The sequence below is a fragment of the Gossypium arboreum genome, chromosome 3, assembly GCF_025698485.1.
Source record: "Gossypium arboreum isolate Shixiya-1 chromosome 3, ASM2569848v2, whole genome shotgun sequence".
Lineage (NCBI taxonomy): Eukaryota > Viridiplantae > Streptophyta > Magnoliopsida > Malvales > Malvaceae > Gossypium > Gossypium arboreum.
Window position 1 is genome coordinate 11599852 of NC_069072.1, and position 72089 is coordinate 11671940.

Genomic DNA, 72089 nt, shown 5'->3' on the forward strand with positions numbered 1-72089 from the left:
ATATATGTAATCCTAAAGGATAAATTGTATAAAGTTTAAATCCCTTAGAACTCTCATCTTGTAGAAAAGCTTTAATCTCGACTGTCGATGCAATTTAAACTATACTATTGGATTTGAGAAAGCTCAACTATAAATATATTTCTTCCCCCCTCTTTTGTAATTCTCTTATTGTATCTCATTTAGAGTTATTAAATATACATTGAGAGCATTTACTTAAACACTTGGTGTGCTATTGTTTTCTTGTGGTTTTTCTGTTCGATTTGTGTTCCGTTATCTCTTCGAGTTTTGCTTCCGCTTTATTTCAGCGCCTTTGAAAAAATTCCATTATGAATTCTCATTAAAGAGTATGATTGACATAGACGGATTTAAAGCAAAAAAATCGTCGAAGGTTGTGCGATTTGACTTAAGTTCTAATCTCTTGACACTTGTATTGATAAGTTTCAGTCTATTATTTTAGATTTATTGATATCTTAAAATATTTGTTATATAAATATTTATAATCTAATTTTTAGTTTCATAACAAAATATATATTAATATACATACAGATATACCTAAATTATGTATGAAAAAGAATATGGTTATATAGAAATATAAATTTTAAATTATTAATTTTATGAATGTACTTATATAAATTAAAAATCAAAATCTCCTTAAGCAATTGAAACGGTTTTAAAAAGAAAGCAATCAAAACACATTAAAAGGATCCAAATAGACGGAAGTGAAGAAAAATTATTTATAAAACTGATACGGATTCATCATGCATTTGGTACAATAAGGTAAATCCATCTAATTTCATTGAATTTTTCTTGTATGCTTTTTTATTAAATTTGGGATTTTAATCCTCAATGTTTAATCGGTAAAATTGGATGTCAGCGGCAATATTGATAGATTAAAATATTAAAATTTAGTTTTTCATATTTTAAATTTAATTATTAATATTGTTTAAAATTTTAATTTACATTTACATTTATTCAACATTATTTATTTATTGTATAAGTATCAAAATGAGTATTTGCTTATTTCAAACTATTAAATCAATAAATTTAATGAGGATTAAATTTTAAATTATAATATTTGTTAGGATTAAAGTAAAAGTAAAAAAATGAAAAATTGAAAGTGGGTACCAATCTCCAACTTTTAATTAACCAAGACGGAAAAGGTGTGTGATTTTTGGTTTTCAAAGTTCAAAATCACAAGATTGCATCAAAGTTTGATAATCTGATACCACATACATTGATCGTACGGACAATATTCAGAATCGGACATTTCCTTCAAACACCTTGGCGAGATTCGCGGTCAACTTCCTCGGCTTCTCCCATGTTTTCACCATTTTTTATTTTATGAATCATGTTTGTACAATTAATTTATGTTTGATAGATGTATCATCATTAAAAATATCAATTTCCTTTTTTTATTTTAATTATATCATCGAATATAGATTTATATTTTATTTATACTCTTACAATTGTAAATCTCACTTTCTTTTCTTAACTTTTTCAATCATTTATTCTTTTTAGACAAATTTATTTAAATTATAAATCATAATTCTAATCAAATTGTTTTTATTTTTAGATTAAACTAAATAAATCTACTTCATTAAAATAAGTACTACAATATTCAATCTTTTCTTGTTCTTTTCTTTCACCGCCTATTACAAGTTTTACTTGAAATCTCTTAATTTACAAAAAAAAAATTAAAAGTAAGAGATTAAGTTATTAAGATTAAACAATTTGAGTATTTTACTTTTTTTTTCTTAACAAAATGCAAAGCATTTCACTCTAAATAATTTGTCATCTTTTTTTCTTGGTTAATGAAAATTACTCGAACAAGTTCAAGCATATAACCAAGCACCGAATGCTAACTACTGAAATTTTTTCGAGTGAATTCTCTACAATTTACAGGAAAGAAAAACAAATATTAAATATCGAAATTGCTTTATCTTGATAACTTGAATCTCTTACTTTTCATCCCATTGTAAATCGGCTTTGAATTTTTTCTTCAAAAATGAAATCAAATTTGAAAGTAAGAGAGTATCCAAAAAGAAAAAAGAAAAATTACCCTAAAACTTTTTTATATGGTGAAAAGGAAAAAGGGGAGAGATTGGTCGTTGTGCTCTTTAAGTTAGTGGGGTAGATTAAATCTTAAGTCTAAAGCTTATATTTATTCATTTTAATCTATGGGTTAAAAATAATTTATTCTCATTTTTAGATGTAACGCCCCAATTTTCGGGAATTCTGCGAATGTTGGCAAAATTTCATGCTTTGATTTTGTCATTTGTGAGTGAAATTATGAAATAGGACCTATGTGAAAATGCTTGAAAATGCTATAGGCTAAATTGAAGTGGCCAAATAAATAGGAGTGCAAAATAGGAGGATTTGCATGACAAACCTCCCATTTTACATGAAGTGGCCAGCCATCATGTTGTTGTAGACAAAATGTACACTTGATATCCATAATTTATGGTACAAATTGATACAAATTGATAATAGGTTAGGTAAATGTTCCATGATAATGGGTTAGGTAAATGTTTCATGATAATAGGTTAGGTAAATGTTCCATGATAATGGGTTAGGTAAATATTTCATGATAATGGGTTAGGTAAATGTTTCATGATAAGAATATCATGTCTTTTGTATTAAAGAATTAAATGGATGAAATATGAAGTTTTATTAAAAGAAAAAGGGGTGAAAAGAAATAAGTTTTGTCCATCTTTGTTCATCATAGCTGAAAGTTAGAGAAGAGAAAGGAGAGGAGAAAACTCTTGAGTATTCGGTCATTAGGAGGAGGAAAATTGAAGGTAAGTTCTTGGTACCTTGCTTCTATTTTGAGGTTCATGAGTTCTTCTCGATTCTACCTTAACTCTTGAAGTATATTTTGATTTTTAGTTGTGTTGTGAGCATTTAGTCATGAATTAAAATGAAGGAAATGGTTGTTGTTTCATGTTCTTTTGATGAAAAATGGAAGATAGGTGAAGTTGAGCCAAACAAATGAGCATGCATGTGCCTTAGATGTTAAAGGGAAAAATCAGCTAACATGTTGTGCTTTAAAATGATGAAATGGAGCTTATACTTAAGTAAAATCATAGATATGTGATGATTGATTGGTGATATACATGTTTAAATAACATGCATGCAAGGTATGTGTGAAAGAGTGATTTGGTAATAAATCTGCTTGGGACAGCAGCAGTAACGTGACTTTGGAAAATCACCATAAATTTTGGGAGAAGAATTAGAAGCTGAATAAATTATGTAATTAAAGCTTATTGAGTCTAGTTTCTAATGAAATAAACAAGAACATATTTTGAATTCTGTACAATGAGAAATTTGATTCGTAATGAAGGGTGGTCAGATTAGTCAAACAGTGAAACATGGGAAACTTTGAGAAAAATCTGGTATTGATTGGCTAAACCAAAAATTCTGAAAATTTTATGGATAGAAGATATATGAGTCTATTTTCAGGGAAAATTAACGGCACTTGATTTGGAGTTTCGTAGCTCCAGTTATAAATGATTTAGTGACTGTTGCTCAGGAAGACAGCTTGCAGTGAAATTATGATTATGTGGTAAACATTGGCAAAAATTTGTTAATGAGTTGCTTATTGATTTCTTATAAGCTTACTATGATCTGTAGGTGTGGTTGGCCGAATATTGTAAGGGGTTAATACGTAGTTTGTATTTGAATAGTTAGATTAACGTGTTAGTAATCCAATTGTAGGCGGTTCGTGTGTGGATCTCGTCAGCATATCGTCACAAACAGGTGTGTAACTAACACCCTCTTTCTTAGTCTAGATCGGCAAAAGTCGAAAAGCCGAAATGCCGAAAATCGGTATTTTGTAGATTTGCGAGTGTGCGAATGCTCGTGAGGTAAATCGATTAATGTTTTTGGTAAGCTGCAATGTTTGGATTGCAAAGTGCATGATTTCTGTGCCCTCGATATTTTTGGGCTTAATGGGTCAAAATTGGAATGATGGGCCAACGGGCCCAATTCGGTAAGAACCCTCGGTACGTGATTCTGTTAGTACGTGAAAGGTAGGAATATGCATGAAAAACCCTAAAATAGATAAATTATTGAAATACCTTTAAAAGTGGAAAATTTACAGTTTTACCCCTAGTAGATAAATTACCGAAATACCCCTAGGGTTAAATTGACCTAAATGCATGTTTGACTGTTGTTATTTACTGCATGCCATGTTATTATCTGATGCATGGGACTGGGATATTGACGGAGGAAGTACTGAAAGTGGCTTGTCCACGTCTCGGAGGCTTTGCCTCAATTCTATGATAACTGAGCAAAGCAAGGTCAAGAATGTGGAGTGTTGGGTGCGTGGGTTGAGCTATTCCCCACATGGAGTGTATGGCTGGTACGGTGGAGTGTAGTGGTTGGTGGGTTGAGTAGTCTCCCAAATGGGCTTGCATATGTTTACTTGATGTTGCATGTATTTTGAAATGGGCCTATGGGCCATATTGTTATCTGAATAAGGGCTAAGGCCCGGTTTATTGTAATCTGAAAAGGGCTCGCCCAGACCACTTATTACTGAATGGGCTTAGGCCCAATAGGCTTGAGCTGACTTGGGCTTTGAATGGGTTTTCCTTACACATCGAGTTTCCCCAAACTCATCCTTTTATTTTCATCCACGCAGAAATCCCCAACCATAGTGGGCTTGGAGTGTGAGGGAATTCGGAGTGGCCACCCGCTCGAAAGTTTGATTTTCTTCCGTGAACTGGACATCCTTTTAATTACGTTTGAGGTTTTGGGCTTTTAAATGTAATAAGGCCGCTTATTTATTTTTGATGGTTTTAATATGTATTACTAAGATAGGTAATACTTATTTTAACTGTTGAAATTGGATAGCTTTAGGCGCATTTTCAAAAATAACAGTTGATTTCAAAATAACACGACAACAAGCAAAGCTTCCGCATGAAAGTATTTTCCAAAATTAATCACTTTTCCTAAAATGACTTAATCAAATCGGTTTCTTAGAAATATCCATGACGTTAAGGTGTGGCAATGGCGTATGCATGTCAGGATTGGATCCGAAGGAGCTTGGTATTAAGCGATCCGATGGACTCACCACCTCTTTTCGGTTTCCTACCGGTGCACGACTTCCATTCACTTTAACCTATAATGAAATTAATCTTTTGAACATCAAGTACGATTTTCTGGACTTAGAATGGAAATTTTTTTTTTACGTTTTTGATGTGGCATGCCGGATCCGGCCATAACTTCTGGGCTGGGTTTGGGGTGCTACATTAGAATTCTCACCATAGATGTCATCTAATCGTTAATAGGTAAACAATTTTTAAAACTAAATTTGAGTTAGCTGCTACTTGATAAATTCAATAGTTAAGTTGAATTTACATCTCTGTGTCCATTTTACGGTCTATGTTCGAGATTTATGATTGTCCCTCCTAACAATGTAGTCCTCAAGATTTGAACCTACTTCTCCCTTTGAAAATACATTATGCCTTACCACTACACCTAACACTAATTGATAATTTAATCTTGATAGAATAATATATTAATTTATTTTGTATAGTTTTAGGATAAAAGATTAATATAATAATTTGAATATTTCATTCTTTGAAAAAAACATATTTTATCTTAAACATATTTTTAAATAAAAGTCCCTACATATCTTATTCAACACAATTTTTAAAATTTATAATTAAAAATTAATAAAATTATTAAACATATTTAAAAATTAAAATATTTAATTTCAATAAAATAATTTTTTAATAATTTATCAAACACATGAATTATTTTCCTTTAAATTGAAGGTACATTTGGATGTCACTCCATTGAAACTTTTAAAACGGAGCCTCAATTTCACTTGAGGAAGGGATATGCCCTGAATTTTAGCTTCTTATTTTGTATTTTTATTTAAAATTATTTACAATTTTATTATACATATTTTATTAATGTATGTTTAATAAAATATTATTTTATTAAATTTAATTGTTTATTATTTAACGTAAATATAATTTTTATAACTCTTAATATTTTTAATTATTATTTAACATATTTATTTAATTTATATTTTATCAAATAATATAAATGTAATTTTAATGAATCTTACTAATTTATTCTATATAGATACACATTTTAATATAATATTTTTAATGATTATTTGCTTCTGAATCTAAATATTATTTTAACACTAAGGCTGGATAGGGTGTTAAATAATACTATAAGAGCACTTCACATCAATTGTAATGATTTGAAATTCAGTGATGTTGAAAAATGTAGTTTCAAGATTCTATTTTCCGTAAGTTGAGCCTGTAAATATTAAATAAAAATATTTACGGAGTTATTATAAAAACATATTGAAGTTCAATTAAATAATTTAGCAGAAAAAGAGATTAATTAAGGCTTAGAGATTAAATCGTAAAAGTCCAATTACTATCGAGTTTTAATTAACAAAAAACTTAAAGACTTAAATTGCAATTAGCCAAACATCTAAAATGGTAATTAAACCATTTATAAACAAGAGATAGTGGATGATGATGGCAAAATCTACTAAAAATGATTAAATTAAAATTAAATTAATTAAGTCATGTTAATGTTAATTAAGTTAGTTTAATTAAGTAACAATCAAAGTAAAATAATAAAATTAGTGGAGAAAAATGGTATCATCTTCTCTTACCTATTCTATCGTTCACATAAGAAAGAAAAACAAAAAGGAAAAACCTTCAAGCTTTTGAAACTTTCGGCCATAAATAGGTAAGCAAAATTAGGTCATTTTCTTGTAATTCTTATATATTTGTGGTCATGAGAGCTTAATTTAGCTAGCACATGTATCAATTTTTTGAAACTGTTAGAGTATTAGAAAGTTGTTATTGTTGATTTCTTGAAGAATTAGGTTTGAAATTGATAGATTTTAGGCTTAGGCTACGAAAAAGACTAAATTGTAAAGTTAATTTAGTTTGGTTGTTAATGTTGGTACATTAAGGACCAAATTAAATAAATGTAAAACTATCATGAAATTTTGCTAGAAATAGAAAATATAAGGTCCCTAATGAAAATATGTGAAATCGAATTCTAATCCGAAGTTAGGAATTGAAAGTTATGTATGTCTTGAGTTCAAGGACTAAATTAAATAAAATGTAAAATATGTGTGGCTTTGCATTTAAGTGTGAACTGGATGAAAATTGATAATTGTTTATCTTTCATATTATTGTACATAAATATAGACAATGTCAAGCCGTTGAAAGGGGAAGGAAATTCGAGAGATGCCAACGAGTGAAGCGAGATATCAGTTTGTTCTTTTATGATTCAAGATAAATTTAATTGCTTGCATTTATATATTAATTGCATGATTTAATATCAAAGTAAAAATATAATTGTCATATGAATTGACTTGATGTGATTGTTATTGAATATCATGATAATGGACTAAATTGAATAGAATGGAAAGTAAGTATGATTTTATGAAACATGATTTGTAATATTTGAATGGATTAATTATGTTATATGGTATTAATTAATTGTGGATTGATGATGGTTTGAGATACGATTATGAAATTGAATGTGAAATTATACATATAAATTGGATTAAGTTGAAATGAAAGAGATAAATAGTTGTCATGCAATAAAACAATACATAGAGTACGGAATGCAAATGCGATTGAACATAGGATATGACAAGTGAGCACGAATAGTTACAGGTATGATACTGCATATATGTTTAAATGCTACCCGTATAAACCTAGTAAATGTTAGGATATTTTTAGCATGCCAATAAGGTTATATACCCTCTTAATCAGAGATTTTACATGTTATAATGAGGTCTAGCATTTGTTGCATATTCTTGAGTTATATGATCATAGGTTTAGCTCAGACGAGTAACCTAATATAAATTTTAGGTTATGTGAGCAACCTTGATATAATGTTAGCTTGTGTGAGCAACCTTGATATAATGTTAGCTTGTGTGAGCAACTTAATTCACCCGTGTACCCGAGTCCATTTTACTAAGGTTCTATTGGGCGAATCATAATAAATGAAATCAGAAACTTGAAAATGTAATGAAATATATTGATAAGAAAATATGGTAGTGAAATGAATTATGTGAAAATGTTATAAATATGTGAATTAATAAATGTATATGGAAACTATATGTGTGCTTTTATGTTACTTGTATTCTATGTGATTCATGTTAAAGAGAATGAATAAAAGAGATTATGAAAATGGTTGGGAATGAGTCCTATAGGCCGAAATGAGTACGAATAGGTTGGTAGATTACAAAAAGGGATTGAAAGGTTAGTTATAAAGGTAAATGATATGGATTAATCATGAGATTTGGATGACTTAATGTTAATGAATTAAGTGTATAAGTGTTGAATATGAAAGCTAAATGGTTAAATCATACTAATTGATCATAGAATTGGATGGCTTAATGTTAAAGGTATGTATGTTTGTTTGATAAATGGAATGGAATGTTAAATGTTATAAAGTTGGGCATTTGATAACTAGTATCAATTAGTTAATTCTATTACAATAATGAATGGATTGATTTGATGTTAATTGCAACAGGTATACTCCAATATAAAGTTGACAGTAAAATTGCTTGACATGATAGGAATATAAATTGAGTAGAAATTGTATTTGAACTTATTATGATTAATTGTTTAAGTTAATATGATTAATTGTATCATGAAAGTACCAGTGGGCTTTGTTACTTAGCGTATGGTTTATTTTCTCCGTGCATAGGTATATGTTAATCCTGAGTTATGAGAAGTGATTTCCAGCAACCAGCTAGTGGTCCTCGACTCTACAATGTTTGTATAGTCCCAGTTTGTTAAATATATGGCATGTACTTAGGTTGAATCTTTTTTTGGTATAATATGTAATCTTGTGTACATTTGAAGTTGGAATTGATATTTTGAGTTAGTCATATGTTTGATAATTAATGATTTGTTGATATGTTTTTAACTTGTATTGAAATGTATAGACATGTATCCTAATACCAAGTAGACTAAAGGGTTGGCTTATGAATTTAAATATGTCACAAAGTTAGAAAGGCATAAAAAATATTGTTACATTTATGGTTTATTGAGTTGGTATACAAGTCAAAAGTTTTGAATGGTTTGTGCCAGCCTATATGTTGTATGGTAATTATAAAATGGTTGATTGGTATTTGTACGTTGTGAATAAGGTAGTATTGTATAAAATTGAACTTTTGGAACATATATGTATTTGGCTAGAAAAGTACATTAGAAATGTTGAATTGCTTTTTAGGTAAGTACGAATTGGTGCCATTTTAATTTATTTGAAAATAGGCAGTCATGTTGCGACGCCGACCTCTTATCGTCGTGACAAGACCTAGTCAGTAAGTTGCATTTTGATGAGAAACCCCTAAAGTCTCGATGTTAACTCGTTATTTTGCAAACTTTATGATTTAGTTCTAATTAATTTGACCTCAAGTTAACAAAAGAGCTTTCATAAGCTCATATGAGACCTGGAAATGAATATGTATCATATTATAATCATGTAATATATTTGTAAGCATATTAATATGATCATATTATGTACTTAATTGATCGTAGTTGCTATGGCAGCGAATGTGACATCCCATAGCTCGGATGCGACGATCATGTCGGGTATGGGGTGCTACACATATGGTGTGGGGAAAACCACTATAATATGTGTGGTTCCTACTATGAATGATGCCGAGAGTCGTAAGGTTTGATGGTTGGAGAAGGTTTAGGTGATACTAGAGTAGAATTTTTTACTTTGTTCTAGCTAATGCCTTTCTTCTTAGATGAGGGGGTATTTATAGACAGAAAAAGGGCTTGGATTAAACCTTTATATCATGATTACCTCCTTGTAGAGTCCAATCTTAGGCCCAGTTTAGGGTGTGGACGGATGTGACCTCCTAGGGGCTGATGAACATAGGAATTTGGAATTATTAAATGAGATAGAATTTCAAGTGACAGTTGTACTTGTTGGTGTCGTGGTGATGTCCTTTAAGCATTTTTCATAGTGAGGGATATAGCATGGAAGGTATCCTAGCATAAGGGTGTTACAATTGCCCCCTAGTCATAGAGAAGTTAGAAGTTTACAAACTTCTCTGATATTATTTTCGAGCAATGGTTCCTTGGAGAACAGTTATTTCGCTCTCGAGGCTATTTTTTTTTATTTCACCGTCCTATCGTTACTTCATCTAAAATAGACTTAGGTTCCTTAAAAGGCATCTTGGTTGTCTTTTGTTTTGAATATTTCTTGTGCTCTGAGTGTCCTTTCTATCGTGTTTGCTCTCTCTACTTTCAAAGTTCATCAACCTTTCCTTTTTTTCTAGTAAGTTTTTGCTTCGCTTTTTGTTACTCGTTGGATCTATTTTGTTTGCTTTTTCCTTTTTTCTTTTACATTATAACCATGGTGGTTCCATTTACAAAATCTAGTAGGGGGAGGGGGAAGTGACAATGGGATGAATTCCCACCATATCTGAAGCAAAAAAGAAAGCCTCCATGAAACAAAAAGAAGTTGTTGACGCCCATTATTATTCCCCTACGACAAGATATCTCCCATGCCATGACGAATTTTTAAGTGATATCATCGTAGTGCCATCAAGAATAGTCGACACATCAAACCCAATCTCGTTTAATGATTCCAACTTCCTAGGCTCACCAACCTTTAAAGATGTCAAATTCGACCCACACCCTAAACTTGCCCTAAATTGGACTTTACCATGAGGTAATCATGAGATAAGGGTCCACTCAGGCTTTTCTCCGCCAATAAATACTCCTTTCCTCCATGAAGAAGGGCATAGACTGGAACTAAGTACAAAACCTTTGCTTTGGTATCCTTCAAACTTCTCCAACCATCAAATCTGACGGTTTTTTGCACTATTCATGGTTTGAACCTCGCCCATTCTAGTGGCTCTACACACTTCATACATTGTGAATCACCTTTGTTGTATTTTCATGACCTAGTGTAACCTTAGTGTTATAACAAACATCTATCTCATCATTGATTTTAAGCTCACCACCATAATATTCAATCTCATTATTACAATAATTATTTTCAATCTTACTGCCCCTTCTAAATAAACCCTAAAATATCTCACTTAAACAAATTTGAAATTATTTAATACACTACTTGTGCCCAAATTTAACTCCACAAATAGGATAAAGGGGTGACACGTACTCCTTTTAGCTCCTTTTAGGTAGTAGTAAAAAAAAATAAGTATTTAAAAGACTAAGATATGTGATGGCATTTGAACATTGTTTTTGGAATTTAGATTTTTCATTCACAGTGCCACATAGGAGATATTGGGTTCAATTGAAAAAGTAAAAAAACAAATGCCTATAATTTTTTTAATATATATATATAATTGGTGAATTGATCTTACAAAAATTTGAAAATGACCCACCAAAATTTTTGAAAAAGAATCATTTTATATAAAAATAAATGAATATCTGATAATGCTCTAGAATAACATATTTTTATGTATTAATCATGTGTTTATTCTGAGCTTGATCCTACTAATTTGAGCTATTTATGTCTTTTTATCGATTAGGGACAGATTTGGAGTCAAAAGCAAAATTAAGGGACAAAAGTGTGAATTTGGAGACACAATGGGCTGATATGCGACACAAGAAAAAGATTGTGCCAAAAGTGCGAGCATGGAAGACACAAGGACTAAAAACGCAAAAAAAAAATTATTTTATAAGACTCCATTTTATTTATATTAGGATAATTAATATTAAGATAATTATTAGGATTATTTAATTTTAGGATTTTATTTTAATTATCTTTATTTATCTTTAATTAAATGTATTTATCTTTTTAGAATTTAAGTTAAATTAGACTATCTCCCTAGCACTATAAATAGGGGGTGAAGTGACTCTATTTGGTGTTCATCTTTTACTGTAAACACTCTCCCCCTGAAAGTCTAGGCTTTTGTTTCTTCATATTTTCTTTCAATAAAATTCCCTTTTACATTTTTATATTTATTTCTTTTGCCACCATTATCATGAGCCACTAAAACCTATCTAGCCGAAAGTTGTCAATATTTCCCAAAAAGGGTTCTTGAGGCCTAGAATCCGTACTTAGCCTTCTCGCTAAGTATTCATCATTTCTCCGCACTACGGGCTGACGCTTCCGTCCATGGCTCTTAAGAAGTAAGCTTTTCAGCATATGCAAAGGCGGCCGCTTTGTATGTTTTGGAAGGATTGCATAGTCGGTTCGTTAACTTACTGCATCAGAGGTTGGCGAGCCAAAGAGACGAAATGGCGTGGGATTCACCATTGAGAAGCGTTGATCTAGCATAGATTACTGGCTAGAGTCAGGTTCCCTAAAAATCGTAAGTCTAATATTTGGAGCTAGTGGTTGTAGGCGTCCTCTTCCACTATAACTGGCTTACTTGGGTTGAGAAGGGTCATTTAAAAGCCGAGGATCGAACCCAAGGCGGAATGAGACAACTAGAGGCTGGAATCTACCAATAAGAATTTCTTTTCCTTCAACTCTCTTTATTATTTTTATTATTTTCGTAATCACAATTTCAGTCAACTTTAGATTTTGTTTTTTATTTTTCCAAATCAAATATTTAATTCTGTTATTTTTTTTATTTTTTTCTGTCACGCAAGTTTTCTTGGGCACGATTCTGCCCAGGATTTCGAGAAACAAGCATTCGTATAATCCGATCCCTGAGGATTCGAGCCTACTTCCCATTTACTGTTCTTTTTCATTATTTTACAGGGAATAGGATATTTTTGGTGCTCTCAATGACCGCATCAAATTTTGGCGCCGTTGCCGGGGATCGGTAACGTACTAATCTTGTTTTTTTGTTTCTTATGACCAGATCTGCTCTAGGAACTCTTACGTTTGATTCGGAGATTGAAAAGACTGCAAGAGCTAATCGCAAGGAAATAAAGCTAAAGAAAAAGCAGTCAGCGGTGGTTGGGACTCAAAGTAATCCACCGCTAGGAATCAGAATCGACGATGAAGTAGAGTCTAGGGTTAACGAAAACCCTACTCAAACTTTTGAAGGCGAAAAATTAGAAGTCGATTCCCTAGAAGAAGTGCTTAACGCTAGGGTTGACATAAACCTTAATTTAGAACCTCAACCTATGGCTCAGACAATTCGGCAATTGGCCGAAGCGCCGATGGAACAATCGCCACTATGCATCGCATATCCTACTATGGATACTGATTTCGAGCTAAAATCAGGATTGATTCAGCTACTGCCAACTTTCCGTGGGTTACAAAATGAAAACCCCCACAAGCATTTAAAAGAATTCCATATGGTTTGTTTGAGTATGAAACCTCAGGGGGTAACTGAGGATCAAATTAAATTGCGCGCTTTCCCTTTTTCCCAAGCAAATTCAGCTAGGGAATGGTTATTTTATTTACCTCTTGGATCCATTACAACTTGGGCTGATCTATCTTGCTTATTTCTTAACAGGTTTTTCCCTACATCACGAGCGGCTGAGTTAAGAAGGGATATCGTGGGAATATGGTAAAAAGAGGCAGAATCTCTATACGACTATTGGGAACGATTTAAGAAGTTGTGTGCGAGTTGCCCACAACATGGTATAACAGAGCAATCTCTCCTCCAATACTTTTATAAAGGCCTGAAACCCATGGAGATGAATATGGTAGACGTCGTTAGTGGAGGAGCATTGGTCAACATGACTCCCTAATAAACAAGAGACTTGATCTCCACAATGGCGGCAAATTCTCAATAATTTCGAATTAATCCTGAACCCCCTGGAAGGGTTCACCAGCTAAGTAATTCTACCTTTGAGGATAGACTTGATAGACTTACTAATATTGTGAATTCTCTTATTGCAAAAAAAGTAAAACCAGCCCGAGTATGCGGAATATGTGCTACACCTGAACATACGACTGATGCGTGTCCTAGCCTATGTGACGATACTATGGCCTATTTAGATGCTGTGGGAAATTTTTCTGGGCCACCACAAAGGCGATACGACCCTTATGCCAATACCTACAACCCAAGATGGAGGGACCACCCTAACTTTACTTATGGGGCTAATCCACGATATAACCAGCCATACCAAAATTGGGTCCCACAATAGCCACAAGATTCAGGTAATTCTCTGGAAACTTTGGTCAATAAATTAGCAGCTAATGTCCTTGATTTTCAACAGCAAACTATTAATTTCCAAAAAGAAACAAAGGCATCTATAAGAGAATTGACCACGTCAATTGAGAAATTGAGTTCTCAAGGGAAGCTGTCGTTGCAAACAGAACCAAACCCGAGATAGAATGCAAATGTAGTAACTTTGCGAAGTGGAAAGGTGCTGGAACCAATTCTTGGCAAGAATCTTGACCAAGAAATCGCCCATGAAACTCCAGAAAATGACGAACAGATCTGAGCGAAACCCCTACTGCAAAAAATCCAACATCTATTTCCAGGACGACTAAACCAGTGTCGGAAAGGTAAGGAAGACAAAGAAATCTTAGAAACATTCAGAAATGTCGAGATCAACATACCACTGTTGGATGCCATCAGACAGATTCCAAGGTATGCCAAATTCCTTAAAGAGCTTTGCACCAACAAATGAAAGTTAACAGGCAATGAAAAGGTAAGTGTTGGTGAAAATGTTTCCGTAGTGCTACAGCGGAAAATGCCGGTTAAATGTAAAGATAGGGGTATGTTCGCTATTCCATGCAAAATTGGCCACTTAGGAATTAAAAAGGCTATGTGAGATTTAGGGGTATCCATAAATGTTATGCCTTATTCTATTTATGAATCACTTAACGCGGGTTTTCTGACGAAAACAGGTGTTACCATTCAGTTGGCAGACAGGTTTATTGTGCATCCCGAAGGAGTTCTCGATGACGTATTAGTCAAAGTCAATGGACTTATCTTCCCTACAGATTTTTATGTGATAAAAATGGAGGAGGATAACACTCCTGGGTTTTTAGACATCTTGTTGGGGCGACCTTTCCTTAGTACTGCCAATACTAAGATTGATGTACGAAGCGGAACCCTCACGATGGAGTTTGACGGGGATATCGTGAAGTTTAACATTTATGGCACTATTAGTCACCCAAGTGAAGTCTTGGACGTAAACCGTGTCGACATAATTGACTCATCAGTAGAAAAAACTTTTGAGTCATCTTATGGAGATAAATCTAAAATGATGTTTGATGATTTTGAATCTGTTAATAAATTATTGGCTCCCATGAATACTAAACTTCTACCTTCTGTTGTGCAAGCACCGGATCTGAAATTAAAACCACTTTCCAAACATCTCAAATGCACATTTTTGGAGAATGATGAGACCATTGCTGACTTAAAAGAGATAAACCCCTTAGAGGAAAATACAGAACCAAAGAAAGAGGCGTAAGGACGATTAAACCCAAATATGGTGGATGTGTTAACAAATGAGAATTTCCAAGCTCATAAGAATGAAAGAATTCAGCTGGAACAGCCCCAACACTAGTTGGGGTGTCAAGTTAGCGACGTTAAACAAGCGCTTGTTGGGAGGTAACCCAATTTTTATTTTTATTTTATTTTATTTTATTTTTATTTTTATTTTTATTTATTTTATCTTATTATTTTATTTTATTCAGATATTAATAAAATTCTTTTCTTCTAGGTAAACTGAAACGAAGATAAGAAGAAAGGAGGAACGACAAATCTGCAGCCAAACAGCCCCTACTCGACACTTTTGGCCAGCAACTAGCGGATCTCGTTGCCATCATACGTGAACGACAGTAATTACATGGGGAGTTCCTCTACACCTTTTTCTCCTATTTTATTTATTCCATATCGAGGACTACACCTTTTTCTCCTATTTTATTTATTCCACATCGAGGACTATGTGTTTTAAGTAGGGGGAGGCATTCCTCATTATTTCTGTCATTTAGATGCTGAATTTTTGTTGTTGCTCCCATATTTTTTTTAAGAATATTTTGCCTCTTTTCATGCCCAAGAATTTGACCACGACTTGCCCACTGTTTGACCTACATGCATGATTCTTATCTACTGAGTTAATTATGATTTTACTTGATAGATTTCATCTCTACTGTTTTATTTCTTTTAGTTTACATAATTATGATTAATGAAGTTAACCCTATCTTGATTTTGGTAAATTTGATTAAGTCTAAATACAAGAGGACACTTAATATAATTGCATGCTTAAAATATTTTCATGACTATTAAGGTGGTTACTGAAACTTATTTTTGACACTTGATTGTTTTTCCTAAGTCCTCCAAAATTAAAATTTCGTTTAATAATAATAATGTTTCCGTGGTTATGAGTGCAACTTAAGACGTGACTAGCTGAGTAACCGAGGTAGGGTGCTTGGGTTGTCATCCTATTTTCGTCAAAATGTTGTGTGACGTGTTAGGTAAAACTCCGCTAACCGGAATTAATTTCTAAGAATGTGTTGGGCTGAGTAACCGGGGTGAGGTGCTTGGCTGTCATCTCTCTTCACGTCAAAAGGTTCGATATGTTCTTAGGAAAAATAAAAATTAGGAATGTGTTGGGCTGAGTAACCGGGGTGGGGTGTTTGGCTGTCATCTCTCTTCGCGTCAAAAGGTTCAATATTTTTCCTAAGTAAAAGTAAATAAATAAAGTTGAAATTAAAGTATAAAAAAAAAAGAGAAAAAAACAATAAATAAATATGCATTAATAAAATTGGGGATTAAAGGGAGAAATAAATAAGGTGTCTTGATAGGTTTGGTAATTACCTAATTTTCATGAAATAATCCAAGTCGATCTTAATTTTGTTTGTGTTAATTGGAATACTTTTTCAATTTTACTTAAAGCAAGCTAAGGGTTTTCTTTGTTTTCATATGCATTTTGACTAATTTTTATAAAACTTTGTAGTAGTATTTCTTTCATGGCAGGATTTAATTTTCACGAGGATGTGAGCCATACTTGAGGGCAAGCATGGACTAAGTAGGGGAATTTGATAATGCTCTAGAATAACGTATTTTATGTATTAATCATGTGTTTATTCTGAGCTTGATCCTACTAATTTGAGCTATTTATGTCTTTTTATCGATTAGGGACAGATTTGGAGGCAAAAGCAAAATTAAAGGACAAAAGTACGAATTTGGAGACACAATAGCAGCATATGCGACACAGGAAAAAGATTGTGCCAAAAGTGCGAGCATGGAAGACACAAGGACTAAAAACGCAAAAAGAATATATTTTATTTTATAAGACTCCATTTTATTTATATTAGGATAATTAATATTAAGATAATTATTAGGATTATTTAATTTTAAGATTTTATTTTAATTATCTTTAATTATCTTTAATTAAATGTATTTATCTTTTTAGAATTTAAGTTAAATTAGACTATCTCCCTAGCACTATAAATAGGGGGTGAAGTGACTCTATTTGGTGTTCATCTTTTTTTGTAAACACTCTCCCCTTGAAAGTCTAGGCTTTTGTTTCTTCATATTTTCTTTCAATAAAATTCCCTTTTCCATTTTTATATTTATTTCTTTTGCCACCATTATCATGAGCCACTAAAACCTATCTAGCCGAAAGTTGTCAATATTCCCCAAAAAGGGTTCTTCAGGCCTAGAATCCGTACTTAGCCTTCTCGCCAAGTATTTATTGTTTCTCCGCACTACGGGCTAACGCTTCCATCCATGACCCTTAAGAAGTAAGCTTTTCAGCATATGCAAAGGTGGCTGCTTTGTATGTTTTGGAAGGATTGCATAGTCGGTTCGTTAACTTATTGCGTTAGAGGTTAGCGAGCCAAAGAGATGAAATGGCGTGAGATTCGCCATTGAGAAGCGTTGATCTAGCATAGATTACTGGCTAGAGTCAGGTTCCCTAAAAATCGTAAGTCTAATCTTTGGAGCTGGTAGTCATAGGCATCCTCTTCCACTATAACTGGCTTACTTGAGTTGAGAAGGGTCATTTAAAAGCCGAGGATCGAACCCAAGGCGAAATGAGACAACTAGAAGCTGGAATCTACCAATAAGAATTTCTTTTCCTTCAACTCTCTTTATTATTTTTATTATTTTCGTAATCACAATTTCAGTCAACTTTAGATTCTGTTTTTTTTATTTTTTCCCAATCAAATCTTTAATTCTGTTATTTTTTTTATTTTTATTTTGTCACGCAGGTTTTCTTGGGCACGGTTCTACCCAGGATTTCGAGAAACAAACATTCGTATAATCCGATCCCTGAGGATTCGACCCTACTTCCCCTTTACTGTTCTTTTTCATTATTTTACAGGGAATAGGATTTTTTTGGTGCTCTCAACGACCGCATCAATATCTCTCCACTTTTAAATTCCCAAAATTCCTAATCCTTTTATTTGCCTTCAATAGTCATCACTTTTCTTTAAAGTTTCTCTTATTCTCTCACACACATTCTCTAGAATTTATACAAGATAGGTCCAATCTTTTAATACTTTCAAGTGAGTCTCCTTAAGTTGATAACAACTCTTCCTTTCTTTTCGGTCTTTATTGACTAATCTCTAGAATATTAGGATTGTGGCTAACCCTTAGAAAATTAGGATTATGGGTTTTTCTTGTGATAGATTAGGATTTTTATGCAAAATTTAGTTTTTCATTTATCAAAAGAGTGGAATGTTGATTTTGTATGAGATTCCTAACATCTTGATTGTGCAATAATTTTAGAGGTTGATTAAATTGTATTTATAATCTTGAATTTTTTTCAATATTGATTAGAAACTTATCCTTTTTTTTTTAAAAATAGTTTTTGGTGGTGCGATTATTGTGAATCTTGTGTTTGAAAATTTTATTTTTGTAAAAGAAAATTACCAATTGTATGTTAGCTTCGTGATAACCTTTGTGTTTAAAACTTAAATTTATTTGTTCTAAATGTTTAACAGAAATGAAGAAATATTTTAAAAGAAAGTCTAAAGTAGAGTATTTTCTAAAAGAAAGGCTTCAATTTATTTGTTCTAAATGTTGGCTTGTTTTGATTTTGTTAGTTGCTACAAGTGTGGAAAGAGTACTTTTTGCAATGAAGTTGTGAAAAATCTTTGAAGAATTGAATTGAAGATCAATAGATCAATAATTGTTTGATTACATATGTTTAGAAATATATTTTTAACAAACATTGACAATGAAAAGAAAATTCAATAGTTTTAACATATCAAAAAGTGCGTGGACAATTATTAAAAAAGGCACATATTATTCATATTTATTTGATTACATTGTTTTAAGTAATTGTTTTAATAGTTTTGCAATAGTCTTCCATTTGACCAAATACATTGGTTTATTCATGGTTAATATTATATATTAGTCTATATAACTTTCATAAACATTTTAATTTTAAAAAATTGATTCAACAAATCTAAATTTCTTGGCACCGCCTTTACTCATAGTATATCAAGTTAATGTATACATAATGAGAGATTTTTTTTTAATTAGGGTGAGAAATATGATTACTTGAGATTGAATCTAAGTGCTCATGCTTATAACATAATACTTTTGCCACTAGACTAAAAGATTGTTGACATGTATAATAAGAGTTGAATGTAAAATATAAAATTCGAACTTTATTTTATTTTTATAACCATAATGCCTCATTTAGTAACTGTTGTAATAACATAAAAAGAAGTTTATTTATTCCATATGTATTGCTATAGTTAACTATAAAATAAAATAAAGAATAGTTAGTATAAATTTAAACTTGAAATTAGGAAGATCAGTAAAATTATTGTAAAAAATAAAATATTTTCAAAATAAAAAAAAAATTCTTTTCTCTTTTCTAAAAATACGGAAATAACTAAATATTACTAATTAAATTAATTTATTAATAATTTATATGCTAAAACGTTTATAAAAATAATACTCATATTAAACATAGTATAAATATGCTCGACTGTTTTACTGAGTAAGCATAAAATTTCAACTAAAACTACTATTATTTTAAATACTTTTTACCATAGAATGAGAATCCGACAATCTAATGTAGGCTAGGTTTCTACTTTCTACTAATGAAAGAAAAGATACCTCAAATTAGTCACCGACATGCAGATTTTTTTAACAGAATCAACTCATGCCACTTAGTATTATTATTTTTGGTTATTTTGGGCCCTAGCTACAAGGTTAAATAATTCAATTAGGATGAACGACCGAAGTCAAACGAACAGATCAGAAATATAATTGTGCTAATCTGGCTACATGGCTGAAACGGTATCAGTATATAATAATCGTCTCAAGTTTAATCCCCCCGATAGCTAGGTACGACAGTGAGTGAATAGTGTGGTGATTGTAGAGAGACTATAGATTGCTATTGTATTCTCTCATCACGTGGGCCACTGCGACTTGCATGAACCATCCATGGCTCCATCCATCCTTCTATCTATCTATCTCTCCCTCTCTCTCTTCTCTTACCTAAATTAGCCCCTTTCCATTCATATCTTATACTTCTCCTCCAGAGAAAACAGAGACACACAGCTGCCCAAAGAAAACCAACCTCAACTTTCTTTACAGAAACAGTTTTTGGTTGTTAGATTTCGAAAAGAGTGGGTTTTCTTCAACTTTTCTCCCAATAGTTTTTCAAGGAAATTAAGAAAGAGGAGAGGAGGAGGCATACATGTTTATGTGGATTTTTGTATGGGAATGTGGTTTTTCAGCAGCAGGAGAGTTTTGAATTCTTCTATGGTGGTGATGTTGATTATCTCCGTCTTACAGATTTGGATTTGCAGTGATTGCCGAGCAGGAGCCATAAGGGTTTTTCCAGGGAATGAAATGAGGAAGATGATAGAGAGGAAGGAGTTGTTTCAAACCTACTTCAATGGAACATCCTTCAGTTTCAAGGGAGGCGATAAAGGATTTGAAGATAGCAAACGAAGAGTTCCCAGTTGCCCAGATCCTCTCCACAACTAGTAGCCTGCTACAAAAGCCTTTTCGCTTCTTCTTCCCCCCCCCCCCCCCTAATTAATGGTATCCAAAATACCCACGTTTTTCTCATCATTACAGTGCTAGTGTTTTGAATGGTTTTTGGTGGAAAAACGATGGTATTTTGCAGTTTTAGAACTTCTGTTTCAGTTCTTTTGATTGAGTGGAGGAGGATCCGGGAGTGGCAAGTGTATATATAGTAGTAGTAGAGAATTCAGTTTTATAATTATTACAATCAAACACTGAATGTCTAGATTTTCTATATGTACTTCCTTTTGGATCCTTTTTCTCTAGAAAAAAGAATTTACTTAGCATTTCTCTAAAGAAGAAGAAGAAGAAAGAAAACAGTGGTAAATAAAAATGTAAGAGCAGATCAGAGATCCATGTCCTCTCACTCCAACAATACAAAGATTTCCCATTTTATTTTCGTCACTGTGGAGATGCATCATAAACATAGCAAATACTGAATATTGTTGGTTCACCTTGTGCTTCTTACCTTTTTAACAGAAAGAAAGAAGTTTTATATAGATTTTGATTTGAAAGCTTTATTAAATCTAGCTTAGAAATTTCTTGAAAGTTTTACTAATTACCATAAAAAAAAGAAAAGAAAAAAAAGAAAGAAACAATGTAGCCGTCAGATCCATAAGACTTTAAAATTCACTACCCAATGGTTGACTCCACACAAATATAGAAAAAGGGAAATCAAAAAAAGAAAGCTGAAAGGCATGGAACAATATAACAGAGAGGATCTTCAAAAAGTTCACAGCTTTTTCTTGCGTCTTTTAATTCTTTCTGCTCCATTTGGAATGTCACTGTTATAACTACAAGGCCTAGAAAGGTGTTTTAATTTAGTTAAGTAATAATAAAAAAGGGGGAAAATGAAGTATTAGAAGAAGAGCAATATATATGGCAACAAAGATGTCCTAAATCAGAGTACAGAAAAATTTGTGAAAGTTTTGAATGTTAGATGGAGTGTAGCGGTTGGATACTAGTATAGTTTGGAAACATATGCAAATTTGTATTGCTTCTTGCAGTTTGAAATTTGTCTTGTTGAGGATAAAGTGGGTAAAAGACAATCCATTATCGAGTGCAGACTGAAGAAATTATTTTCTTTTTAAATTTGGGTATTCTTCCATTTTATAGTGCATCTTTGTATTTAGTGTTGTTTTATCAAGTTATAAATATATATATATATATATATATATATATATATATAAACATTTTAACAAAGAGAAAAAAGGAAAATAATAAAAATAAAGCATGGAAATTGATGTTTGAAAATGGGCAGTTAAAAAAGCTGCTTTTCATTTCCTAGCCGTGGTGATTTGTTTGCTAGTGTTTTGGATTTGGAATCAAATTCACTCCAAGACAACTCACCTCACCAATGCATGCAAGTTTGCCCTCTCTCTTCTTTTCGTCTATTTCTTCCTCAATAAGTGTAATCCATATTATCCGTTTTGAATGTAGGAATATTTTTCTAAAAGAACTTATTATAACTCATATATCAACTGAATTATAAGTGTAGGTATATCAATTACCTAACCATGTTCCCTATTAATAAGAAAAGACAGAATGCTTAGGTTTGATTTGCCATATGAAATTTGAGTTGTGATGCCAGGTTTGTATCCTCAAATGGGACCGACAAATTATTAATAATACAACTATACCCCTAACCCAACCCAACCCAACCCAACAAATGTGTTTTGCTACAAATCTTTACAGTGTTTGGAGTGGGGCTAATGGCTTTTCACGTTTGCCAACCTCACTATCTTTAGGCGGCCCAACCAGCTAGCTAAACTCTAACCCACCATCCAAACCACGATCAACACTTTGAAATATATATAATAAATAGTCACCTAATTATTAATTTGTATATATTTTGATCATTAATTTAAAAATGTATATAAATTTATCGTTTTGTTTCTGTTCTGATCATTCTCCATTAAATTAGTAACGAAAATAATGACATTTAATTAATATAATAATACATTTAAGTCAAGGACACCTACAAATAAGGTAAGAAAAGGAACAGGAAGACCTCCCATTAAGTCATCGACGAGGGGTGCTAAGTAATTTTTGAGTTATGTCAGTTACTTCCTTTTCTAAAAGGTACTTGATTAACTATGGTGGTAGAAATTAACAAAGAACCAAGCATCACTTCTTCTAATGATTCTGGAACTAAGCTCAACTTTTCAAGATCATGAAGTAAAAGAATAGTTGAACAATAACATTAGTGATTAAAATAGAATTTAACGATAATATTAGTGATAAAATTAACAGTTTTATAATTTGATGAATTTAAAATTTTAAATATCATGAACAAAACAAAATTAAATTATAGTAGTATGTTATGCAAATAAGATGGTAATGTAAGGACAAGGTGATGTACCGTTTTGGAAGGTAATTACACGGATGGTGAAAGGCGGGCCCAAAGTACAATTGAACCTGCATGGGCTCCTGTTAGGCCTTAATCATTAAAACCCAATTCTCTGTTCCAATTAATGCCCATATCCCATCCGCTTCCTTTTTAAGCACAATGTGGGGTACTTGTGTCCGACGGAAAAATGATCATTCAAAAGCCATCTCATAGAAAAGGTGGAATGTTTATTATACCTTTTAACCACTCCAGGATGTGCACATTTTTTGCAACAACTCTTTATACCTCATTAGTCAAACTCATATTGCATCAATGTGGTTATGTTTAGCTGTATTTTAATTTTATTGTTATAAATATTAACTCACACCAGAATTAAAAATAATTTTTTTTTACTATATCTACGAATGAAGAGTATACATTTTTATGTTGGTGTGATTGTATATATTGTGTTGATACCAAAGGAGACTAGAGATAAAATCAAAATAGAAATCAGGCTATTTGTTAAAACCACAGGCAGTATCTCTTTAGGCGCCCACAGTCTTACATAAAATACTAGACATAACTGATTCCCCCACTTTTTTTTTCTTTGAAGGAAAAAAATAAAATGTATAGAAAATAGAAAAAATACCGATTATTTTAGGATTGAGTAGAGATATTATTCAAAATTTGTAAAAAGAAAAATAGCATTTTAGAAAATACCCAGTCTGATATATGGTAGAAGAATTAGAAAGAAGTAAAAAGAAAAGGATAAATTACTGAGTGATTTGAAGTGAAAATAAGACCCAGGTAGGTCATTTGTACGGACGGACTCCTGAAAACCAGGAGGTATATATTATAAGATGGTTTCAGGGTAGAGCTCGCAATGAGATGTGGCGAGATGCACGCAGTTCTAAGATAAAGGGAGCTTGCGCTTGGCACGTGCATCTGTTGCGGATTTTCTGCCTCTCTCTTCCCTTTTGCTTGCTTGCATGGCTTCCACTTCTCAACTGCTGTCCTCTTTCTGTTTTTGTATTTATCCCCTTTATTTGTATTTCAATAAATCCTTATTCTTAATAAAACTCCTAACAAATTCAACATTTATTTGTACATAAATTACTTATTTACCGGTTAAAATATTAAGGAATTGTTCAATGTGTACAAAAAATAAAAAGGAAAATAAAGGTTGTAGAGTTATATATATATATTATTGGCATGCATTTTGGCCTCTCTGTTTCTCAAATTACAGCATAAATTAGAAGACATAATAATATTTGTAGAAAATTCCATTATCCTATAATCAAGAAAAAAACTCTAATGGGTAATAATGGTATATAATATAAGAAATGAAGAAGTAAAGCTTTGCAAATTAAAAAAGTAATAAAATAAATGATTGATTATGAAGTTAATATAAAATTTGGAAAGAGTACACATTGATATTTAATTAAGGAGTTAAAAGCAAGATGGATGGTAGATTATGTAATAAAATCGTGCATGTAGGGTTGTTTGGAAAAGGAGGAAAGCGCCAAAACCAATCTCATTTACCAAAGAGGGGCAGTCCCCAACTTTACCTAAACAAGAAGAAGAAGAAGGGAAATTAAAGAACACACTCCTCACTCACCCCCGGTTTTCAGGTCTTTTACTCCTTTGGAAACCACTGCGCTGCCCACCTTTATATTAACCATAATCTTTCACTTCTCCTTCTCCTCCTTCTCCCTCGATCTCTCTCTGAAATATAATTACGATGAGGATGAGCTGTAATGGCTGCAGGGTCCTGCGTAAGGGCTGCACCGAAAACTGCACCATTAGACCTTGTCTTCAATGGATCAAGTCCTCTGATTCTCAAGCCAATGCTACTCTCTTCCTTGCCAAATTCTATGGCCGAGCTGGTCTCCTCAACCTAATTGAAGCCGGCCCTGAAAACCTTCGCCCTGGTACGTACTTCATTAACCCCACCCAACCAAAAACAAGATTTCATTAATTGCTTTTAACTTTTTTTTTTTTTGTATGCATTTTGTTTGTAGCTATTTTTAGATCACTTTTATACGAGGCCTGTGGGCGTGTGGTAAATCCAGTTTATGGGTCAATTGGGATGCTTTGGTCCGGGAACTGGGGTGAGTGCCAAGCAGCCGTTGATGCTGTGCTGAAAGGCTCCCCCATAACCCAAACTTCATCATCTTTGGAATCAGTTGAAGAAGAGCAACCGATTTCCCCTCTCAAGACCTACGACATCCGCCATGTCTTCAAGGACACCAAACCAGCTGCAGCAGCAGACATCGAAAAGGTCAAGACCCGCACTCGTTTCAAGCGATCCAGGACTCGCTCCAAGCGACAGGTGGTTGACTCGTGGATGAGCCAACTCGGAAATGGTGACAGCAAAGAAGATGAGAGCACCTTCTCTGTGGAGACCGTGGAGGGTTCGCTGGTAAACCACGCCAAAAGGGGTCCTATCTTGAAGTTTGAGGATAGTAGTAATGTTGGCTTAGAACTCACTCTTGCTTTGCTTCCTGAGGCGACGCACTTAGGATGAAATAATCCACCCTTAAACAAAAAATGAATCCTCCTTTTTTTGCTTCTTTCATTATAGATTGAAGAAATTTTGGCGGCTATAAAACTATCACCTCTAGTTTCAACCTCATCGTATGATAGAATATTAGAATGCTGCAAGTATTTTAAACTTTGTTTCGTTTCTGTTTGGGTCAAAAACAAATGTTGATGGGTTCTTTTTATTTTAAAGACAGCTATATGAAGTTGATAGAATTATTGAATGGTGCTTTCTAGTTTGGTGATATGGTTAGGTGTGATATACTTTCCATATATGGGTTTGTTTAAATTTGTAGGTTTTGATTTATGAGTAGGTTATCACGATGCTGACAAGGCTGCAATAAGAAAATATGACTGGCAGTGGCACCCCAATTTAGATTCTTCTTGGTGCTTGCTGCTGTAAGTTGTAGGCTTCAATTTATTTGTTCATTTGTTTATCTTTTTAATCTAAAATTCTATTCGTACTCTTTTAAATTAGGTACTTTTTTTTTAATTAAAGCCAAATAAATATATACAGAAACATTAAACAAAGATATTCATCAATATTTTATAACGCTCTATTCATCAAAAGGAAATAACGCTTTAGAGTCTCGGGCAGAAGGCAAGACAGGAGCCTTTGAGCATGGTGGCCACCACAGGGTTCAAAGGCAGTGGGGTCATTCCACGTAGACTTGTGCGTTTACAGTTTCGGACAGCTGCTCCTCATGCACCGGTTCTTGGTGTTTGGGAGTTTCCTAGTATTATTGCTTTGCATATGTTTCTCACACGTGGGAACAAAAATAAACTTGCTTCCGTTTGGATAAAATTGGTTTTGGTTAGATTCAAAAACCAGTTATGGTAAGATTAGGAGTAAGATTAAATTTTTTTTTAAGGAGACGTACGGAGAGTTTGAATCGGGTTTTTTTTTATTCATATTTTTTCGAGCTTGAATCAATTTAGGCTTAAATTTTTTGGACTCAAGTTTTTCCGGGCTTGAATATTTTCAAGCTTAGATTTTTTTTATATTTATATTTTTTAATTTTTAGTTCAGATTAGTTTGGGTAAGATGGACATTGACAGATTTAAATAATTTTAAATTATGAAAATTTTAATTATAATAATTTTTTTATATTTGATGATGCAATCCAAATACGTCATAAAAAGCATAAGTTATATATATTTAATAGAGATCATGATAGTTGGTATCGTATTGACCGGTATGTGCCAAGCCGTTCCTCAATCAATACCAAATAATTTAGGTTCTGTTACAATCAAGATTTCAATGTGTTTTGACCATATTGATGTGTTTTGGCTCATTTTAGACAATACTAGCTTGTACTGGTGCATATCAGCGCATACTAATTGGTACATAATTTTGATATTTTAAACCTGACTTTTATTTTTTTTTTATCTAAAACATTTTAAAGTTATTGAACTTGATTAATAATTTTATATTTTATATTTTTATACAAATATATTTACATTAATTTAATTTACTAAAAAACTAAAGGTTAATAATTAAGATATATTTGTATGCATATATTATATATAATTTATGAAAAAATTAAAACTTAGTGTAACACCCCTTAGCCCATCAGGAAAGTAATAAGAATTAATATAAACGCCCTATTAATCAAACCCTGCCATCAAAGGTGAATACACTTAGGAAAAGGATGATTTGTAAACTGCAAATCAAAGGAGTTTGGCGTTCACCTTTTACAGTTAAGGACAATTTCACTTTATATGACAAAATAATACAGTTGCGAAGTAAAAGCAAAAGTTAAATACAAAACATACGTATATGCCATCCACCAATTAGTCATGCATGACACAAAACAAACAAGTGACTCACTTGCAAATGCAGCTCTGGTGCAGTCCACTTCTACGGATCTTATTCTACTAATCAATTGCCTGAGAAAGAAAGGTAACAGAGTAAGTTCAATTGAACTTAGTGAGTTCCAGGTAGACAAATATTGTTTATCGAATTACCGATAATTGACCCAAAAATAAAGATATTTCAAGACTCAGTCTTATAGACACATTATGCCAAGTTGGCAGTACAGTTTTATGATAATGAAATTTAGTAAAAACAACGCACACGGTATCCCTGGCGGACACACGCCGCCAGCTTATGCACACTTCTTACAGACACGTATGTTTACCTACAACCCAACCTTGTGCCAACTTCGGGTCCATTATTAGAATCCAAAATCACGTATTAGTCAAATCATATTTATTTTCATATTCCTTGTTAGATTGAACATGTGTTCTCCCGCAAGGTCAAGCTGTGATCTGCTTGTCCGTTTTGCAATAAAGCTGCCCTACCAGAGGCATCACAAATAAAGCTTCTTTCCACATTTTCACATATCACAAATAGTCTAGCACTGGGCTCGCATACAAGGTGATTATTTTTACCTCGACTATGGCCATGCTCACACACACAACACGGACTTATTACACACTCGTCAATACAAGACACACCAACCTATCTTCAGTAGGGACAACTTACCTTTCATAACCCACATATCATAGAATTTTCATAACTCAAAGGAAGCAAAAAGGAACTCACCATGAACTTCAGGATAGAATCTACTCTATTGGTCATTTTCCTCGATTGTTCAGGCCTTCGCTAGCTTCTTGAGCAGCTAGCTAGTACTATCAATGGCGTTTGACAAACTTCTAGAAACCTTTCTCGTCTCCTCTAGCATAGTTAACTAAAAATTTTAGAGACTTATGGAAGAAAACAGAGAAACAAAGGTGAAACATGTTGGCTATAGACATCCTTGTATAGCACAAATAGCAAGAAATAAGTTTAGTTGGAAGGTAAAAAATCCCACTATTGCCCTGAAATTCTGAGACTAGGCTTGCCTAATTAGATTTGAAATCTAATATTTTACCAAACAAAACTTTTACCACTAATCAGATGGGTAAAACATTGCTTGTACACCTAAACAACCAACTAAACAGATCATTTAGTTACCTAAAGATATTATATTAGTTTTCATCTACAGTGTCTAGTTCAATTCCAACTAGATTTCAACTAAACTCTAACGATACTCACCGAGCTATCGTTTCCACATAAAATAATTCTATTATTCCATGAACTGATAAGTTCGTCCAAAACATCTAGGGTTAGGAGATTGTTTCATAAAAGAGTCCACCAAACCCAACACTTTAACTGATAATTCACACCATTACTACTCTAGCTTACTCAATTATACGCCAACATCATATCGATATGATCTATGCCAGGCGTGCTGTTACAATTAGACTATAAATATATACATATATGTGAAAATAAAAATACCAATAAATTCAAAATGTGTAACGGTTTGATTTTTGACGATATCGAAAAAGTTAGTTGTGGGACCAAAGTTGTTAAATCGAGCCATCCAAAATTTTTAATCGAGCGGTTATGAAGCAGGTATGGAATTATGCAATAAAAATATTAGTAATTAAATTAGAAATGAACTTATTTAGTAAATAATTAAATGGGATATTAAATAATACAAGAATTAAATTGATGGTGTATTAAATTGGTGGAAATTAATTTAGAATTGAACAATGACTTAAATGATTATTTAACCAAGAATCAAATGTTAATAAAACCATAGAAAAATATTTGTCTTGTGAAATTATTAATATGAATTATTTTGAATTATAAGATACCTTGAAAGAAAATATATCAAATTAGATGAAATTAGAAAGATAACGATGGTGAACATGCCTAAAAGGTATCTATATCCTTGACTCCTTGATACGTATGAGGTATATTAAATAAGTATGTGTATTATAGACTACTCGATATGTTTAAGATATGTTTAATGGATGTGCATATTCTTACTATATGATATCTAATCACTATCTTGTAGGATATAAGTTCTGTTATACATATCAAATGTAGTTTGAGGTATATATGAATATAACTACTTAAGCTCAATTGTGTTATGTTGAGATATGTTTGTATTTGTTATACTTGAAATTTTGGTATCTTATGATGATAATGGTAAGTTATTTGATTACAATATGTTTTTTTTTTTGAATTATTGATAAAGAAAAGCATGCCCTATTAATAGTTTCAGATAAATTTATAGGTATAGTTGGCATGTCATAGGGTCCGTTTGATAGGAGGGAGATCTAACGCTTTATGCGTGTTATATGGATCCAATGCTTTATGTGTATTATATTTGATTCAGTGCTTTATGTGTGTTATACTTGATTCAACTCAATTCCCTGGGGGTGAGATCGATGCATTTATGCTCAATTAGCACTTCTGTGCATATTTTGGTGTATTGGTGGATTGATCCATGTATCCATCCTTAAATCTAAGTCAATTAATAAGGGTGGAAATAATTAAATGAATGTGAAACATAAATGATAAATGATTGTAAGTAAAATATGAATAATTCAGGATGAAATATGTTATATAATTGAGACAGATAACACTGTAGATATCAATTGTGTAAATTGAATACATTAATGGTGCATTATTATGGTAATAAGAAGAAAACTCAATGGTTAATTGGATTAATGCTATATATATAGGTGCTTCTTAATTATGTTTCATTATTTAAATATACTGAATTTAAATTATGTTAGCACCTATAAGCATTCAATACTCCACATATGGTTATGTTTGTTTTCCATGCATAGGTCTAGGACAAGTTCCTAATAGATTACAGTAGTAAAGGATCCAAGGTTAGTAGCTTAGCTTAGCTTAACTCGGGTCAAGTTCATGTTCTTTTTTTGGTATAATTATAACTAATGGCATGTACCTAAGTTGAATCTTGTGGCTTAATGAATAATTTTGATGGATTGGTATGTTTTGGTAATTGACTTATGAGGTTTAAAATGATGGATTTCTATGCTCAATTAGCTGACGAATATGTATGTTTATAAGTGCTAGTTTATGTAATTTGCTTGGCTAGGATATGATACATTAATTGTCCTGTTGGGAAGTATATGTGATTATGTTTAAATATGTCAAATTGACGTTTATGTATTTGGTTATATAATGACATAAGTTAAGTGTGTAATAGGTGGTAAGTTACATGCTTGGAAATGTACATTTTGGGCCATTTTGCGTTAGTGTCTCGAGATAGCACGAACATGTCTTGAGACCAAAAGAATAAAATTGATCATTTAGTGTATTTCATTGCTTTAGGTCTTGAGAATAGGTGACTAATGTCTCGAGACAAGGGAACATTGAAGCTAAAATAAATTTTCCATATTCTAGGCCTCAAGACAAGAACCTCTTGTCTCGTGGCATCCAAAATTGAAGCTAAATGAATAAAATAGAGGATTTGTGTCTCTAACTCTGTCTTGAGACTTGGAAGATCTAGTCTCGAGACATGAACCCAGTGTCTCGAGACATATCCACATTAAAGAAAAAATAATGAAATTGGAAAAACCTATCTCGAGACATAGTGTCATTGTCTCAAAATACACTATTGGACTTTGTCATTTAGAGTTTAAACTTGAGACTTAACTTCAAATTTGATTATGTTCAATTCCTAAAATTAAATGACTTTATTTGATGATCATTGAACACATTTATTTGTATAGTTTGAAATGTATGAGATTTAATTTCTTTGATTTCCTATCACAATTATAAATGAAATAAAAGTTAGTATGAGTTTATTTGACGACATAATGTGATGCCATACATTCAGATTCTGCGATCGGGTTGAGTACAGGGTGTTACAAAAATGGTACACCGAAACACATTAACACAAGTATGTATCAATATCGAGACAAAAATGTTACGCTTATTGGTACGATACTGACTACCTTTTTGTGGCCTTCGATCACCGTAAAAGGTGGCGGTGGTAGTGTCAGTGATCGAATGGGACATGTAACGACCCGATTTCTAGTGGTGTTGGAAATTCCAAAAATGCCATTTTAGTAAATTGTATAGGCTAGTATAGAAATATATTAAGGTTTGGTTTGGTAATGTTATTTAATTGATAGTTAATTATGGTATAAGCGCAACGATCCTAAAGTTAATGGTGTAAAAAAATACAATTTTGAGACCTCGTTTCCTTAAACCGAACCTGTAAAATATTTAAAAATATTTAAAAAATTCTATTTTATAGGTAAATTGAATTTTGGGTAGGTAATCTCGTCGAATTAGTGCTTATTTAAGGTGTAGGGATTAAATTGTAAACACGGTAAAAGTTCAAAATTTGCTAGAGAATCTTTAATTAGAACTTTGATAAGGGACTTAAGTGGACATTATAACACTACATAAATGAAAGTAGATGGTGGTAGGTTTTGTAAGGATGAATGTTATAAATTTTAATTAATCAAATAAAACTTAATAATGAAATATGATAAAACAAAGATAGTGGAGAAACAAAACACATTTCTTATCTTTTTCATGCAAAAAAAGAAGAAGAAGAAAAAAACAAAAACAAAAGAACAAGAAGAAGAGAGAAAAGTTTTGGCTATTAAGGGTTTCAATCTTTGATCTTCAGTTGGTTAGTGCAATTTAGTCTTTTTCTTGTAATTTTATGTTTCCAAAATTTTGGGAGCTTAATCTAGTTGACCTGTGTGTTATTTCCTAAAATTGTTAAAGTTTTTAAAAGATGTTATTGATGATTTCTTAAAGTTTTAGGTACTAAATTGATATATTATAAGCTTGGAGATGAAAAATGACTAAATTGTGAAGTTAATTTATAGTTTTGTTCAATAGGGACTACAATGCATAAATTTAAAAATTGGAGCTAGAAACGAGGAATAAGAGGTCCAAATTGGAATATAGTGAAATCGGGGTGAGGTTTTGAGTTCTAAATTGAAAGTTAGGCTAGTTTTTTTTAGGGGCTAAATTGAATAAAATGTAACATTTGTGTAAATTTACAATTGAGTGTAGAATGACTGTGTATTGACGATTTTGTATATTTATGTTATTTCGTAGCTAAAGATGACTTGGATTCCTCGAAAAGGAAAGAAAATAATAAGGTCATCAGTTTGTATTTCTATAATTCAAACTTTTTCAGTTGTTGCGCTTATGAATTATGTTGCATGGTAAGATCATAAAGTAAGTTGGAAATGATAAAATAAGTTGAATTGAGGTTATTTGAATTGATTGTTAACATAAGGAATAAAGTGAATAGTTTTGAAAATATTGTATATTGTTGTAAATGTGCAATTGAATCAATTTTGTGATGAAATAAGTTGTCACATATGTGGAATTGAGAAATTTATTATATATATGAAACTGAAATACTGGTGGGTAGTAGATATCAGATTATAAGTTTGGAAATGTGAATTTGATATTGCATGATTTAATTGATTCGATTGATGCATGGGAAAATGTATATATTGCAACTTTGATAGCTTGATTTAATATAAACAAAATAAATTGTATAATCAAGTGATGTATTAGGACTTATAGATTGACATATTAATTTGCATTTGCATTTTTGTTTGTTGGTTTATGCATTACATGTTTTATATTATGTTCTAATATTCGAATATAGAAATACCACTGATTTACATTCAGCATATGAGTTTATTTACGTGCCCAGGTTAGGTGTTTTGGACTATCAAACAACAACTTTTAGCATCCACGAAGAATTTGAACTCATAAATCTTGATGAATTTCTTTTTCTAGTTAGGCCATGTACTTAAGAGAGTCTTATATTTATAACACGTAAAGTTAAAAGAATGAATTGGTATTTTGTTATAGTATGTGTATATGTTAATGTTTTTGGTTATGACATGAATCATATATGTATATATATATATGTATATGGAGATTGGTTGAATGTTTTGATGATGCTTGGTATGGAAAATGCTGTGGATATGTGCTACGTATGAACTAATCATGCTTGAATGGGTTAAACATACATATTTGATAAGATTATGTTGTTTAGGTATGAATGCAAAAACATGTTTGAGAATACTTATATGATGAACAAGTAGGCTAGTAAGCACCCTTAGTTGATTAATGTTATAGAAGTGAATTGATAAGGTTAGATAGTGCTTAATGGTTTAATATGGTATTGAATGAAACTGTAACACCCCTTACTCAACCCGGCTGCCAGATTCGAATAACGGAATGTCATATTCTTTGCAAAAGCAATCCACATCAAGAACATTCAAATTTAAATACAATTTTATAATCATTACAAATCACATACCATATATAATAGTAAATTAAGTTTATTAAGGACCTAATTATGAAAATCTAGACATGAGATGAGATTAGATTGTAAAATTTCAAGGTTTAAAGTTAATATCAAAATTCATAGTTAGTATTAGACCTGTTCATGAGCCCGAAAGCTCGCCCGAAAAGTGGAAGGGTTTGGCTAAAAATATAGGCCCAAAAAATGATCTTTGACAAAAAATAAGGCCCGTTTAGAAAACAAGCCAAGCATCAAGTAAGGCTTTTTCTGCCCCAAGCCTAGCCCGAATATGCAAAAAAAAAAAAACTATTTTCTAGCTATTTTTTACTATTTTGTTGCTATTTTCTTGTTTTTTCTCTATTTTGCTACCATCTCACTATTATGTTGCTACTGTTTTGTTGTTATTATTTGGATATTATTTGGATATTGTATAACTCTTATTTTATTGTTAATTTTGTTACTATTTTAGAGGCATTTGCTTATTAAGTTGCACCTATCTTAGTGTTATTTAAGTATACCTATTTTTTTAAAATTTATTTTTAATTTGTTGGGAGACATTTATTTTAATATTTTTAGTATTTTTGACGTATAATAGTTTTTTTAAAAAATTATATTAAAAATAATATAAAAAATAATACGGGCAGGTCAAGCATAGGTTTTAGTATTTTTATTTGGGTCGGGCTTGGGCAATATTTTAGGCCCATTTTTGGGCTTTGTTGGGCCCGTCCCGAACCTGACCCATGATCATCTCTAGTTGGTATCGATACTGTATCGATACCTTTTTAAAAATCGATAACAAATTACGTTTCTGTTTCCTTTGCAAATCAAAGGTATCGATATTTATCAACTAGTATCTATAGTTTATGAAAAAATATCAATACTTATATAAATATTGATACCATTTTGGCATTATAATTATTTTAAAACTGTTCATATGGTTAAGTATTGATACCAAATGCCAAAATATCGATACCTAAGTTAAAAAATGGTAAAATCTTATCTTTAAAATATCTATTTCATGCCAAAAACACATAAACTCAAATGGTACCTTATAAGAACAATTATAACATAAAAATCATCAACTAAATACATTTCTATTCATTTCCAATATGTCAAAAACATCACTTTGAACAAGCAACCTAATTGTCTAACCAATATGTCACAACTGATACATCAAAAAATTGAACCTAACATGCAATCATCCAACCATTCAAACCATCTTTCAATTGATTCCATATTAGCCTTATAACTTAGATGCAAGAATTAACAAATCATTTCAAACATGGCATAGCATAATCATCATCTTTCCATACATATATTCTAGTATATCACCTAAATAGCTTATAATCTCATAACATACTCATCAACTACTTAACAAGTTACCAGTATCATGACTTTACCAGCACACATACAAATATTTACATATGATTCACAAAATGCCAATATAACCTAAAATGGACATCATATAACCATAATACTTATTAGGTACATGCCAAGACCCAAAATGAAACACATCACCAACACTTAAGTTTGGGATTGCCACTGGATGTTGAGTTGACGCTCAAACTGATAAGTACCTAACTTGCACATAGGAAAAATAAATCGTACGCTGAGTATAACTTAATGGTATTTTTATAATCTGAACATAAAAGCAAAACATAGATCATAAAAATGTATGAGTTAAAATCAAAATGTTATGCAACTTAACAAATTCAAAATATCAATTCAAATATTCATAGATTCAAAACCAATTCATTTCCATGATATTAGTACATGAATATCAAATTTCACAAGTCATTTTATAACACAATTCTTGTAATGGCTCATTTCATTTCAATTTCTAATCTCATGTTTTCATGGAACATGATATTTCAATGTTTACAAATCAACCCACACTTTCACATTTTATTTCTCATTCAATTCCATTACTTATTCTTTTGACATATCAAAATAAAATAACTTATTTTATCATTTATATCCTTATTAACATGATTCAGACTCAGACGGATACACAAATTTAACCAACACACTAGTTTAACACCCAGTGCCTCATCAGATAAATCAGAAGCAAATAGTTGTGCTCGGCCTATAAATAAGTTGACACCAAGTGTCTCATTGATTGAATCGAAGAAAATTGGCACCCAGTGCCTCATCGACTCGTAGTCGAAGTAACCTTGAACTTTTCCTATCCTATGACAAGCTATTTATACCTAACTCAGCCCAAACAGTTAATAGGGTTTTCATTACTTACTTCATACACAATCAATATATATATTTACCTTAATTATATCATGAATTCATCTATTAAATAATATGAAAACATCAAATGTCTCAATATGCCTTCAATTTCATAATTATACAAATATTTGCATCTTTCACATATATTCAATTTAGTCCTCAAGAACATCAATTGTAACGCCCTGATAATTTATTTTTGACTCTGTATTTGGAAAATTTTTTTATTTTTCTGATCCTAACCTTGCCTTTGTTGAGTGGGATTTTATAAACTACTTGTTTATCCATGTCAGAATGAGCCTACTAGTTCGAGTGATAAGGGGGTCTGTTGTGTTGGAGGTCTTGTGTTCGAATCCCTGCATTAGCGAGGGTGTTAATTTTTACTTTGGTTGAGGGATAGTGGTTCGGTGAAACTGAAACTCTGGTGTTGTTGGATAAGAATCATCTTGTGAGATAGTGGGGGTGGTTTGTTAGTAGTGGGATAATAAGGAAAGTTGGGATATTGTTTAATTATTTTTTATTTTATTTTATTTTTATTCTTTTTCTTTCTCTTCCAATTTGCATTGTTACTGATGTACCCTTTCTCCCTTCTTCATTCTATTTTGTTTCTCTTAAAATTTTGCTTCACATATCTTGAGTTCTCATCATCGTATCCGTAAAAATCGTTGATTTCCCGTTAGGTTCTAGTAAGTAGGGTTTTATAAGTGATTTTGTCTTTGTGTGATTGTCTCTGTCTTTACGAAATTGGGTGTGGTTGTGTGTTTTTGGGGTTTTGATCGTTAAGGATTCTGTTTTTGTAGGAAAAGACGGTGAATCAGTGAACGTTGCTTCAACGATGTAAATCATGTGTGTAGCTATTTTTGTTGGTGGTAAGTTTAATTGAGCCATTCGATTTTTGAGTTAATGATAGCATAAATGGTTGCTAATAAATCATTGGAATGTTATCTTTAAGTTTTGGTGGATTGGGGATTGCTGTAGCACCTAAGCCGAAATAGGTGTGTACCCCTTAAGCTGAAAATCGAGTTTCGGTGAAAGTCGAAAGTACAAACTGTTGACGCAATTCAGGTGTGTGGTCGCCCGTGTGGTTGGCCGTGTGTAAAGACATGACCATGTGTTTGACGAGGGCATGGTCGTACGCAAAACATGGCCGTGTGACAATGTGGGTGTGGCTGCATGGGCTACATGAGCTAGGCGAAGTTGATTTGTAGGCTACACAGGCGTGTAGGTTTTGGGCTAGGCCGTGTGGGCCATACGGATATGTGGGCCCAAATTTCAAGAATTTTTCCTAAGGTTACACAAGTCGCTCCGATTGACTGTGGGCCTACCATAAGGTTAGTAAGGGCTAATCAAATCCTACTTTATGCGATCTGATTTTCTAGTAGGTTGCTCTGAGTAGGACATTGTTACGTATGTCTGATTATTCTACTATATATTTATCTGATATCTATATGCAAGAATGTTAAGCATGTTATTTCTATATCTGTTTACTATATCTGTATTCCGTATCTGTATTTGGGGTGGGATTGATATATGTGGAGGAAGTGTTCTGAAAGGCAACCCTCGCCTATATTTTGGCAGCTTTGCTGCATATTATCTGATACTTGTCGTAATGACACAATATGATGTATAGGGGTGGATGGGTGTTTTTAACCCCACATGGTGTGTTGGGATGGTCGGAGATGGTGTGTAAAGAATGGAAGTAGGATTCTGCATATCTGATTCTATTATTTGTTTCCGTGAGGGACTTGGTCCGATCTAAATCAGAATAATGTATAACTTGTATGTCTATATCTATTGGGTTACACACTGAGTTTACGAAAACTCACATCTGTTTGTCTGTTCTGTTCAGATAATCCACAGACTTAGGCGGATCGGTGCGTCGGAGCCCTTCGGTAACCACGAGTTCGTACTGATTAAATTTATGGTTTTATTTTATTTTAATTCAAGTTTATTTCTGGAGTTTTGTAATAATTGGACTCTCCGGACTATTTGGGTTGATTTTGGGATTTGGATTTTTCGTTTTAGTATATTATATTTGCGATGGATATTTAAAAACCATGGTTTTAACGCAAACAAAGCTTTTTCTGAAAATAAGAACTGAACTTTTGAAATAAAATGATTTTTATAAACTTTCGCTGTAAATTACGTTTTGGAAAATAAATGGATTAAGTAACATTTTCGAAAAGTGACATAAATGAATATGAAACATGACTGATTTGACTAGACGACTCTACTTTCAAAACCCTACCTTATGACACCTTCAAATTTGACCATAACGTCTAGGCCAAGTTTGAGGTGTTATATTTAGTGGTATCAGAGCCAGATTACAAAACTCGGGTTGTGAAATTTTGGGTTCCAAAATTATGTTTCAAAAAGAACTTATTTTCAAATAATTGGAATAATGTTGGGAAAGTATGTGGTCTACCAAGTCTCGGACGCTGATTCTGTAGTATTTCTGAAACTTAAATAGTATATTCTGAAAACAATGTAGATATTACTTTTTGAGATTGTATTGAGATAGTAAGAGACTGAAACTTCTGAAAACATTTTTGAACTTCTGATCATTTATGCATACAAAACATCTACTAATAAATACTAGAACTGATGCTTAAAATTTTATAATGTAGATAAAAATTTGAAATACACTATGAGAGCTAGTGGAATTCATGGATGTGGTATTTGTGGCCACGGTAGAGGTCGTAGAGGGCTCAAGCTGAGTCTTTCTTCTAGGCAGTATGCTCAATTTAGACACGAGTAAGACACTGATTTCACTTGTTACTGATGCTGGGTCTCAAAGCTGTTCAGCTGGAGACGACGCATTGTCCCAAGCCTTATTGAGGATATTGGAGAGAGTCGCTAGACCCTATTCTGGATTTGAGAGTCGTGGGTCGGTAACTGAATGACTCCAGTCTAATGATGTTGAGCTATTTATGGGTGTTACTGGAGTCGCCCGTACTGTGGCTAAGTATTGGTTGGAGGCTATCGAGAGGATCATGAATGATATAGACTATACTCCTGAGCAGAAACTTAAGGGTGTAGTCTCTTTGTTTTGCACGAGGCATATTAGTGGTGGTTATCGGTTGATGAGGGTACTCAGCCTAATCGTCTAAACTGGGACTTCTTCAAGACTACTTTTCAGGGGAAATATGTGGGAATGAGCTATATGGATGCTCGTAGACATGAGTTCATGAATATCATGCAAGGTGATATATTTGTGGCCGAGTTTCTGAGTTGTTCCGCTACGATTGAGGTATGGTGGCGTCTGAAAATGAGAAGTGTGTTCATTTTGCGGATGGTCTAAGAGATAGCCTGAGGGTTCTGATTGCCCACAGAGGGAGCGTGAATTTGCAGTTCTGATTGATAAGACAAATTTTGCAGAATAGGTTAAGCGCGTGGAGCGCTAGAATAGGGACTGTGAGAGAGGCAATAATAAGAGGGATTCGAAGCCTTCTAGTTCTGTTCAGAGGCCTAAGAAACAGGTCAGATCGAATGTGCAGATTAAAGTGGGGGCTCCTATTGCTCCTACTAGGATTCAGCCGTGTAGAGATTATGGTAGGCGCCATTTGGGCAAGTGTTGGAGGTGGATAGGGGCTTGTTTGAGGTGTGGGTCTTTAGAGCATCATATTAGAGAGTGTCCACAGCGGGTAGATCAGATGCAAGCTTCGGGACCGGGTACTGTATAGCCTCAGAGGGCAGTTTAGCAGCCACCTAGGGGCCATGGGTCGGCTAGGGTGGTAATGGTATTGGCTGAGGACAAAGAGCATCGAGCAAATGTACTAGTCAAACTGAGGCAAGACAACCTATGTTGGTTTATGTCGCTCGTCGCCGAGAGGATAGAGATGCTCCTGATGTTATCATGGGTACGTTCCTTATTTTTGATGTACCTTATACTGCTTTGATAGACCTAGGTTCTACACACTTCATGTAGCTAGTTCTGTTTCTAGAAACTTGGGGATGTCTGTTAAGAGCACTTCTAGTGAGATCACTGTATTGAGTCCGTTAGAGGTATAAGGGGCTATATTTCTGGCAAATTTGATGGAGTTACCGTTTGGAGAGTTCGATTTGATTTTGGGTATGGATTGATTGGTTGAGCACCGAATCAGTTTGGATTGCACAACTAAGAGGGTCGTTCTGAGGACTGAGGATGATAAGGAGGTGGTTGTGATTGGTGAACACTAAGATTATCTATCCAATGTGATCTCCGCTCTTGCGGCTGAGAAACTAGTTCGAAAAGGGTGTGAGGCGTATTTGGCTTACGTCAGTGTTTCTATTTTTGGAGACTCTTCTATCGGGGATATCAGAACAGTGAGGGATTTTCCATATGTCTTTCTTGAGGAGTTACTGGGTTTACATCCGAATAGAGAGGTTGAATTTGGCATTGAGATTCTACCGGGTACAGCTCCGGTGTCTATCGCTCCCTATTGTATGGCATCGAAAGTGCTTACAGAGCTTAAGGTGTAACTTTAAGAGCTTTTGGGTCGTGGTTTCATCCACCCTGGTGTGTCTCTGTAGGGGGCATCAGTTCTATTTGTGAAGAAAAATGATGGGCACCATGAGGATGTACATCGATTATCGACAGTTGAATAAACTGACTGTGAAAAATGAGTATCCACTTCCAAGGATCGACGATTTGTTTGATCAGTTTCGAAGGGCTTCTGTGTTTTTGAAGATTGATCTCCAATATGGGTACCATTAGCTTAGATTTAAGGAAATTGATGTTCATAAGACTGCATTTAGGACTCGTTATGGACATTACGAGTTCTTAGTTATGCCTTTTGCTCTGATGAATGTTCCAGCTGCATTCATGGATCTGATGAACTCAGTCTTTTAGCCATATCTGGATCAGTTCATCATGGTTTTCATCGACGATATTTTGGTTTACTCTAAGATTGAGGATGAGAAAGATGAACATCTTAGAGTAGTACATCGGATACTCCGAGAGAAGCAGCTCTACGCTAAGTTGAGCAAGTGTGAATTCTGGTTGCGTAAGGTGACTTTTCTAGGTCACGTGGTTTCTGCTGAGGGGATCCGAGTTGATCCTAGAAAGATTGAGGCTGTGCTTGATTAGAAACAACCCAAGAATGTATTGGAGATTTACAGGTTTCTAGGCCTTACGGGGTATTATCGGCGTTTTGTTGAGAGGTTCTCTCTTATTTCAACTCCTTTGACTAAGCTTTTGTGTAAGGGTGTTTCTTTTGTTTAGACTGATACGTAGCAATCGAGCTTCGAGAAGCTTATGTTTGTTCTAACTCAAGCTCCTGTTCTGATACAGCCTGAATCTGGTAAGGAGTTTGTGGTCTACAGTGATGCGTCGTATGTTGGTTTGGGTTGTATTCTGATGCAAGATGGTAATGTTATGTCTTATGCATCCCGTCAGCTTAAGGCACATGAAGGGAATTATTCAACGCATGATCTCGAGTTGGTTTGCATTAAAAATTTGGAGGCACTATCTGTATGGTAAGAGGTGTATTATCTACACTAATCATAAGAGTCTTCAATTCCTCCTTAATCAGAAGGAGTTGAACCTCAAGCAGCGTCGGTAGATTGAGCTACTTAAGGATTATGACTGCACGATAGAGTGTCATCCTGATAAGGCCAATGTGGTGGCCGATGCTCTCAGTTGTAGAGCGATGACCGATTTGAGAGTGATGTTCACTCACCTTAGTCTGTTTGATGATGGGAGTCTGTTAGCCGAGTTGCAAGTTAAGCTGACTTGGATTGATCAGATTTGAGGTAAGCAGTTAGGGGATGAGTCTCTAGGTTTGTGATTTCATCAGATTGAAAGTGGCGATACTTCAAATTTTAGGCTGAATAATGATGGTATGCTATGTTTTTGAGGTCAGATTTATGTTCCGAATAATTCTAATTTGAGGCAATCGATTCTGAGGGAAGCGCATAGTAGCCTTTATGCTATGCATCCTAGTGGTAATAAGATGTACCAGGATCTCCGTGAACTGTATTGGTGGCCGGGTTTGAAACGAGAGGTTACTGATTTCGTTGCATGTTGTCTGACGTGTCAACAAGTTAAGGCTAAGCATCTATTTCCTTCGGGTTTGTTACAACCTGTTAAGATTCCTTTATGGAAGCGGGAACGAGTAATGATGGATTTTGTTAGTGAGTTACCTTTGAAACCCACTAAAAATAATTTTGTTTGGGTCATCATAGATCGATTGACAAAGTCTGCTCATTGTATTCCGATTCGGACAGACTATTCTCTGTAGAAGTTAGCGAAGCTCTATATCTTTGAGATTGCAAGACTGCATGGGGTTCCTGTTTTGATAATTTCTGATAGAGATACTCTTCACTTCTCGGTTCTGGAAGAAATTGCACGAGGCTCTGGGTTTGAATTGGACTTTAGTATTGCGTTCCATCCTCAGACCGATGGTCAACCTGAGAGGGTGATTTAGATACTGGAGGATATGCTCCGGAGTTGCGTGATAGATTTTCGAGGTAGTTGGTAGGATTTTTCGCCGTTAGCTGAGTTCGCCTACAATAACAGTTTCTAGTCTAGCATCCAGATGGCACCTTAGAAGCTTTATATGGTCGTAAGTGTTGTACACTACTATGTTTGACTGAGTTGGGTGAACATCGGGTTTTGGGTCTTGAATTAGTTTCTAAGACTGAGGATAAAGTTAGATTGATTCAGGATCGTCTAAGGGTGGCTTTTGATAGACATAAGTCTTATGTAAATCTGAAGAGGAGAGATCTTGAGTACTCTTTAGGTGACTTCATTTTTCTTAATGGTTTCTTCGTTGAAGAAAGTTTTGAGGTTTGGTTGTAACGGCAAGTTAAACCCTATGTTTATCAGGCCGTATCAGATTTTGAAGTGTATGGAATCGATCGGTTATCACTACCTCTAGAGTTAAACCGTATCCACAATGTGTTTCACGTCTTGATGTTGAGACAATATCGGTTTGATCCATCTCATTTTGTTTCTGTTGAGGAGATCGAGGTTAGACCAGACTTGAATTTTGATGAAGAGCCGGTTCAGATTCTAGATCGAGATATTAAAGTTCTGAGAGAAAAGTAATCCCGTTAGTGAAGGTTCTGTAGAGAAACCATGGCACTGAGGAGGAACCATAGCACTGAGGAAGCTACGTGGGAACCTGAGGACTCAATGCGTCAGTAGTATCCTCATCTATTCTGATCAGGTAAATTTCGAGGTCGAAATTTCTTTTAAGGGGTAGAGTTGTAACGCCTTGATAATTTATTTCTAATTCTGTAAGTATCTGATAGTTTTGAAACTAACTAAAAATTCTACTTAAGGCAAGCGTACCTATCAAACAGTAGTATAGTTATGGTGAGACCGGAAATATCGTATCCACGAGGACTAAAAGTACTAATGGTTACTATCTTCTTATTATCTAGCCTAAAATTTAAGATAATGTTTTATCTAAAATTAATTATCTAATTAACTACGATTATGATAGAGATTAAAGTTGGAGAATTCTTTTTAGAAAACTAATGGAAAAGACAATACCTAAGGAAGAATCCACCTAGACTTCATTTATTACTTTTGAATTAGACGATTTATTCACTTGACTTAATTTGAAGAAGTCCCTGATTTATGTTAATATCCCTTTCGAGACTAAAAAACTGACTCTAGGTTAATTAATCGAAATCTCTTTCTGATTAAAACCCTTATTGTCGCATTAACTCGATCTATGGATTCCCTTATTAGATTTGACTCTAATTTGGCAGATTTATGTCGTCCTATCTCTAGGATTGCATGAAACTCTGCTTGATTATGAATGATCTACCCTTAAACAGGGACTTTTGCTCCACTAAATAAGCACATCAAAAACCTGAATTAATATCCTGGAATATTAAAGCAAGAGTTAAATTCACAATTAAGAATAAGAACAAGTATTTATCATATAACTCAAATAATAATAAGATCAGTCTTAGGTTTTATCTCCCTTAGGTATTTAGGGAGTTTAGTTCTTAATAATAATGGAAAACATCTCAAAGTTTGGGAAACAATAAAACATAAAGAAACCCAAAGAATTTCTAGGAATTAGATGGAATTCTTCAGTCTTGATGTAGATCCTTCCTCTGAGGTGATTCTGATGGCTGTCCTTAAGTATTTTCTACCTTCAACTCTCCGTATCCCCTCTAATCCTCTTCTAGGGCGTTTATATAGACTTTCGAATGCCCAAAATAGCCCAAAATTAGCCTTTTCTGAGTAGAGCTAGACTTGGGCTAGACAGGGACACGGCCGTGTGCCATGCTCGTATGAAGGTGCTCAGGCCGTGTGCAATTCTGACTTGGATTAATGTCGACACGGTGATGACACATAGGCGTGTGGTCTACCAGTGTGTCACACATGGGCGTGTGGATCACCCGTGTGGAAGTGCCTAAGCCGTGTGAAACACTGATTTAGGCCCAATTTTTCCATTTTTTGGCCCGTTTCTCGTTCTTTTTGCTATCCTAGGCTTTCCTGAGTATAAAACATGAAATTAAAGGATTAGGAGCATCAAATTCACTAAATCTTATAATAAATCATCCATAATTATACCAAGCATCGAGGTAAAAATATGTATAAATTATGGTTTATCAAATATCCCCACACTTAAGCATTTGCTTGTCCTCAAGCAAAATCCTCAACTCACAATTAAAATAAATCTTTCTCAACTTATAATTCTCATCAATAATGTTCAAAATAATCCACAAGTAATCATACATTAACATTAAAGTTTCAAATAATCAAAATTGAGCATTTCAATTATAAAATCATAGGTATCCCCCCTTTATCTAAGTAATCACCTTTAATTTCAAATTAGCAAGGTTGACATCCTCACTAATGATTCACTCGAATCATTCAAAGTGTTTAAGGTTCAATAATTAAGCACTCAATAGTCAAACATGAAAAGTTATTACCATAGGCTTGCTTGAAAATCAAGGTTGTAATGGGGCTTTGGTTAAAGGTGTGGATAAAGGCTGAAAAAGAGGGTTAATATCGAGACTAATTTAATAGATTACCGAACATAGAAAAAAAAAGCTAATCACTGAATTACAAACAAGTTCCAGAATTAACACTAACCAAAACTAATGAAGGGAGCTTTTCTCTCAATATGATAACTTATCCGAGCTCTTTAGAACAATATGTAATTTGAATGAATATACGGGTTTTTTTTAAAGAATAAGAACAATAATGGAAAATACATAATAAGAAATAATTCAACAACTGGAATGAACGAACATAATTAGGTAACTAATCAAATTAAATCTCGATAAAATGGGAGTCAATAAAAGGGGAGAAATTCTTAATGAATCAAAAAGGGTTAAGTTGTGAGTTAATATTAAGGGGAAAATCGAGAAATAATAGTTAAGGCTTAAAGGGGTTCACTAGGGGTCAATTATGTGGGTAGGCTTTTTATGGGGTAAATGGGTTAAAACCTAAGTGCCTTTATCATTTTAGTATATCAAATAAAAGGTGTGATCTCGACATGTATAATCGATGCAAGTTCTAGAATAGTAAATCAATATTGACATGCTCATAAAAACAATCAGTGAGCAAGAAAGATATATGCTCTGAAAGGCTCAAAATCTCATGAAATTTTTAGGTATTTGATGTCAATCCTGTAAATTTAAAACTTCAAGATCATACCTCGATTCAGGGAAACAACCTAGAAATTTTAATTCTCAAAAGTCAACTTATCATGCTTGATCCTCTAGTGTCTTAAAGTTTAAACAATCAATGCACAGTTACCTATGATTTAATTCAAAACATATCAATAACAATAAAAAATCAATCAAGATTCATTCTAATAGTAATATGAGGAAATTATTTGAGAACAAGATAAAAATTCAAGGATTTTTTTGATAATCACATAAATAACCTCCCCACACTTAAGATGTACATTGTCCTCAATGTATAGACATAGATAATAGCAATATAAGCATAATATCAGAAGAGAGGGAGAGAAGCGAAACTGCCCTGAATTTGGATGTAATCCATAAAAGAGCGGAAGCAGGTTTAGAGGCATTGAAAGTGATGTGTATGTGACATGTAGATAGAGGTGAATGTGGTGGTAGAGGTTGGGTTCCACAATCATAGTGCCCAACAAAGAGGTTTTTGTGGTGGCCACAATCATAATGCCTGTAGCAGGCTGGAGGTCTACCCAACATGATGAACATGAACGATGTATGTGGCGATAGAGGTGGGGGAAATGGTCGGCTTCCATAAACTCGTCAGTATAGAGTCCCAAGGCAGTTCCCAATTCGGGGACACTCAACTGACGTACTAGACCACCAAGGTGGAATTAAATTGTTCCTGGGTTATCGTACTCCGCCATTACTTTTTGTAGCTGGGAGCTGAGTTCCAAGGTGAATTCAAATATGTAGGCTCGATGATATAAAAAAAGTGGTCCCACGGAGCGGTGGCAAGGAGTGCCTGAACCAAATCAGCTAGGTGGACCTGTTCTAGTGTGGCTCAATTGATGCAACACCCCACACCAAGGGGTTGGGCACGTAGAATCTGAAATAGTTCTTCTTGAGGCCCTGGTGGGAATTGGAGGAATAGGTGTCGTATCTCGGTAGTGGGACCCGAGGAGGATGCCGTTCCTTTTCACTTTTTAGAGGTGGGGATGGAAGTTTTCTTTCCCCGAGTATTTGCCATGATGTACCTGAAATAGAAAACATTGTAATATGAATGGATTCAGCATAAGTGACACCTAATCAAAGATGGAAAAAGTTAGAAAACGCAAGATGAAATTTTAGTCCTATAACAAAAATTTGACAACATGTGAAGTCAACTTAAGAGCATACAAATCTAAGTGGTCATAATAAGAGAAATTTCAACTAAACTATCAAGATAACCCACTGCACCTAATAAGTAAAAATGAAGGAACATCTTATGATAAGGAAAATAACTAGAAGCAGCATGGTTTTAAGTAGAGTAAGAATAAAACCAAAACAGGCATAACCAAAGACATATAACATTGAATCTAAAATTAAAAAAATTAATAATAATAATAAAAAAATGGCAAGAATAAAAAGGAACATAGAAAATAAAATAACTATTAGCAAATAATAGAGGAAATAGGGGAAAGATGGTGAATCGACGCCGGGATGAGTGAACGACGGCTAGGTAGTGAATGGCGGCAATGGGTGGTCAGAATAGGGGACAAGGGAGGAGCGGTGGCTGAGGTTTGTGTGAGGGAAAAAGAAAAAAAGGGGGTTATGGGTTTGGCCAAGGATGGGAAAGAAAAAGAGAGAAAGAAATAAAGGGAAAAGAAGTGGAGTGTTGGTTGCCGGAAGTTCGTCGGAGAGTGGTGGCTGGAGTGGGAAGATGAATAGTGGGAAAGATAATGAATAGTGTTAGGGGGTTTATATAGGAAATGGGGGAAATTAGGGTTGGGGGGTTAAATTGGGGACCATGGTTGTGTAAGCCCCATTTTGGGCCATATGGCCGTGGCACATGCCCGTGGTGTGTTCCTAGCCCGTGTTTTTCGTGAAATCTTAGTCAGTGTTGTACACGGTTTGTTGGCCACACCCGTGTACCCAGGTCGTGTGGTGTGCACGGGCGAGTCACACGGCCATGTGCACGTTCGTTCGTTTCTCCCACGCCTTTGGACACATCACGGCCACACGCCTGTGTGACTCACACAGCCACATCACACAGCCATGTGGTGCTCTCTTTCGTTTCTCCCATGCCCGTGTTCAGTCCAACATGCATGTGTCAATTAATTAGGATTGCGCACTGCTTTTAAGCACGGCCGTGGCCTACGCCCATAGTCTATTCTGACTTCGTTTATCGTTTCAATTTTTGGGAAAGTTCTCACACGGCCTCAAGCACGCCCGTGTGACAGGCCGTATGACTCCCACGGCCACCTTGCACGGTCGTGGTGATTTATTGTAGGCCGTGTCTTTGCTAATCTTTTTTGGAAATTAAGGTGAAATTTTACCACAGTCTGGGACACGTCCCTTAACCGTGTGGTGCACATGGCCGTAGCTATTTATCATAGCCCGTGTGTCATCCTGTCTTAGGAAAAATGTTTGTCCTATTTTAGGACGGCCTAAAGCACGCCCGTGTGTTAGACCATGTGTGCGAAAATACCTGCAGTCAGATTATAAAGGAAAAAAGGAAAAAACAACTACAATATTTGTGGGGTTAGTGCTTGAGTTACCTCCTGAGAAGTGCTTATTTAGAGTCTAAGCTTGACTTTACCTGGTAGGTATGTTTATTTAAGTTTGCGGAGTCGTAGCTTCTCTCCTTTATCTTTGAAATCCTCACCGTTATAAAGTTTAAGCCGATGTCTATTTACCTTGAAAGTGCCTTGGGTTGGGTGACTTACCTCTACTGTGCCATATGGAAAGACAGTTTGGACTACGAATGGGCCTGACCATCATGATTTAAGCTTCCCAGGGAACAATTTGAGCCTTGAGTTTTATAACAGGACAAGATCTCCAACTTCAAATTGCTTGTTTTGCTTTAAACGAGTATCATGGCGGCACTTTGTTGCTTCCTTGTATATTCGTGAATTCTATAGGCATTAGCTCGCCATTCATCTAACTCGTTTAGCTGTATCAATCTCCTTTCACCTACGAGTTTGGGATCAAAGTTTAGAAATTTTATAGCCCAGAATGCTTTATATTCCAATTCAAACGGTAAATGACAACTCTTCCCATAAACAAGTCTGTAAGGGGATGTTACTATAGGAGTCTTAAAAGCGATTCTATAGGTCCATAAAGCATTATCTATTTTTTTTGCCCAATCCTTCCTATTTGAGCCTACAGTATTTTCTAGAATGCATTTAAGTTCTCGGTTAGCGACTTCGACTTGTCCACTAGTTTGAGGATGGTAAGGGGTAGCTGTTCTGTGGCAAATTCCATATTTCTTAAGAGTTTTATCAAATTAAGTATTACAGAAATGAGTGCCCCTACCATTGATGATTACTCTAGGTGTTCCAAATTGAGAGAAAAGTTTCTTAAGGAACTTCACCACTATTCTAGCATCATTAGTAGGTAAGGCTTGGGCTTCCATCCATTTAGACATATAATCAATGGCTACTAATATGTATTTATTCCCAAATGAGCTAGGGAATGGACCCATGAAATCAATACCCCATACATCAAATATTTCACATGAGAGCATATACGTTTGGGGCATCTCATCACATTTAGAGATATTACCTGTTCGTTGGCATTTATCGCAAGTAGCAACATACCTGTTGGCATCTTTGAATAATGTGGGCCAGAAAAAACCTGATTTGAGTGTTTTATGTGCGGTCCTAGTTCCACTGTAATGTCCCCCAGTCAGTCCTGAATGACAATGCTCCAAAATTTTAATCGCTTTTGTCTTTGTAACGCATCTTCGAATTACTTGATCTGTACATATACGAAAAAGAAAAGGTTCTTCCCAAAAATAGTTTTTCACATCAGTGAAGAATCGCTTCTTTTGCTGATGTGTCAACCCTTTTAGTATAATGTTAGTGGCTAAATAATTTGCAATGTCTGCAAACCAAGGTTCTTCAGAGTCAGAGATAGCAAAAAGATGTTTTTCAGGGAATGAGTCATTTATCTCCTGTTCGTTCAGTTCATTGAGATATGGGTTTTCTAATCTGGATAAATGATTTGCTGCAAGATTTTCTTCTCCTTTCTTATCTTGAATTTCTAAATTGAATTCCTGCAATAATAAAATCCATCTTATTAGTCGAGGTTTTACATCTATTTTAGTATGGAGGTATCGAAGAGCTGAATGGTCAGTGTAAACGACAACTTTAGATAATATTAAATATGATCTAAATTTATCAAACACAAGCCAACAATTCTTTCTCAGTCATCGTATAGTTTTCTTGTGCAGCAGTCAATATTTTGCTAGCATAATAAATCGGTTGAAAGTGTTTATCTTTCTGCTGTCCAAGAACCGCTCCTACTGCAAAATCACTCGCATCACACATTAGTTCAAAAGGTAAATTCCAATCTGGTGCAACTATAATCGGAGTGTTAATTAATTTATCCTTAAGAGTATTGAACGATTCTAAACAATCTTGACTGAAATTGAAAGGTTCGTCTTTCTTTAGAAAATTCGTTAAAGGCTTAGCTATTTTAGAAAAGTCTTTAATAAATCTTCTATAAAATCCAACATCACCTAAAAAACTACGAATAGCCTTAACTGAATTAGGGGAAGGTAGTTTCTCAATAGTTTCAACTTTTGCTTTATCAACCTCGATTCCCTTACTAGAAATTTTATGGCCTAACACAATTCCTTCATGAACCATGAAGTGACATTTTTCCCAATTCAGTACAAGATTTGTTTCCTCACATCTAATTAAAACTTGTTTTAAATTTTTAAGGCAAAGATGGAAAGAGTTACCGAATACCGAGAAGTCATCCATAAATACCTCAATAATGTCTTCCACGAGTTTATCAAAAATGGCCAACATGCATCGCTGAAAAGTAGCAGGAGCATTACATAATCCAAAAGGCATTTGTCGATAAGCAAACGTACTGTATGGACATGTAAATGTCATTTTCTCTTGGTCCTCAGGAGCTATTGGGATTTGGAAATAACCGGAGAGTCTATCTAGGAAGCAATAATACACATGTCCAGATAGTCTTTCCAACATCTGATTAATGAATGGTAGGGGAAAATGATCTTTTCTTGTGGCATCATTCAATTTCCTATAGTCAATGCAGACTCTGTATCCCGTGACTGTTCGTGTTGGAATTAATTTATTCTTCTCATTGGCCACAACAGTTATACCTCATTTCTTAGGAACAACCTGCACAGGACTCACCCAGGAACTATTAGAAATAGGATAAATAATTCCAGCATCTAGAAGTTTAATTACCTCAGCTTTTATGACTTCTTTCATGTTAGGATTCAACTGTCTTTGAGCTTGTACACAGGGTTTGAATTCATCTTCCATTAATTTATGTGTGCTAAAAGAAGGGTTAATCCCTCTTATGTCAGAAATCTTCCAAGCTATGACTCTTTTATGCTCTTTTAATACTTTGAGTAACTCATCTTTTTTGGTTGGCTGTAAATCTTAAGCAATAATTACTGGTAATGTGGAATTATCTCCCAGAAACGCGTATTCTAAGTGATCTGGTAATTACTTTAATTCCAATTTAGGCGGTTCTTCAACAGAGGATTTTAATTTTAATTCATTGTTTACCTCAATACCCTCGTAGATCTTCTGTCTCAGTGAAGGCTCATTGGAATTTAGTTTAGCTTTTATCTTACCTATCTCAGAGTCATCATCATTTACCTCCCCTCCTTGGGTAAGACACAGTTCCAACGTGTCCTTATGTACTAATTCCTGTAAAGAGTCTTGAGTAACATGATCAATAGAGTCAATAAAATAACATAAGTCATCCTGTTCCCTAGAAAATCTCATGGCGTCATAAATTTTAAAAATAATCTCTTCATCACCTACTCTAAGCACAAGTTTACCAGCACCCACATCAATAACAGCCTTAATAGTGGCTAAAAATGGACGACCTAAAATTAAAGGCACCTCAACATCCTCATCCATGTCAAGCACAACAAAATCAACAGGGAATATAAATTTATCTACTTTTGCAAATACGTCCTCTATAATACCCCCAGGATATTTAACAGATCTATGAGCTAGTTGAATACTTATCCTAGTAGGTTTCTGTTCCCCAAGACCAAGTTACTTGAACATTTTATATGGCATCAAATTAATGCTAGCACCTAAATCAACTAGTTCCTTCTCAACATTCAAACTACCAATTAAACATGGAATAGTAAAACTTCTTGGATCTTTCAGTTTGGTTGGCAGTTTATTTTGGAGTATGGCCAAGCATTCCTCGTCGAGATCCACTGTAGACAAGTCTTCAAACTTCCTTTTATTTGTTATAAGCTTCTTTAAAAATTTTACATATGTAGGCATCTGCGAGATAGTTTCAACAAAAGGTAAATTAATATGTAATTGTTTAAAAAGTTCGAGAAATTTACTGAATTGTGCATCCATGCAGTCTTTCTTCAACTTTGCTGGGTATGGGATTGGTGGTTTATATTCCCTCAACACAGATTTTTCATCGTTTTCAGTTTCTTCCTTCTCACTTTTTTTGCTATCAGGTTCTTGTTGCAGCTTCTTTTCAGATTCAGCTAACACTGTAATATCCCGAATTAGGGCCTAATCGGAATAGTGGTTTTGTGACCACAAATCTGAGATAGAAAAATTTATTTTATTATCATTTTAAGGTCTATGGCATGATTGCATGATTGTGTGAAAATTTCGTGACGAAATTCTATGCATAAAGTGCTTAAGTTGAAATTAGGGACTAAATAGAATAATTTGCAAAACTTGCATTCTAGAAGTTTTTAGTATGAAATTGCTCTGGAATTTTAATGAGGAGGCCTTAAATAGAAATTTGACCAATTTCTAAGTTTATGGACAAAAATTGGACATGGATGGAATTTTTGAAAGTTTAGTAAGGAAGGGCATTTTGGTCATTTGGATATTAAATGAAATAAAATGGGAAAAATAACACAAAAATGATCATCTTCTCCATAAGTTGCTGCCAAATTTTGCTCTCCACCATAGCTAGGGTTCAACACTTTTAAGCCTTGCTTGTAAGTGATTTGTATGCCCGTTATTAATGATTTTTATGTTTTTGAAATCTCGGTAGCTCGATTTAGCTTACGCTAACAATAAGTCAACCTAGGATTCATATTTGGAAAAACACCCATAGGTGAAATCTGTGTATTTTGGTGCTTTATGATAGAATATGAGGTTTTAAATTATGTTAGACAACTTGTGCTACTCGGTTTTAAGTGAAAACGAGTAAAAGGGCTTAATCGGTAAAAATACCTAATATTCATAAGTACATGTTAGAGTGTGAATTTGATGTTGCTATAGAAGGGAAAAATGATCAACATTTCATAAAACATAAGAATAAGGGATGAAGTTAACTCCCGAGCCTAGGGGCAAAAATGTAAATATGCAATAAGTTTAGGGGCAAAATGGTATTTTTGCCAAAGTTCGTACTAAGGGCTGTTTTGATGAATGTATGTATTAAATAAAATTAATTTGGCATTATAGATCAAGAGAAACAAGATTCAAGTCGTGATCGAGGGAAAAACAAAGTTTACGAGGAATAGGCTCGATTGCTAATATTTTTATCGAGGTAAGTTCATGTGTAAATAAAGTAACATAATTATTATTTTAAGTGATTTAATGTTATTTATATGATATGATATTTATTACTATGAAATATTATGCTTTGTGAATTATTGTTTGATAAAATGCAAATTATATGAACAACTTGATAAGTATGAGATGCTAGCAAATATTGGTTTCTATATTTCGAAGAAGGCGATCAAAATGTGTAATTGAGAAGAATCCCGTTTGAACCTTGGGAATAGATTAGGGTACAAGTGACATGTCACTAGGATGGTTGAGTTCCGAACCCGTTGAGTTGAGTCCGAGTTCGTGAGATGTAACTAGGCATCCGAACTCGTTGAGTTGAGTCCGAGTTCACTAATGGATGCGAACGCCCGAGCTCATTGAGTTGAGTCCGAGTTCGTTTATGGGTGGATTACATGGTAACTTGGTTACATAGATTTCAAAAGCTATTGAGCTTGTTCAGTTATGAGTATGGCACTTACGTGCACACTATCTGTGTATCCGAAATTATATTCCGATGTGTTCAACGGGAGAATCCTAAGAGAATATTGAGGATGCTTAAAACAAAAGTGATTCGATGATGAATGTGTTGAAGAAGTGAAAATGGACAGGTATGAGTATAATTCTTGGTTGAGAACTTGGTGAGACAAAATTGTGGTAAGATAGTAAGTATTCTTATGATATGAGTGTCTTAATGATGTTTATGTTGGATTGCATGATCATGTTACTTGTTATTGGCATGTGAACTTACTAAGCATTTATGCTTACTCCGTTCTTTTCATTCATTGTAGTTTTGACAAGTCAGCTTGAGAATCGGGATAGGTCGAAGGCTCGTTCACACTATCCGAAGACCTAAATTGGTAAAATGGCTCGTTCACACTATCCGAAGACCTAAATTGGTAAAATGGGTTTGTAAATGATTAGCTATTGGAATGGCTAATCAAGTTTATATATGATAACATGTATGCTTTATGTCTTAACTAAACCATGAAAATCCTTGGAATGGTAAAATTGGCCATAAAACAGAGTCATACAGCAGCAGTGATGTGAATTTGAAAAATCACTAAAAATAATAGAAATGGAATTAAATGATGAATAAGTTATGAAATTGAAGCTTGATGAGTCTATTTTCATATGGTCTCTGAATCCCTGTTTTGAATTTAAAAATTCACCAAAAATTGTACAAAAATAATTAGAAGTTTTACTTTATATGTACAGATTCATTATTGAGTCTAGTTTTATTAGAAACAAACAGCATAATCATTAAAACTCTGTACAAAGAGATATCTGATTCGTAATACACAGGGGTCAGAATAGTCTCCCCTGAAACAGGGGAGACTTTAACTAATAAACTGTACTAATTGGCTCGACCAAAAATTCTAGAAAAAAATTAGTAGATAGATATATGAGTCTAGTTTCAAACAAAATTTACAGATCTTAATTTTGAGTTTCAGAACATGAGATATGAATTTTTAAGCGACTACGATGCAGTTAGCCAGCTTGTTTGGAAATTTTTAAAAATAAATTGTTTGAGCTGTTTAATTAATGAATTAAGTTTAGAAACACCTCAAGCTCGACTCTGGCGACGATCTCGGGCATGGGGGCGTTACATTTAGTGGTATCAGATCAGGTTTAGTCGGTTCTCGGACTAACGTGTTGTATGTACGGGTTTTGGTATACATGCCATATATATATATATATTGTGATAGTGTGACGACTTCTAACCTTTTAAGTGATTTTTTTATAGTAAATGGATCCCAATCCAGCTGTGGCTGATGATGTAGAGAGTATTGCACCAGTATGGATCTGATGAAATTTCACAGAACTCCAGTTGACAGAATCCGTAAGCAAGGGGCCGAAGAATTCAGGGCAAATGTTGATGATGATGCAGAGAAAGCAGAGTTTTGGCTTGAGAATTCTATTCGGTTATTTGATAAATCGTCTTGTACACCTGAGGAATGCTTGAAATGTGCTATATCATTGTTGAGGGATTCAGCCTATCATTGGTGGAAGACGTTGATTTCAGTAGTACCGAAAGAGAAAGTAACTTGGGAGTTCTTTCAAGAAGAATTTCGGAAGAAGTACATCAGTGAAAGATTTGTTGATCAAAAGCGTAAATAGTTTCTTGAATTGAAGCAGGGGAACATGACAGTTGACTGATAAAGGCTTTGTGAGACCGAGTTTTTCACCTTGGGGTGCTCCTGTGTTATTTGTGAAAAAAGAAGGATGGTTCTATGAGATTGTGTGTTGACTATCAGCAATTAAACAAGGTGACAATCAAGAACAAGTATTCGTTGCCGAGGATTGATGATTTGTTTGATCAGCTAAAAGGAGAAACATGGTTTTCAAAGATTGACTTGAGATCTAGATACTACCAGCTGCGAGTAAAAGAGTCAGATGTACCTAAAACTACATTTAGAACAAGGTACGGTCATTATGAATTTTTAGTTATGCCATTTGGGTTAACAAATGCTCCTGCTGTGTCTATGGATTTGATGAATCGCATATTTCGGCCATACTTGGAAAAATTTGTTATGGTATTTATAGATGACATCTTAATTTATTCGAAAGATGAGACCCGCATGCCGAACACTTGAAGATTGTTTTGTAAACTTTGATAAATAAGCAGTTATATGCCAAGTTAGTAAAAGTGAATTTTGGCTTCGAAAAGTTGGATTTTTGGGTCACATTGTTTCAGGTGATGGTATACGGGTTGATCCTAGTAAAATTTCAGCCATTGTTGATTGGAAACCACCGAAAAATGTAACCGAGGTTAGAAGTTTCTTGGGGGCTAGTTGGGTATTATCTGCGGTTTGTAAATGGATTTTCTATAATTGCTGCTCCTATGACTAGGCTACTCCGAAAGGATGTTAAATTTGAGTGGACGGAAGAATGTCAACATAGTTTTGAAGAATTAAAAAAGTTATTAACTGAAGCACCAGTGTTGGTACAACCCGAATCAGGTAAAGAATTTGTGGTGTATAGTGATGCTTCTCGAAATGGCTTAGGATGTGTACTTATGCAAGAAGGAAAAGTGGTGGCTTATGCTTCGAGGCAATTAAAATCTCACGAAAGGAATTATCCGACTCATGATTTGGATTTGGCTGCTATAGTGTTTGCTTTGAAGATTTGACGACATTATCTGTATGGTGAAAAGTGTCGAGTATATACCGACCATAAAAGTCTTAAGTACTTGATGTCACAAAAATACTTGAATTTGAGACAGCGAAGATGATTGGAGTTATTGAAAGATTACGAGCTTGTTATTGACTACCATCCGGGAAAAACGAATGTGGTTACTGATGCTTTGAGCAGAAAGTTGCTATTTGCTTTGAGAGCTATGAATACTCAGTTAAAGGTATCAGATGATGGTTCGATTCTATCAAAGTTAAGAGCAAGACCGATGTTTTTACAAGAGATTTGTGAAGCTCAGAAAAATGACCAAGATTTGCAAGCCAAGACAAAGTAGTGTGAAGCTGATATGGGATCAGATTTCAGAATCGATTTTGATGGTTGCTTGATGTTTAAAAACAGGATTTGTGTAACGAAAAATGATGAGTTGATTGAAAATATTTTGCATGAAGTACATAATGGTTGTTTGGTGGTTCACTCGGGTAGCACGAAAATGTATAATGACTTGAAGAAAATGTATTGGTGGAGTGGCATGAAAAGAGATATCTCCGAGTTTGTATCAAAGTGCTTAATTTGTCAACAAGTGAAAGCTGAACACGAAGCACCTTCGGGACTACTCCAGCCTATCATGGTTCCTGAATGGAAATGGGATCGGATTACTATGGATTTTGCGTCAGGGTTGCCGTTAACTCCAGGGAAGAAAAATGCCATCTGGGTAATAGTTGACAGACTGACTAAATCGGCTCATTTTATTTCGGTACGTACGGATTATTCTCTTAATAAGTTGGCTAAATTGTATATCAGTGAGATTGTTAGACTTCATGGAATACCTTTGTCAATAATTTCGAATAGAGATCCGAGATTTACTTCGCGGTTTTGGCAAAAGTTGCAAGAGGCATTAGGTACAAAGTTGAATTTCAGTACTGCCTTTCATCCATAAACTGATGGACAGTCAGAGAGAGTGATTCAGATTCTTGAAGACATGCTCAGATGTTGTGTATTGGAATTTCAAGGTAGTTGGGAAAGGTATTTACCGTTGGTAGAATTTGCTTATAATAATAGTTATCAGACGAGTTTAAAGATGGAACCTTATGAAGCATTGTATGGTCGTAAATGACGAACGCCATTGTATTGGACTGAACTCAAGGAAACTCAGATTTATGGATTAATCTAATAAAAGAAACCGAAGAAAAAGTGAAAGTGATTCGAGATTGTGTGAAAGCTGCATCGGATAGACAGAAATCTTATGCGGATTTGAAACGAAAGGAAATCGAATTTCAAGTTGGCGTAAGGTATTTTTAAAAGTGTCTCCATGGAAGAAAGTTCTTAGATTTAGACGGAAGGGTAAGTTGAGTCCGCGTTTTATTGGACCGTATGAAACAATTGAAAAAGTTGGACCAGTAGCTTATCGGTTAGCATTGCCATCTGAATTACAGAATATGCATGATGTGTTCCATGTATCAATGCTATGTCGGTATCGTTCAGATCCTTCACATATAATTTCACCGACAGAAATTGAGCTATGACCAGATATAACTTACGAAGAAGAACCGATTAAGATTTTAGCTCGAGAGGTCAAACAACTAAGAAATAAAAAAGTCTCTCTCGTGAAAGTATTGTGGCAAAAGCACGGGGTAGAAGAGACTACATGGGGACTTGAGAAAACTATGAGAAATCAATACCCACACTTGTTTACCAGTAAGGTTTTGGAGGACGAAAATCCTTAAAGGGGGGAGAGTTGTAATATCCCGAATTAGGGCCTAATCGGAATAGTGGTTTCGTCACCACAAATCTGAGGTAGAAAAATTTATTTTATTATCATTTTAAGGTCTATGGCATGATTTCATGATCGTGTGAGAATTTCGTGACGAAATTCTATGCATAAAGTGCTTAAGTTGAAATTAGGGACTAAATCAAATAATTTGCAAAACTTTCATTCTAGAAATTTTTAGTATGAAATTACTTTGGAATATTAATGAGGAGGCCTTAAATAGCAATTTGACCAATTTCTAAGTTTATGGACAAAAATTGGACATGGATGGAATTTTTGAAAGTTTAGTAAGGAAGGGCATTTTGGTCATTTGGATATTAAATGAAATAAAATGGGAAAAATAACACAAAAATGATCATCTTCTCCATAATTTGCTGCCAAATTTTGCTCTCCACCATATCTATGGTTTCAACACTTTTAAGCCTTGATTGTAAGTGATTTGTATGCCCGTTTTTAATGATTTTTATGTTTTTGAAATCCCGGTAGCTCGATTTAGCTTATGCTAACAATAAGTCAACCTAGGATTCATATTTGGAAAAATACCCATAGGTGAAATTTGTGTATTTTGGCGTTTTATGATAGAATATGAGGTTTTAAATTATGTTAGACAACTTGTGCTACTCGGTTTTAAGTGAAAACGAGTAAAAGGGCTTAATCGGTAAAAATACCTAATATTCATAAGTACATGTTAGAGTGTGAATTTGATGTTGCTATAGAAGGAAAAAATGATCAGCATGTCATAAAACATAAGAATAAGGGATGAAGTTTAATTCTCGAGCCTAGGGGCAAAAATGTAAATATGCAAAAAGTTTAGGGGCAAAATGGTAATTTTACCAAAGTTCGTACTAAGGGTTGTTTTGATGAATTTATGTATTAAATAAAATTAATTTGGCATTATAGATCAAGAGAAACGAGATTCAAGTCGCGATCGAGGGAAAAACAAAGTTTACGAGGAATAGGCTCGATTGCTAATATTTTTATCGAGGTAAGTTCATGTGTAAATAAAGTAACATAATTTTTATTTTAAGTGATTTAATGTTATTTATATGATATGATATTTATTACCATGAAATATTATGCTTTGTGAATTATTGTTTGATAAAATGCAAATTATATGAACAACTTGATAAGTATGAGATGCTAGCAAATATTGGTTTCTATATTTCGAAGAAGGAAATCAAAATGTGTAATTGAGAAGAATCCCGTTTGAACCTTGGGAATAAATTAGGGTACAAGTGACATGTCACTAGGATGGTTGAGTTCCGAACTCGTTGAGTTGAGTCCGAGTTCGTGAGATGTAACTAGGCATCCGAACTCGTTGAGTTGAGTCCAAGTTCACTAATGGATGCGAACGCCCGAGCTCATTGAGTTGAGTCCGAGTTCATTTATGGGTGGATTACATGGTAGCTTGGCTACATAGATTTCAAAAGCTATTGAGCTTATTCAGTTATGAGTATGGCACTTACGTGCACACTATTTGCGTATCCGAAATTATATTCCGATGTGTTCAACGGGAGAATCCTAAGAGAATATTGAGGATGCTTAAAACGAAAGTGATTCGATGATGAATGTGTTGAAGAAGTGAAAATGGACAGGTATGAGTTTAATTCTTGGTTGAGAACTTGGTAAGACAAAATTGTGGTAAGATAGTAAGTATTCTTATGATATGAGTGTCTTAATGATGTTTATGTTGGATTGCATGATATGAGCTTGAGAATCGGGATAGGTCGAAGGCTCGTTCACACTATCCGAAGACCTAAATTGGTAAAATGGCTTGTATATTTTGAGTGTGGCATGTATAGGAATATACTCATTTTATATAAATGATCATATGATATGGTTATGGTTTGGTAAGAAAAGGGTTTGTAAATGATTAGCTATTGGAATGGCTAATCAAGTTTATATATGATAACATGTATGCTTTATGTCTTAACTAAACCATGAAAATTCTTGTAATGGTAAAAGCAGCAGTGATGTGAATTTGAAAAATCACTAAAAATAGTATAAATGGAATTAAATTATGAATAAGTTATGAAATTGAATATTGATGAGTCTATTTTCATATGGATGGAACAAAATAGGTAAATGAGTTATATTTTATGAGATATTTAAGTTTTAGTGGAATAGGGTCATAGTGGTCTCTAAATCCCCTGTTCTGAATTTAAAAATTCACCAAAAATTGTAAAAAAATAATTAGAAGTTGTAATTTATATGTACAGATTACTTATTGAGTATAGTATTATGAGATATAAACATCATAATCATTAAAACTCTGTATAGAGAGATATCTGATTCGTAATACACAGGGGTCATAGTAGTCAAACCCTGAAATAGGGGAGACTTTAACTAATGAACTGTACTAATTAGCTTGACCAAAAATTTTAGAAAAAAAATTAGTAGATAGATATATGAGTCTAGTTTCAAGGAAAATTTATGGATCTTAATTTCTAGTTTTGAAACTCGAGATATGAATTTTTAAGCGATTGTGACGCAGTTAGCCAGCTTGTCTGGAAATTTTAAAAATTAAATTGTTTGAGCTGTTTAATTAATGAATTAAGTTTAGTAACACCTCAAGCTCGACTTTGGTGACGGTCTCGGGCGTGAGGGTGTTACAAAAACCTTCCCACTCCTTAATGTAACTACTTTCACATGCTCTTTTGGATTGGGTTGGGTATTGCTAGGTAGGCTTCCTAGTGGTCTCTCTGAAATCATCTTAGCCAGTTGTCTTATTTCATTCTCGAGCCCTTGAATTGATGTTTGTTGATTTTTAAGTGCAGTTTTGTATTCTGAAAATGAGTCTCTGCTACTGAGATAAATTTTATCATCATCTCCTCAAGATTCGGCTTTTTCTCTAGCTGGTAAGGTTGTTGTTGGAAGCTTGGAGGGGGTGGTGGTCTTTGATTTCCTTGGCCTCTCCATGAGAAATTTGGGTGGTTCCTCCAACTAGCATTGTAAGTGTTACTATAAGAATTGTTTTGAGGTCGAGGATTATTACCCATATAGTGCAATTGGTCGTTCTCCATGTTAGGGCCATAGAAGGGATATTCTGAATTGTTTAATCCACCTCCACTTGCATCGCACTGCTGATTTTTGCTAAACTAACTAAAAATTCGACTTAAGGCAAGCGCACCTATCTAACAGTAGTATAATTATGGTGAGACAGGATATATCGTATCCACGAGGACTAAAAGTTCTAGTAATTACTATCTTTTTATTATCTAGCTTAAAAAATTTAGGGGATGTTTTATCTAAGACTAATTATCTAATTAACTAAGGTTACGACAGAGATTAAAGTTGAAAATTACTTTTTGAAAAACTGATTGAGAAGACAATACCCAAGAAAGAATCCACCTAGACTTCATTTATTACCTTTGAATTAGACGAATTATTCACTTGACTTATTTCGTAGAACTCCCTGATTTATATTAATATTCCTTTCGAGACTAAAATAAACTAACTCTAGGTTGATTAATCAAAATCTCTTTCTAATTAAAACCCCTATTTTCGCATTAACTCAATCTATAGATTCCCTTATTAGATTTGACTCTAATCCGGTAGATTTTTGTCGTCCTATCTCTAGGATTGCATGCAACTCCGCTTAATTATGAATGATCTACTCTTAAACAGGGACTTTTCCTCCACTGAATAAGCACATCAAAGACCTGAATTAATATCCTGGAATATTAAAGTAAGGATTAAAACTCACAATTAAGAATAAGAACAAGTATTTATCATATAAATCAAAGAGTAATAAGATTCGTCCTAGGTTTCATCTCCCTTAGGTATTTAGGGAATTTAGTTCATAATAATAATGAAAAACATCTCAAAAAATGAAAAACAAAAAACATAAAGAAACCCAAATAACTTCTAGGAAATTGGATGGAAATCTTCAGTCTTGATGTAGATCCTGTCTCCCAGGTGATTCCGATGGCTGTTCTTGAGTACTTTTCTGCCTTCTACTCTGCGCATCCCCTTTAATCCTCTTCTAAGGTGTTTGTATAGGCTTTAGAATGCTTCAAAACTCTCAAAAGCGCCCTTTTCCGAGTAGAACTAGACTTGGGCTCGACAGGGACACGACCGTGTGCCATGCCCGTGTGAAGGTGCTCAGGCCGTGTGCAATTCTGACTTGGATTAATATCGACACGGCTATGACACATGGGAGCTTGGTCTACCCGTGTGTTACACACAAGCGTGTGGATCACTCGTGTGGAAGTGCCTAGGCCATGTGAAACACTGCTTTAGGCCCAATTTGTCTATTTTTTGCCCGTTTCTCGCTCTTTTTGCTATCCTAAGCTTTCCTAAGTATAAAATATGAAATTAAAGGATTAGGAGCATCAGATTCAATGAAACCAAGGAAAAATCATCCGTAAATATGCCAAGCATGGGATAAAAATATGTATATATATTATGGTTTATCAAATATCCCCACACTTAAGCATTTGCTTATCCTCAAGCAAAGTCCTCAACTCACAAATAAAATAAATCCTTCTTAACTTATAATTCTCATTAATAATTTTTGAAATAATCCACAAGTAATCATACATTAAGAGCTTAACTATAAGAACATTAAAGTTTCAAACAATCCAAATTGAGCATTTCAATCATAAAATCATAGGTATCCCCCTTTATTAAGTAATCACCTTTAATTTCAAATTAACAAGGTTGACATCCTCACTAATGATTCACTTAAACCACTCAAAGTGTTTAAGGTTCAATAATTAACCACTCGATAGTCAAACATGAAAAGTTATTACCATAGGCTTGCATGAAAATCAAATTTCCACCACTATAATGAGATGATACACAAATCAAATGGACTTTAACAGGGTTGTAAGGGGGCTTGGGTTAAAGGTGTGGATAAAGGCTTAAAAGGTAGGTTAATATCGAGATTAATTTAATAAATTACCAAACTTAGAAAAACAAATCTACTCACTAGATTACAAACAAGTGCCAGAATTAACACTAACCAAAACTAATGAAGGGAGCTTTTCTCTCAATATGATAACTTATCCAAGCTCTTTAGAACAATATGTAATTTAAATGAATATACTTTTTTTTTTAAGAATAAGAACAATAATGGAAAATACATAATGAGAAATAATTCAGCAACTGGAATGAACGAATAATATTAGGTAACTAATCAAATTAAATCTCGATAAAAAAGGAGAAATTCTTAATGAATCAAAAAGGGTTAAGTTGTGGGTTAATATTAAAGGGAAAATTAAGGAATAATAGTTAAGGCCCAAAGGGGTTCACTAGGGGTCAATTATATGGGTAGGCTTTTTATGAGGTAAATGGGTTAGAACCTAAGTGCCTTTATCATTTTCGTATATCAAATCAAAGGTGTGGTCTTGACCTGCATAACTAAAGCAAGTTCTAGAATAACAAATCAATGTTGACACACTCATAACCAATAAAATTAGTGAGCAAGAAAGATATATGCTCTAAAGGGCTCAAAATCTCACAAGAATTATGGGTATTTGATGTCAATCCTGTAAATTCGAAACTTCAAGATCATACCTCAATTCAGGGAAACAACTTAGAAATTTTAATTCTCAAAAATCAACTTATCATGCTTGATCCTCTAGTTTCTTAAAGTTTAAACAATCAAAGAAAGTTACCAATAATTTAATTCAAAACATAAAAAATCATAAGTCAATCAAGATTCATTCTAATAGTAATATGAGGAACTTATTTGAGAACAAGATAAAAATTTAGGGATTTTTTTGATAATCACATAAATAACCTCCCCACACTTAATATGTACATTGTCCTCAACGTACAGAGATAGATAATAGCAATATAAGCATAATATCAGAAGAGAGGGAGAGAATCGAAACGGCCCTGAATTTGGATGTAATCCTTGAAAGAGTGAAAACAAGTTTAGAAGCATTGGAAGTGATGTGTATGTGACATGTAGATAGAGGTGAAGGTGGTGGCAGGGGTTGGGTTCCGCAATCACAGTGCCCAACAAAGAAGTTATCATGGTGGTCGGTGTCATGGTGGCTATGGTCGTGGTCGAGAAAGACATGGCAGTCGTGGATGATTGTTTGTTTATGCTTTAGTAGTACCCATCGACTGAACCTTTTGAAACTGTGATGCCATCAATAATATTTAAGGGATTTATATGTATATGGTTATTATAATTAGGAATAATGAAATAACTCGATAAAATAAAATTCAAATTATACTAATAAAAGTCTTGTAAGTAATTGATAATGAAAGTGCAAAAGAAATGCCAAAATAAAAATAAAATAAAAAGAAAAACAACTTAAAAATTAGATGGACTTAATAGTCCTCGTCAACAGCTGGATCGTAAGGTGGTGGTGCTGGAGGCGATATGTGAAAATGTTGGCAGATTTGTTGTAGCGTCGCCTCGATGCTGCCGAATCACTGAGTAGAATATTGCTCAAAGCAATGAAGGTGGTCAGAAACCTCAGACAATGAAACAGTTGCATGAACTGGTCGGTGACTCGGTGGTGGCTGTGAAGGTGGGTCCTCCTGAAATGCAGGGATATCATCAGGAATATCCTCAACGTCATCCTCATCGGTAGCTTGTGCAAGTCGATACTGAGGAGGGTCGAACCCATGATGATGCTCAATCATTCGCATATAGAACATACTTTGGATGCCCTGTGGGGACATCTGGCCATTGAGAGTGAGTGTTGAAGACTGCGCCACTGTATTCAGGAGCCCAACATATCGTATTGAATGAGTCACATATGGGCCGGTGCTGATGACTCCCTTTCGGTGTCATTCTGTCTGGTGGCGAAAGGCAAAGGCAACAGAGTAAGCGAGATAAAAAACATGCCCATGGCTCATGCTCCACAGGAAGTATGTGTAGTGAGTGTTGACGACGCCAGTGCTCTCTCGCCTCCCCGTTAATGTGTGTGCCAAAAGGGAGTGGAGATAGCGCAGAGCTGGAGCTAGAGTTGATGCCTTTGAACGGCTAGAATCATAAATGCCTGTAGGAAGGTAGAGGTCGACCCAACTCGAGGAAGGTGAACGATGTATGTGGCGGTGGAGGTGGGGGAAATGGTCTATCTCCATAAACTCATCGGTATAGAGTCCCAAGGCAGCTCCAAATTCGGGGACATTCAACTATCATACTAGACCGCCAAGGCGGAATTGAACTATTCCTGGGTCGTCGTATTCCACCATCACTGTCTGTAATTGGAGAGTCGAGCTGAGTTCCAAGGTGAATTCCAAATATTTCAGCTCAACGATATCAAAGAATCGGTCTCATGGAGCTATAGCGAGGAGGGCTCATACCAAATCGGCTAGGTGGACCGTCTCTAGTACGACCCAATCGATACAACGCCCCACACCAAGTGGTCGGGCACGTAGAATCTGAAATAGTTCTTCTTGGGGCCCTGGTGGTAATTGGAGGAATGGGTGACGTATCTCGGTGGTGGAACTTGAGGAAAATGTTGCTTCTTTCTATTTTTTCGAGGTGGGAACCGCGACTTTCTTGCCTTTTGGGTTCGTCATTATGTATCTGCAATAAAGGGCATAAATAAATTAAATTTGACGAATAAACACAATAGGCCAGTCCATTAACTTGATTTGGTTTAATCAATTGGACAAATCAATATGTCACTACCCAACAATAACAAAAATAGTAACGAAACTCAAGTAAAAATAGGGATGTAAAATGAAGCCGATGATAATCATGACTGGGACCACATATAAAGAAAATGAACAAGATATTAAGGCCACAAAAGAACAGAGGAAGAGTGAACTTAAACTACTTGAATACTCAGAAAAATAGAAATAGAATAGCTATGCAGAGTATTACCAAAAGAAGAATTTCAGCAAACCAGGTCAATAACTAGCAGTTTTAGATTCAACAAATATTTAGATGTGAAGCAAGTAAAGTAATAAAAAAATAAACATAAGAAATAAGTACTATTAATAATAACTATGATAAAAATAAATAAAAAAAATGAAGGAAGGATGAGTGGAAGAGATGTAACCGACGATGGTGAGTGGGGGTAGGCGCGATCGTCAGAGTGGTACTTGATGGTAGATGACAGAGCTGAGGGAGAAGGGGAAATGAGAGGGGGAGGTGACTGCCGGCGGTGCTTTGGTGGTTAGAGGGTGGGGGGAGAAGGGGAAGAGGGGAAGAAGATGAATAGTAAAAAAGGGGGGTTTAAATAGGAAAGGGGGGAAATTAGGGTTAGGGATTAGGGTTAAATAGGGCTTACGATTGTGCAAGCCCCGTTTTGGGCCACACGGCTGTGGCCTACACCCGTGTGGTATGTTCCTATCCCGTGTTTTTTGTGAAATCGTAGTCAGGTTTGCACATGGTTGCTTCGATACGCCCGTACCCCCAGGCCGTATGGTTTGACTTATTGCCCGTGTTGGTCGCAAAATTTTTATGACTATGTGCCACACGGCCTGGGAACATGCCCGTGTGTCTAAGCTGTGTGGTTCTCATGGTCGTGTTCTTCCTTGTTTGCTTCTCTCACGGCCGTGTGGTATCCCACACGCCCGTGTGTCCGAACACATGACCATGTGTCTTGCTTGTGTAACTCTCTCACTTGTTTGAAAATTGAAAATTTTTTGCTCCAATTTTCACACAGCTTAGGACACGCCCGTGTGTCTAGGTCGTGTGCTTCACACGGCCGTGTCACACACCCGTGTGGATTTATCACAAGTCGTGTGGATTGATATTTTGGGATTTCGTAGCTCTATTTCCACATGGCCAAGGTCACGCCCGTGTGTCCAGGCTGTGTGGGTCACTGTTCCTGCATAAAAAACACGAAAAATAGCAAAAATAAACTAGTTAGTGGTGTTAGTGCTCAGATTGCCTCTCGAGAAGTGCTTATTTAGAGTTTAAGCTCGACTTACCTCTCATTCACATGGTCACGACGGATCACGGAGTCAAGAGTCCTCCTTCTTACTATCAATTCTATTTTCCATATAAAGTCTAAGTCGAGTAATATTTACCTTAAAAGTGTCGAATTGAGAATGATTTACCTCGACTGTACCATATGAGAAAACATTCAGTACCATGAAAGGAGTCACTCTGTTTGCATTAAGCTCTGAAGTAGCAATTCGGGGGTCCTTTTCATCTAACAATACTTTATCCCCAACCTTAAATTGCTTTGTTTCATTCTTACGCTTATCATGGTGTTGCTTAGATTCATCGTGTGCTTTTGGTTTCTCATTGACATGTGTTCACCATTCGTCTAGTTTATCGATTTGTAATCTTTGTTCCTCGTGAGTTGCTCTATTTTTGTGGTATGGATTAGAATGAAGCTCCATCACGTTCTTCCTAGGGGTTTCTCGAAAAGAAGTTTGAGCCATAATATTTCTCGAGTTAACAGAATTTAAACAATCGTCTTGATTACTAGATATTTTAGTAGAATCACGAGCTTGAAGTGTAATCGTGTCATCTCCTACACGAAGTATCAATTCACCTGTACCAACATCTATGATAGTTCTAGCGGTTGCTAAAAAGGGCCTTCCTAAAATTAGAGGTACGTCACTATCCTCATCCATGTCTAGAACAACAAAGTCAACTGGGAATATAAATTTATCAATTTTGAGAAGCACGTCTTCAATAATACCCTTAGGAATTCAATATAAATTTATCAATTTTGAGAAGCACGTCTTCATTCTAGTTTGTTTGGGTTTTCCAAGATCAAGTTGCTTAAACATTTTATAGGGCATGACATTAATACTCGCCCCTAAATCAGCTAACGCATTATTAACATTCAAACTACTAATTAAGCAAGGAATCGTAAAACTCCCTGGATCTTTTAACTTTTTGGGTAGCTTATTCTATAGAATTACTAGCAAATTACATTTAGTTCCACATGCGACACATCATCTAACTTTCGTTTATTAGCTAAGAGCTCCTTTAAAAATTTCACTACATTTGGCATCTGCAAAAGAGCTTCAATAAACTGTAAGTTAATATGCAATTTTTTTAGTAATTTAAGGAATTTACCAAATTTTTCGTCCATGTGGTCTTTCCTTGTCGCTTTGGGGTATGGCACACGAGGTTTATACTCTTTACTTAGTGGCTCTTGTGTACCATGATTCATCTCACCCTTACCATTACTTACCACAGCCTTGAGCCTCGTTTCAAATCTAGATTCAACTAACCCTTCTTCGTCGCGCATAGTGATGGCATGGAGTTGCTCCCTTGGGTTAGTTTCTGTGTTACTAGGCATGCTACCTTGTGGTCATTCAGAAAGAAACTTGGCAAGCTATCCTATTTGAGTTTCGAGTCCTTAAATCGATGCTTGTTGATACTTAAGCGCTGTTTCGGCATTCTGAAAATGAGTTTCTAACATTGAGATGAATTTTGTGAGCATCTCTTCAAGGTTCGGTTTCTTCTCTTGTTGGGAAGGTGGTTTTTGAAAACTAGGAGGATGTTGTGGTCTTTGATTTCCTTGACCACCCCACGAGAAATTGGGATGGTTCCTCCAACCTGCATTATAAGTGTTACTATATAGGTTATTTTGAGGTCTAGAATTATTACCCATATAGTGGACTTGTTCTTCCTCGGTGCTAGGGTTGAAGGATGGATAATCTGTATTGTGCATTCCTCCTCCATTTGAATCACACCTCATCACTAGATGTACCTGAGTAGAACCATACAAACCATCAATCTTTTTATTTAAAAGTTCTACCTGGTTGGATAGCATAGTGACCGCGTCGAGGTTGAAAACACCAGCTACTTTTGTCAGCTTTGTTCGCATGACTTGCCACTGATAGTTATTCAGTGACATCTCTTCAATAAATTCGTAAGCTTCTTCAGGTGTTTTGTTGTTTAAAGTTCCACCGGCGGCTGTATCGATAAGTTGTCTTGTTGAAGGGTTCACACCGTTGTAAAATGTTTGAACTTGTAGCCAAAAGGGTAATCTATGGTGAGGGCACCTTTTTAATAAGTCCTTGTATCTCTCCCATGCATCATAAAAAGTTTCTAGATCCATCTGTACAAAAGAAGAGATATCATTCCTCAATTTAGCCGTTTTAGCTGGCAGAAAATATTTAAGTAAGAATTTTTCGGTCATTTGTTCCCAAATGGTGATTGACCCTCGTGGTAACGAGTTCAATCACTGTTTAGCCTTATTCCTTAATGAAAAGAAAAACAACCGAAGGTGAATGGCATCGTCAGAAACGCCATTGATCTTAAAGGTGTCACAGAATTCCAGAAAATTCACTAAATGAGTGTTTGGATCCTCATCCTGCAAACCATCAAACTGAACAAACTGTTGTATCATTTGAATCGTGTTAGGTTTCAGTTCAAAATTATTTGCAGCAACAGTAGGTCTAACTATACTCGATTCAGTTCTTGTTAAATTGGGTTTAGCATAATCATACATAGTATGAGAAGCAGGATTCTGATCTACTGGATTTGCAGCAACCACAGAAGTTAGCAAATTATTCTGATTACCAGCCATCTCCTCGGTTGTAGTATGGATATCGCCTTCTCGCTCTTCCTCTATGTATTGTAAGCTGCACCTTATTTCTCTTCAGTTTCTGTGAGTTGTACTCTCGATCTCACTATCAAAAAGTAGAGGTCTTGACGGGTTTCTTCTAGTCATAAACTATAAAAACCTGCCAGAAGTAAAAAAAAAAAAATTTAGTGAATAAAAAAAAATTTAAATTGCAATAAAAAATAAAAATGGCTAAAGTAATAAAAATTAAGTGTTCCTAATATCTTAGTCCCCAGCAACGGTGCCAAAAACTTGATGGTCGCTAAACTAACTAAAAATTCAACTTAAGGTAAGCGCACCTATCGAACAGTAGTATTGTTATGGTGAGACCGGATATATCATATCCACGAGGACTAAAAATATTAGTAATTACTATCTTTTTATTATCTAGCTTAAAAAATTTAGGGGATGTTTTATCTAAGACTAATTATCTAATTAACTAAGGTTACGATAGAGATTAAAGTTGAAAATTTCTTTCTGAAAAACCGATTGACAAGACAATACCAAAGAAAAAATCCACCTAGACTTCATTTATTACCTTTGAATTATATGAATTATTCACTTGACTTATTCCGTAGAAATCCCTAATTTATGTTAATATCCCTTTCGAGACTAAAAACAACTGACTCTAGGTTGATTAATTGAAATCTCTTTCTAATTAAAACCCCTATTGTCACATTAACTCGATCTATGGATTCCCTTATTAGATATGACTCTAATCCGGTAGATTTATGTCATCCTATCTCTAGGATTACATGCAACTCCGCTTAATTATGAATGATCTACTCTTAAATAGGGGCTTTTCCTCCACTGAATAAGCACATCAAAGACCTGAATTAATATCCTGAAATATTAAAACAAGGATTAAAACTCACGATTAAGAATAAGAACAAGTATTTATCATATAAATCAAAGAGTAATAAGATTCGTCCTAGGTTTCATCTCCCTTAGGTATTTAGGGAATTTAGTTCATAATAATAATGGAAAACATCTCAAAGTATGGAAAACAACAAAACATTAAGAAACCCAAATAACTTCTAGGAAATTGGATGGAAATCTTCAGTCTTGATGTAGATCCTGTCTCCCAGGTGATTCCGATGGCTGTTCTTGAGTACTTTTCTACTTTCTACTCTCCGCGTCCCCTTTAATCCTCTTCTATGGTGTTTATATAGGTTTTAGAATGCTTTAAAACCCTCAAAAGTGCCTTTTTCCGAGTAGAACTAGACTTGGGTTTGATAGGGACATGGCCGTGTGCCGTGCCCGTGTGAAGTTGCTCAGACCGTGTGCAATTCTGACTTGGATTTATGTTCACACGGCCATGACACACGGAGGTGTGGTCTACCCGTGTGTCACACACAGGCGTGTGGATCACCTGTGTGGAAGTGCCTACGCCGTGTGAAACACTATTTTAGGCCCAAATTGTCTATTTTTGGCCCGTTTCTCGGTCTTTTTGCTATCCTAAGCTTTCTTGAGTCTAAAACATGAAATTAAAGGATTAGGAGCATCAAATTCAATGAAACCAAGGAAAAATCATCCATAAATATGCCAAGCATGGGGTAAAAATATGTATATATTCTGGTTTATCAATTGCATTACTGGATGTACCTGCGTAGAACCAAGTAAACCATCAATTTTTCTATTCAAAAGTTCTTCCTGATTGGAAAGCATAGCAATCGAATCGACGTTTAAAACGCCGGCTACTTTTGTCGACTATGTCCTCATGACTTTCCACTGATGATTATTCAGTGACATCTCTTCTATGAACTCTGTGACAGCCCTAAATTGACCCTAGTCGGAAAGTGGTTTCGGGACCACTAAACCGAGTCATAAAAATAATTAACCATCATAATTGATGCTCATTATATGTACATTTGCATGTGTGAAAATTTCATGTTTGAATTTTGAAAATTTTAAGTGAATTTTGCTAAATAGGACTTGTGTGAGAAAACTTAGAAATGTGATAGGCAAATGTTGAAGTGGCCTATCGATGCATACTAGGAAAGGTTGTCCTTGCATGTCAAATTTCCCAAATTATTCTATAGTGGCCGGCCAAGATGGGTGTTGATGGGCAAAGGAAACATGTTTCTAACATGTTTGGTTAGTGAGGTATGTATGAAGCAATAAAATAAAAAGCTAGCATTAAAGAAAATGTTGACAAAAAAAAAGAAATAATGTGTGTGGATGCCCCATTGCCGTGACTAAGCAAAGAAAGAAAGAAAAAAGTTTTGTTGCTCATCCTTGGGTGTCTTGGCGAATAGAAGAAGGAAATTGATAAAAGAAAGAAAGGAGAAATTTGGTTATGTTTTGTTCTTCTTGCCATGAACTAAAGGAAGAGAAAAGGGGGGAAGAAGCTAGGTATTCGGTCTTCTACTTGTTTGATTGAGGTAAGTTTTAAGTAAATTCTTTGAGATGTCATAAAAATTTAGTTGATGGATAGGTCTTTGATTGAGCCCATGTGTGAATTTAGATCCTTGTGGTGATTTGGCCATTCGGCTAAGGTAGGAAACTTAGAAGATGATTTCTATTCCTTGTGTTTTGTGAGTAGGGAGCTTAAATTGAAGTTGAAT

At 34.6% G+C, this 72089-nt stretch overlaps 1 protein-coding gene, 1 long non-coding RNA gene and 1 other non-coding gene across 3 annotated transcripts; all 3 read left to right on the forward strand.

Annotated features, from left to right (window-relative positions):
* Positions 1-2656: 2656 nt before the first annotated feature.
* On the forward strand, positions 2657-3894 carry LOC128290113 (uncharacterized). Its single transcript, XR_008279756.1, has 2 exons — positions 2657-2798; positions 3715-3894. It is a non-coding gene; the product is annotated as an uncharacterized LOC128290113 (long non-coding RNA).
* A 20830-nt stretch (positions 3895-24724) lies between these two features.
* On the forward strand, positions 24725-25939 carry LOC108474742 (LOB domain-containing protein 42-like). The gene is made up of 2 exons (XM_017776753.2): positions 24725-25105; positions 25196-25939. Exons 1-2 carry the CDS (start codon positions 24916-24918, stop codon positions 25699-25701), a joined length of 696 nt encoding a protein of 231 aa, XP_017632242.1. The 5' UTR covers positions 24725-24915; the 3' UTR covers positions 25702-25939.
* Positions 25940-68941: 43002 nt separating this feature from the next.
* On the forward strand, positions 68942-69048 carry LOC128291134 (small nucleolar RNA R71). The gene has a single exon (XR_008280910.1). It is a non-coding gene; the product is annotated as a small nucleolar RNA R71 (small nucleolar RNA).
* The last annotated feature ends 3041 nt before the right edge of the window (positions 69049-72089 follow it).

Bases quoted from the DNA above. Each gene is read 5' to 3' on its own strand.
- LOC108474742 (XM_017776753.2), top strand. From the start codon at position 24,916: ATGAGGATGAGCTGTAATGGCTGCAGGGTCCTGCGTAAGGGCTGCACC. The intron at 25,106-25,195 runs GTACGTACTTCA...TTTTGTTTGTAG, and splicing joins CCCTGAAAACCTTCGCCCTG to CTATTTTTAGATCACTTTTA.